Below are 59784 nucleotides of genomic sequence, written 5' to 3'. Positions count from 1 at the left end.
TGGGACCTGAGGCCACCCAAGGAGGTGGGCTGGGGTGAGCTGGAGATGGGAGATGACCCTTAAAGACAGCCTGCTATCCAGGCTTGGAGGGGGGAAGGGAGGAGTAGAAAGACAACATAGAGGAGGGCTCCTTAGCAGCCCCAAAGAGTCCCAAATGGAGTTAAGGGATACAATATCCAGCCATCCTCCTGCTGATTATATAGGCCAGAGCCACTGGGGCTTGAGATCCAGGGAACCAGGAGAATGGGCATGTCCTGGCAGGTTCAAGGAAGGAGCTAGAAGTGGTGCAGCCAGAAGTGGTGGGGGCCACTTGATCCTGCCTTGCCCCCCTCCAACATGGGATTTCCCGGGGTTTAAGAAGACAGTGGGAGGGGGCCTCTGACTTGATCCTAGGAATTGGGGTGTAGGAGTCATAGGCCAAAGGACCAAGAAAGTCTCAGGTCTGGCCAACCTTTTGGTGACCAGTGTAATTGAAGCATGATGTTCTGTAAAATGGGTTTGACAGCAGCACCTGCTTATGACAACATCATCAGGGTTGTGTAAGCCTGGCCCTCAGCACCCTGCAGGCACTAGCTGTTTATCAGTAACAATCCCCCTCGCCCCCCCCCCCCCCCACCAGTGCCTCTTTCTGGTCTAAGGCCTAGAAGCAGCTTGTGCCTTGGAGGATGGGTAAGGTCACCTGAGCCCATCTGAGCACTGAGCGCAAACCTGTCAACTCTCCAGCTGGGTGATTGGCTATGATGCCTCAGTGGGCTTGCTGCTCCACAGATACGGGGGTGTCTGTGCTTGGATGCATACACGTGTGCACACACACAGCGACCCACTCCTGGATACTGACACATTCAATAACTTGTGGGGACCCCTTGATTCACAGGGCCCTGCGGTAGCCCAACCTGCTTTCCTGGGGAGGATGAGAAGTAAAAGGAGAAAGAAGTGGTTAGGGAGGTTTGTGGGTAGAACATTAAGGAACTGAAAATACCTCAAACCCAAGTAGCAGGTCACAGATCCACACTAGGGAATCATTTATTAATGGTCTAACCAAAAGAAATAAAATGGAAATCCGGAGAAAAACAAAGGTACCACCAACAAAGGAAGCCCTTCTCTCCTCCAGTAAAGAAACAAATTCTGAACCTCCTATAACCTGAGCTAAAGAATGAGATTTGCAAATCTAGATAAACATCTGGGTGGCTCTGGGCTCTGCTCAGAAGCAGCTGGCTTCCGGAGGGTGGGGGGCACAGCCGGCCTCCTGCTGCCTGCCTCCAGCCTTCTGCCTCTGACCTCTGCTGTAGCCGCAGGGAGGAGCAAGTTCCGTTGTCCCTTACTGACTCTCAAGGGAGGCTGTAGATATGGGCCTGGCCTCTGATGTTTCCCATGGCAAGATGACTTCCGGGTCATCTGAGGGGAGGTTTCTGGGACCCACTAGGACCTGCTGGAGCATCTTATAGGGTAAACCAGGGGGCAGACAGGGCCCTGCAGGCTTTCCGGGGTCTGCCAAGGGATTGTTTCCAGCTGTTTAGCAGCAGCACTTCCGGGGGCCAGAGCAGAGGAAACACGCACAGGCGCTGCAAGCTTGTGCACATGTGCACACACAAGGCGCTCCTGAGGTGGTCTGGAAGTAATCTACAAATCCCTCCAGGATCGCTCCTCTGGAGGGAGATTCCCAGCTCCCTTTGATGTGTAGGGTGCTGGGCCTTTCCCTGCCAGCCTTGCCTTCCGGTAGCTGAGGCGCTTGAAGGCCTCCAGGTCCCGGTGGGCGCTCATGATCAGCCGGCTGTGTAGAAGTGTCAACATTTGCTGTGTGTGCTCCACCAGATGCCCAGAGTGGGGACCACACCTCACATTCAGGCATGAGTGCCTGCTCACACTTCCACATAAGCTCCCACACATGCATACTCCCAGGCCTGGACACACACAGAGGCAAATGCAGGCACTGGGCCCTCCCCACCATCCCCTCTGCCACGCCTCCCACCCCATCCATCTGTGGATCTCAGCCCAGTGCTTACTTCAGGTTGGAGAGCTCAACAACAAGACCTTGCACGGTGTCTGTTGCATCCTCCATCCTGGCGGCTTCACAGGCCTTGATCCCTACACAGGTCCTGGCAGGGAAAGAGGGAAGACAGGAGGTCTGACCTCACCGGACAGCTCTGCCAAACTCTGTTCTGGGGGCTTCTGCTGGGCCTGGAGCTGTCTTCTCCAGATATTAATACCTTTTCCAGCTATAAAACCACCAGAGGCAGAGCAGAGCCCTGATGGCCAACTCAGCTGGCTGTACCATCAAATGCACACCCAGAATTCAGCCTCTTCTCCCCACCACCTCGGTCCTCATCTGGACAGTTGCCACAGCCTCCTTGGCCCCCAGTGCCTGCCTCTACAGCCTGTCCACCATTTAGCACTGGGGTGGGGTCAGATGTGAAAATAGAAACCCAGCCCAGCATCCCTCCTCAAAGCCCTGCACCATCTGCCAGCACCTCCAGACCCCCATCCCCTCCCTCTCACTCCCCTTCCCCCCCTGCTCCAGCCACACTGAATTCCTGTCTGTTCCCTGAGCACTTCTGAGGGCCCTGGAATGTTCTTTCCCAAAAGTCTCCTCCTGGTTGGGGGAGGGGGGCCTCCCCTGATCACCAAGTTAAAATTTTAACCCCTTCCTCACTGTCTTTTTCTTAACACTCCACCATCTGACTAATTTGCTTGTCTCTCACCCTCCCACCCCCACCAGATGGAAGCCCTGTGTTTTGTCCTACACTGTCTCCCCCATGCCCACAGCAGTTCCTGGAAGAGCTGGCACTGGATGGTATTAGTATCTATGGAAGAGGTAGATGCACCACATACCCACTGTATCTAATGCATGTGGCCTGTGGATGTGGGCAAAGGGCTGCCCTCCTGGACTCCGGGCAACAGCTGTTTCTAAATCTTCAGACACCCCAGCTTGTCAGTGTCTTCTGGGCTGTCACTACAGGAACTCCAGTTCTACTCTACCCACTTCAGTCGCCCTGAGATGGCATTCCAGCCTGGCCTTAGCCTCAGGCCACTGAACTGGATCCATGACCTGCCTAGAAGCTTCCAGACATTCATGTGGGTCACAGCGGAGGCCACTGGAGATTCAGACATCAATCTCCCTTCTCTGCTCAAATAGTAGGGCCACTTTGACTAAACCGCTTCTGATCCCCATGCAGGGTACATGAGCATGTGTGTGGCAACAAGTGGTACAACAGGTATTACATACAAATGTATGCATGGGCAGGAGGTGGAAACATGGCCACCCTCTACCCTGAGGAGGAGGAGAAAGAGAAAGGAGACAAACTGCCAAGGGTTGTGTCCCTCACCCCTCCTCCACACTTGCCAGACAGAAACAGAAACTTGGCCATGAATAATTGATAAGCCGCAGCCTCTGCAGAGGGGCCAGTTCAAGTACAAGGTAAGAGGAGAGGATTGTGGCCCAGTACTAATGGCTGGTAGGGCTGGGAGAAAGGACACAAAGGGAGGTGACAGACTGTGAGAGGCTCTGGGGTGGAGACAGAGAATCCCCCAACTCTCTCTCTCTCTCTCTCCCTCTCTCCATGGCCTACAGGAAGGAGAGAAAGCAGCCTGCCCCAGGGCAGAGCACTGGGTGTTATTCTGTATGTTGGTAAATTGAACACCAATAAAAATTAATTTATTAAAAAAAAAAAGAATGAAAAATAAAGCCCTTAAGAGTGAATTCCACAGTAACTGTGCAGGATCTACATGAAAAAATTTTAACCTTCCTGTGAGAAATTTTAATAATATTTGAATAAATTTTTTAAAAAGAAAAAAAAAAAAAGGAAAGGCAGGGCTGGTGTGAGGGGGAGTGTGGGGGCACCAGTGCCAGGAAAGCAGCAACATTTTTCCCTCCCAGGTACTCAGGGCTGACTGCTACTGGGGCAAGAGCCCTGGGTTAGCCTCCCAGCCCTTGCCTACCTCAGCTGGAACTCCGTGAGAAGGCCTCCATCAGCTTGTGGGTTTGTGCCAGGCCAGCAAGAGTCCAGCCTGCTCCCTGTAGGAAACAACTATAAAAAGAGAACACACATGTGAATGGCCTAGCTGGCTGAGCCCTGCACGGGGTAGGAAGAGTCATGCAGAGAACCTTTTAATTCTCCTGGGCCATGCCAGGAACACAGGTAGACTCCTGCAGGAAAAAAGTGGGGCAGGGAAGGGATAGGATGCTGTGACAGCTGAACCTGGGGGCCACTAGCCTGGGCTGCTCTCACCCTCCCCCTTCAGAAGGAACAGACAGGGCAATGTTAGGTCTGACCCTGGTGTCCCCTGCCGAGCTTGTTCTTTTTGAAGGGCTGATCTGTGCTGGCCGATGGCTCTGTTCCTGATGACGGAGGCGTGGCACTGTCTCCTGCTCATCTTGCAGTACCTAGAAAGGTACAGAGAAGACTCTCAGTGACGGTGACTGGGGTGAGGTGGGGCATCTGGTGTTGAGAAGAGGTAAACCACCTGTTTTGTGTCAGAGACAGATTTTAGAAATAAATTGTAAGGGAAAATTTTATAATTAATAGAGGAGAGGGCCAGGTAACCCAGAGAAGTTTAAGTTTCTAAATGATAACAGCAGTTTAATTTTCATGGAAAATGTCAGGCTCAATCATGGAGGTGACATGTGTCACTCTGAAAAGAGACAAGCTGGGGTAGAGTGGCCAGTCCAGGGCTTCTTCTGGGGAGACCAAAGTCCTAGAGGAAGAAGGGATCTGTTCCAAAGATGTCCTTAAAAAGCGGGCCCCTCTTCCCTGTCAGGGGTGAGGAATGAGATAAAGGGCTTGAGCTACAGCTTCCAGCTGCAAATTGTCCCTGAATCCAAAGAACAGACATAAAGAACTGCCTGTAGCCCAAGGGTTCTCGCTGGGGGATGATCACCCCTAGGCACTTTACATTGGTCAGCACACTTTGGGTAGGCGGAGTGCTACTGGCATCCAGTGGGAAGAGGGCGAGCGTGCTGCTCATGCCCTAGAGCACAAGGACAGCCTCACCACAGAGAACTATCTGGCCCCAAATGCCAGCAGTGCTGGATCGGAAGACTCCTAGAGACAATACAGTATCTCCTAGGCATCTGGCCTACTGTTTCATAGAAGTGATTCTGTGGCTTAAAATATAACTCAGTATCACATAATCACCCTACTCACTGGGCCATTCTTGGCCCTGAGGCACATTCTCCCTCCCAATACTCCAACCACTGCTCCCACCAGCATTGTGTAATGTTTGTGTAAATGTTTGACACAAGGGCAGTCCTCGTACTGAATGTGCTGGAGGCCACTGCTGTAGGACCCAATTTTTTTTTTTTTAAGATTTTATTTATTTGAGAGGGAGTGAGTGCGTGAGAGAGCACAAGCATGGGGAGTGGCAGAGGGAAAGGGAGAAGCAGGCTCCCCACTGAGCAGGAGCCCAATGCAGGGCTCCATCCCAGGACCCTGAGATCATGACCCGAGCCAAAGACAGATGCTTAACCAACTGAGCCAGTCAGGTGCCCCTTTTATTTTATTTTTTTTTCTTTTATTTTTTTTTTTTCAATTTTTATTTATTTATGATAGTCACACAGAATGAGAGAGAGAGAGGCAGAGACACAGGCAGAGGGAGAAGCAGGCTCCATGCACCGGGAGCCCGACATGGGATTCGATCCCGGGTTTCCAGGATCACGCCCCGGGCCAAAGACAGGCGCCAAACCGCTGCGCCACCCAGGGATCCCAGGTGCCCCTTTTAAATGACATTACTTATGCGGTGTACAGAGGCTCCACCAGCCCTGTGGTGAGTGTCACATCCTAAGGGAGCTACTATAAGAAGAAAACACCGTACTTTCCTTTGAGGAGACCTGGGTTTGAAACTGGTCACTGCTGTATAACTTGTATTAGCCGCTGCTGCCACTGTCTCCATCCACCTGCACTCTGTAGCCTATTGGCCCTGTCCATTGGCCTTCCTGCTGGGCTCCAACTGGTACCTCTCTGTGGGAACCTGCTTGTGCTAAGGTTGCCCTGACTTGTTCGGGAACGCCCAATATCAAAACAAAATGTGCCCAGACGTCAGCAACCTTGTCAGGACTGCACCTCCACCCCTGGAGAGCCTGTCAGGTCTGACCACCTCAGCTGTTTGCTGGTTCCCTGCACTGCAGATTCCTTAGTGTTTTCAAAGCCCAAAGTCACCGGCAGCCTATCAAGAGGGGCTTGCTCCTCTGCCCGCTGGATGCCACTAAATATCCCAACTGCTTCTCCTTTAGCCAATACCCAACAGCCAGAGGCTGGGGGTAACTCAGACTGCTCTTCCTTCCAAAGGAGGAGTTTATATTTTTCAAGGGATGAGGCTTCAGTTACAGTATTTCAACTGTTTCAGTACCTGAATGCCTACCTATCCCAGTGACTGTGTTCAAACTCTTAAGACTGGACTGCACTGTGACTTGCTTTCCATGTTGCTCATCTGGTGATTGAGAAGTGGGGGGCACAGGAGCCGGGGGGCAACATGTGGCAGGGAGGGCTTGGTCTGAAGTTACCTTGCAGGTAAACATTGTCAAGGGTAAAAAATGGCCCTTCACCCTCCCTTGGGAAGGCGGTGCCTTGGAGATCCATATTTGCCCAACCCAGTGGCATTCCCCTCTAAAGCTGGAACAGCTGGCTTTCTTCAGCTGGGTACCAGATGAAACACTATGCTTGTGTTTCAAGGCCGTGTCCTATGAAAAGACTCTTTAAGTGCCAAAATGATAGGCTACAAAATGTTCACTTTGGAAGACAGGTGGGAATGGTACTACCACAAACCTCACGGGAATAGGGGCAGGGACCACGCCTAATCTGTTAACTCCTGGCAGAGCAGGCTCTTGATAAGCATGTAACTGAATTAATTTTTTAAACATCTCAACAGGACAGCCGAAGAAACAGAGGCCACTGTTTGTGAAGCAAGTCAGGCTCTGTGCTCCAAGACAGGACAACTGAGGCACAGCTGCAGAATCAGGCCAACGTGGGAGCAGACCCAGCCTGCTTCCCTCCCAGCTGCATCACCTTGGGCAGGTGCCTGAACTCCTGCAGCTTCTTAACTACACCTAGTATGTGGAAAGAGAACCACCTACCTCCCAAGGTGTGACTGCAAAGCACTTAACCCAGACTCAGGTGTGCCAGGGGTCAGGGATGTGGTGCTCCCTTGGGGGTGGGGCCAAAGCAAAGCTGCCACCTTCCCCAGACAGGTGAACACCAATGGCCTGCATAGGCTCAGTAGCTGGGGAACGTGATGTAGCCTATTGGCCCTGTCCCTATTGGCAGGCAGATCCCTGAAGGAAGCAAAGTCCCTACAAATTCTAGCAGGAAAGCAAAATTCTGTGTATATGTTTGAAAAAAAAAATCATATCAGAACCTTGAAATGACCCTCAAAATGGGCAAAATCTCTCTCCCAACTGGGGATTGAAGTCCTGGCCCCCAAGCCCAGTTCTGACATGGCTGGCTTTTTCCAAGTTACCCCTCAAGGTCTCAGGCATCCTCTTTATATCTCTCAGAAACCTCCAGCCAGGGCCAGGCCCTGAAGTGTGGAGAGGGTGGGTAAACCTGGGGGCTCCGGTCAAGGAAAGGAGGACCTCCATCAACTCTGCCCAGGCTGACAGAATGCATGCGTTTCACTGCCTGGGGCTCTTTAGTTCCCACACAGACTGACCCCTTACAGAAAGGCAGATCTATTCTTTCTGGAAAACCACTGACTCCATACACACCAAAGCTGCAACTCATTCCCCTAGACCTGAATGCCATATAGACAGATGGCCATGTACCCAAATCCCATACACACCCTAACGGGTAGTTTGGGATAGGTTTGTGGCCACGTGACACCTATCCTGGGATGGTGCTATAACATGGGGAAACTCTTACCTGCTCATGTGAGGTTTCAAAGTCAGGGGCTTCCAGGGCCTTCTGCATCTGGCTGTCTGGCACAAAGTCAGGTTCCAAAGCTAGGGACTCCCCCAAAACAGCCTGGTCTTCAGAGCCAGGAGGGCATGCAGACCAGCCTGTGGGGGTCGCAGGGGCATCTATGCTGTCCTGGCAGGCTCTGGCCTCCTGGGAAAGGCCACCCACTGTTTCTCTGTTTGGCAGTAGAACAAAGGCTCCAAGAGACAGACTGAACCGTTCGAGGTCTTGTTCAGGGCTCTCGTGACTTAACTCAGCTGTTTTTTTACCTGCAGGCTGCAAGAGCAAAGGCAGCATACACACACCTCCCAGCCCATCTTGATCCAGGCCAGGCACCTTTGTCGGATCAACATCTGGGCCCATTTCCGAGGCTAGAAGACTGGAATCTCTAGCACCTATTGTGGGCTCTCTTATGCTGTGATCCAGAGCCTGGGAGGCTGCAGGGCCCCCCAGGATGTTGCCAGGGGGCTTGCCTTCCCACCCTGCCTCCCCTCTACATCCTGTATCCCCAGTGAGAGGTATGCAACTGAGCAGGGCCCCACTGCACCCTCCATCAGGGGCCTTCCCACTGGGACAGGTAGGTGCCTTGGTGTTGGCCTGTTCATCTGGCCCAGCCACCTCTGGAGCCCTCTGTTCTGGCTCAGTGGGGTCTGTGCTCACATCTGTGATGACAACAGTCCCAAAGGAGGAATGTCTTGGACTGCTACAACTCTGTTCTGCTTCCCTGCCAGTCTTGCTGGGCATCTGTATGGGGTCAGAGAGGCCCTGGGCTGCAGATCTGGGCTCTGTGTCCTGAGTAATGGAACTTAGGACACTGTCTCCTTCTTCTTGACACCTCTCAGGCAGGTCAGCTTCTGCTCCCCCTTGGGCACTTGCTTCCTGAAGTGCTCCTTGGTCTGACTCTTTCTCTTCAGCATCTCCGCTCAGCAGGAGCCCTTTCTGGCCATGATAGCCTAGAACCCAACAACCTTCCCTGCTTTCACCATCTGGTGTGCTGGTTCCTTGCTCCAATAGGTGGTCCTGGACCCTTTCGGAGGCCAAGGACACTGTCTCCCATTCTGGAGAGGCATCAGCGGAGGTTGAGGGCTGAGGATCCCCACTGCCAGGCATAGGTGTCATGGGGTTTTGGTCTCTGTGCTCAGGGTGGGTGCTGTCTACCTGAGTCTGGGCATCCAGCTCCCTGGCCTCCCAGGGAACAAGCCCTAGGGATTCCTCCCATAGGAAGGAATTCCTTCTGGCCTGCTGGGCACTTGGCTCTAGTGGTGTTTCCTGTGGAGAGAAAAAGACTCAGCTTTAAGTTTTCAGTAAGGAATCATTCTAAAGATTTTTTTTTTTTAAAGTAAGCACCATGCCCAGTGTGGAGCCCAATGTGGGGCTAGAACTCATGACCCTGAGATCAAGACCTAAATTGAGATCAAGAATCGAACACCTAACCAACAGAGCCACTCAGGTGCCCCAAGATTTTTCTAGTTGTAATTGTCCCTGTACAAAATCTCAGATGCTGCACAGAATGTACCCAAGTAGGGTTCAGTACCAGTGCTGGGCATAGTTAGAGCCAGGGGCTGGAGGGGTAACCAGAAGCACAGGAATTTCTCCTTCCATCAGCTCCTTTCCACCACCAGCAGGCACACAGGGACTCTTAGAACAAGGATACAAAAATCAAGGGGGCCTGTGGATTGTGCCTATGTCAGTTGCCTGGTGTTGGCAATGGATGGTAGTTTTAGAACACGTGACCACTGGTGGAAACTAGAGGAAAGCACACACGGACCTCTCTGTACTGTTTTGTTTTTAGTTGTGGTAAAATACACATTACGTAAAACTCAGCATCTTAACCATCTTGAAGTGTACATTTACACTGTTGTGCAAACATTGCCACCATCCATCTCCAGAACTCTTTTTACCTTCCCAAACTGAAATTCTGTCCCCGTTAAACAACTCCCTATCCCTCTCTCCCAGCCCCTGGCATCCACCACCTTTCTGCCTCTACAAAAAAAAAATTTTTTTAGAGAGAGAGAGAGAGAGCATGAGAGAGCATATATTGAGGGTAGGGGTGGGGAGAGGCAGTTGAAATCTTTTTTTTTCCAAGATTTTATTTATTTATTCATGATAGACACAGAGAGAGGGGCAGGGACATAGGTAGAGGGAGAAGCAGGCTCCCTGTAGGGAGCCTGATGTGGAACTCATCCTAGGACCCTGGGATCACTACCTGAGCCAAAGGCAGACAGATGCTCAACCACTGAGTCACCCAGGTGTCCCAGAAGGAGAGAATCTTTTTTTTTTTTTTTTGAGGGAGAGAATCTTTTTTTTTTTAATTATTTATTTATGATAGTCATACAGAGAGAGAGAGGCAGAGACAAGGCAGAGACATAGGCAGAGGGAGAAGCAGGCTCCATGCACCGGGAGCCCGACGTGGGATTCGATCCCGGGTCTCCAGGATCGCGCCCTGGGCCAAAGGCAGGCGCCAAACCGCTGCGCCACCCAGGGATCCCTGAGGGAGAGAATCTTAAGCAGGCTCCACCACAGAACCCAACTCAGGGCTTGATATCACAGACCTGAGATCATGACCAAAATTAAGAGTCAGATGCTTAACCAACTGAGACACCCAGGACCCCTTGCCTCTATGGATCTGACTCCTCTAGGGACCTCCTATAAGTGGAATCTTGTAGTATCTACCCTTCTCCGGCTGACTTATTTCATTGAGCATAATATCCTCCAGGTTCATTTATATTGTAGCATGTGTCAGAATGTCTTTTTTTTTTTTAAGGTTTTATTTATTTATTTATTTATTCATGAGAGACACACAGAGAGAGAAAGGCAGAGACACAGGTGGAGGGAGAAGCAGGCTCCATGTAGGGAGCCGGACGTGGGACTCGACCTCAGGTCTCCAGGATCGCACACTGGGCTGCAGGAGGTACTAAACTGCCGCGCCACCAGGGCTGCCCCATATATTTGTTTTTTAAGACTGAATAATAGTCCATCGTATGGATATGTCACATTGTTTATCTGTTCATCTATTGAAGGACACTTGGATCCATGCCGTTTTTGCAAATTTCTATGAATCTATACTTATTTCAAGGTAAAAAGAAGAGCAAGAGGAAGAAGTGAAATGTCACTAAAGGAGATAGAGATGACCATAATAGGGTGGGAAAGAGGTTTCTGGCTGGGATGTATGTAGAATGATACTGTCCTTTAGGTAGATGGCAGTCCAATCCAGACCCTGAGGCCTAAACCTGCAGAGCCACTGCCCCCCTGGATCTCCCCCAACTCACGATGCTAGTAGCTGACATTTCCACCTGGAAATCTCCTGGTCACCTCCAATGTTACACAACCAACACCAGCTCCTGAGTATGCCCTCAGAGGCTCTCTGTCTCAACTACAGCAACTCCATTCTTCAGGCTATTCAGGCCCCAAATCCTGGAGTCAACCCATCACCTCCCTTCACCTCACATCCATGCCATCAACTCTCCCTTCAAACTGGACTACAAATAATTACATTTGATAGGTAGGGACTGAGGTCTGTACCCAAGGGCACTCTAGAGACAGCAGCTGTCCCCTTTCCCATGCCTGTTTCATACAGGGATCACTGCTGAGGGACATACCTCTGCCAGTTATCTCCCTACACCAAAGAGGCCCAACCTTTCTAGGAGGGTCTTCCCTGCAAATATCAGATCACTGAAGGTCAGAGCCTGTCAATCTGGCTTCAGTGAAGCCACTGGCAACCACTCACTGAGTTACACATAGCGCTTCCTGCACATTTTCAGTCAAAAGTGAAGCTACAAAATAAAAAAAAAAAGTGAAGCTACGACCCCTCTTATTAATTTTATTATAAGTAAGCTCTATGCCCAACATGGGGCTCGAACTCACAAACCTAAGATCAAGAGTCAGTTGCATGTTCCACCAACTGAGCTGGCCAGGTGTCCTGACTCCTTTTAGTGAGATCATCATAGATTTATATATAGATATGATAAACGATGGGGAAGACTCCTCATGCCCTTTACTCAGTTTTCTCCATTGGTAACATCTTGCCTAACTCGAGTATAATATCACAACCCAGATATTGACACTGATAAAGTCCACTAAACTTATCTGGCTTTCTAGCTTGACTTATACCTGTTTACATGTGTGTATGATGTTCTACACAGTCCTCTTGCAGTAGACGTTGTGCATCCACCACACAGATAAGATATGGAAAATCTCCAACACAGGATCCCTTGTGCTGCCAAGTGTAGCCACACTTGCCTCCCTCCCACCCTACCCACCTGCTCCAACTCCCTGCAACCACTAACCTACCCACCATTTCTATAATTTTCTCATTTCAATAATGTTATGCAAATAGAACCCTACAGCGTATAACATTCTGGGACTGGCTTTTTCCACTCCACATAATGCCCTGGAAATCCATCCAGATTGTTGCGTGTATCACTAGTTTGTATCCTCTTTTATTGCTAGGTTGTGTTCCATGGTGTGTCCAGCCATTCACCCATTGAAGGATATCTGGGTGTTCCCAATTTGGGATGATTATAAACATGGCTGCTGGGAATGTCCACCACTCACTTTGGTAGGGGATTCTGTTGCCAGAGATGTCATCACCCCCAGAGCTCAGAGTGGAAAGGATGAGAATACATTGTAAGACCCACCCCCTTGCCCCAAACCACACAAAAGCTTCCAAGAAGTAAAGAGGTTCAGGGATAGAATGTGGGCTGTTTTCTGTGTTTTTACTACTCTCACACAACCAGGGCCGCAGCCTTGACCATTTTGCTGCAAGCACAGCTATCCTGAACACCGCATACAGGCCTGTATGAGCATGAGCTCCACAGGCATCTGTAGCATGGTGTACTGCAAAGGGGCATCTAGATGAGTGCAGGTCTAGCCAGTGCCAAAGAAAACCAAGGCTGAACTCAGCTGCCAAGGCTGGTCCAAGAAGCTTGTGTCTACTGGGCTCACCTGGCTGATTTTAGGGGCTCCACTCCCAAGGTCCTCTTCCTTCAGCTCTGCTTGTCTTGTTGCTGTCTTCCTGAGTTTTGCAAACTGGGGGACATACCTCCTGGCTGAGTTCTGTGAACCAGATACAACAAGAACAAAACAGCAATAAAGACAAGGGGAGGAATGCGGTTTCAGAAAGCAAATGCCAAACCAGTTCCTTTCTGGCAGCCTCAAATGCAGCCCTTGCCCTCCGTCCCCAACCCACAGTCTTACCAGTCTGTCAGCATGCTGGTGATGGAGACAAGAACTCCAGCTTAAGGGAGGCAGTGTCATTGGTTCATACATGAGGCCATAAAACAGGCTCACCTGGGAAAGAGCAAAGGGAACCGGCCCCTTTTCTGGTTGCCCAAAGAGCCTGGAGGGAGCTCCTGCTTCCTCATCATGGGAGCTGGGTGGAGAAAGACAAAACAGGAGGTTCTGAAGTCCTGGGAGGCTGTCAGTGCATGTGGTGAGACAAACAGGATGAATCCAAAGGCAAAGTAGTACTCAGTCTCCTGTAAGCGAGGCCCTGGAGCACCTGCTTAGAGAGGGTGGGATGGAGAAGGGGAACAGTGTGCCTAGGGTGACACTTGGCTGCCAAGAAGGGTGTGAAGACCCACACCTAAAATCCAAGCTGTCTGCTCTGGCAGAAGTTTACCCTTATAATCTCAGGAATTGGCTGAGATGAGAATAGGAATACTCATTTGCAAAAATACTCTGTATGAAATTATAATGGTGGATACGTGTCACTCTGCATTTGCCCAAGCCCGCAGAACATACAGCACAGGGATCCCTGGGTGGCTCAGCGGTTTAGCGCCTGCCTTTGGCCCAGGGCGTGATCCTGGAGTCTCGGGATCAAGTCCCACGTCCGGCTCCCAGTATGGAGCCTGCTTCTCCCTCTGCCTGTGTCTCTGCCTCTCTCTTTCTCTCTCTCTCTCTCTGTCTATCATGAATAAATAAATAAGATCTCTTAAAAAAAAAAAAAGAACATATAGCACAGAATGAACTCTAAAGTGAACTGTGGGTGATTAGCATGTGTCACTGCAAGTTCATCCTTGGTAACAAATGTACTGCTCTGGTGGGATGGCAATAATGGGGAGTAGTGTATGAGAAATCTCCATACCTTCTCTCCAATATTACTGTAAACCAAAGTGTCTGGGATTGAGCCCTGTATCAGGCTCCCTGCCCAATGGGGAGATTGCTTCTCCTTCTCCTTCTGCCCTTTCCCCTGCTCGTGCTTGCCTTCTCTGTCTCATGCTCTTTGTATGTGTCTCTTTCAAATAAATAAAATCTTTAAAAAATTTATTGTAAACCTAAAACTACTCTAAAAAAATTAGGTCTTTTTATAAAGCATGTGAGACTTATGGTTATATCTAAATAAATGCAGATATGTATGTTGTTAAAAAAAAAAGATTAAAATCTGGAACTAAAACTTCAAGACTTCAACTTTGGAAGTGAAAGAGGAAAAAGCCTGAAGATACAGTAACAGGTTTAAGTTGTATTGGGGAGCTTATAGAGACAGAATACATCTAGATAGTGATAGCAAGAGTCTGTTTGAAAAATTTTATTTTTATTTATTTATTTGTTTGTTTGAAAATTTTTAATTGGAATGGGTTGTTTGGGTGGCCTCTAAAGTATTGGCTAAGATTTCATTTCTTCTTTTTTTAGATTTAATTTATTTATTCATAGAGACACACAGAGAGAGAGAGAGAGGCAGAGACACAGGCAGAGGGACAAGCAGGCTCCATGCAGAGAGCCTGACGTGGGACTCGATCCAGGGTCTCCAGGATCACGCCCTGGGCTGCAGGCAGCGCTAAACCACTGCGCCACCAGGGCTGCCCAAGATTTCATTTCTTAACGTAGATGTGTTAAGTTTGCTTTATGTTGTTGTTTTTTTCTGTTATACTTCTATGAACATGGTAATTTTTTTTATGAACATGGTATTTTTTAAAAAGATTTTATTTATTTATTTATGAGAGACACAGAGAGAGGCGCAGAGGGAGAAGCGGACTCCTCACAGGGAGCCTGATGTGAGACTCTATCCCAGGACCCAGATCACACCCTGAGCCGAAGGCAGACGCTCAACTGCTTAGCCACCCAGGCGTTCCTTAAAAAAAGATTTTAAAAACAAAAACAAAAAAGAGGGTAGGAACCCACTTATGTGGGTTCTGACTACTCTTATGGACTCAAACAGCAAAATGGAAGTTCCTGGGACCCCCTAAGTCCTGTTGGCCTCTCCAGGAGTGAGGAGCACAGTGATACTGTGTGCCCAGGAGAATGGTTTAAGTGTGATATGTGACCCCTCTTCCTATCACACATACAGCAGTGCTGCCTTTAGTTCTAAGACTAAAATAATCTGAGATCACATACCTTTCATCCCCAAAAAGTTCTTTTGGTCAGACCGTGTGCTCCAATTGTTTACTCAGAAAATTTGGCGGACCAATCCATGAGGCTTTCTCTGAAGACTCTAGTAGCAGGAGCCATCCTTCTCCTAACTCCTGCTAACCCTTTCTACTTTGCTCTAGTTACATGTGGCTTAACCCCATGAACAAACTATTCTCCAGATCTTCCTTTTTAGCTCACTGTGCTTAATTACATATTTCTGAAAAAAAAAAAAAAAAAAAAAAAAAAAGAAGATGGGAGCTAGGAAACCATGGTGGTTAGGAACACAGGAGCCAGACACAGCCAGATCCTCAGCCTGCCCTGTGCCAGCTCAATGGCCTTGGGCAAGTAAGTCCTTTGATCTCTTGAAGTCTCAGAGTCCTCACCTGTGACATAAAAATCTCACAGTGCCATGAGGGTTAAACAAACAGATAGGTGTAAAGTGTTTATTATTTGTACACTATCTGGCACATAATAATTGCTATCTGCCAATGGGTTATTATTTTGCAGACCCACAACTCCATCAGTCTTTTCTTGGTTAAGAGGGAATACAGGATAAACATGGATTTGACCAGTAGACAGGACAAGATGCATTCTATTATTAAGTGACCTTGAAAAATCAAGGTTTTCCTTGCTTATGGTTAAAATATAAACTTTTTCTTGCTAAAGAGGAGAGTCTGGGGAAGAAGACTTTGAGAAGCAATCTGAGGGCCCCTGAACCTCCAAGGGGGAGGTATGGAGTTAGATGGGTCATGTTGGCCACCACCCCTTATCCTGTTTACTGGGCTGCTGTGCTATGTCCACTATTGGTGGGGAGGCTTGCTGGAATGTTCCAAGCCACCTACCTGGAGAGTGCCTGTACTGGTTCCTCTGTTCTCTGCTCTGCAGAGGGAACGGGTCCTGATCTGCCTTCTGACTCTTCAGGGAGACACAAAGAGCTCTCCTCAGAACTCTGCGGGGGCCCGCCAGAGTCTCCTAGCCTTGGGTTCTTTGGGGCCTTTGGAGGACGGACTCCTCCTCCTGGTTTAGAGAGAAAGAAAGAAAAAGGGATAGGAAATACAGGGGGCACGCACTGCCATGGCTGACAACCAAACCTGACAGGGCCACTGCTTGAAATGAGCAAGCTTATTCCAAGGGTAGAAACCCCTGTTCTGACTCTAGCCTGGAGAGAGAGATGGGATGGCACCTTGTCCAAGATCTTAGGTGATCATGCCATTCAAAGGCTTTTTACCTGAGTTGGCCTAGCATCAAACTATACAAAATGACCTGGCTCAGCCAACTGTCTCCCTGGGAAGGTGGTGAGAGGTGTGTACTGGCTTCCTTGAGTCTCAGCTCAAATGTTACCTCAAATGGTCATCCCTGACTTCTTTATAGAGCACACCCTGTTAGAGCCATGCTCTGTTTTATTCATTTCACAGCCTTTTTTTTTTTTTTAAGATGGAGAGTGAGAGAGGAGGGAAAGGAGAAAGAATCTTTTTTTGTTTTTTCTTTTTTAAAGATTTTATTTATTTATTCATGAAATACACACACCGAGAGAAGCAGAAACACAGGCAGAGGCAGAAGCAGGCTTCCCAATGTGGGACTTGATCCCAGGACCCCGGGATCACAGCCTGAGTCAAAGACAGACACTCACCCACTAAACCACCCAGGTGCCCCAGGGAGAAAGAATCTTAAGCAGGCTCCACACCCAGCACAGAGCCCGACAAGGGGCTCAATCTCACAACATTGAGATCATGACCTGAGTGGAAATCAAGTTGGACATTTAACCAACTGAACCACCCAGGCACCCCCACTACACAGTTTTTTTGCCAGTACCTGATGTATTTTTTTTTTCTGTCTCACTCAATACAACGAGGGGCCTATATCACTGTCTGCTGAGTCTCAAGTGCCTAGAAGATCATCTAGTGCACTGCTGATGCTCAGTAAATACTTGGTAAATGATTAAATAAACACAAGTATAAAACAGAGATCACCACCAGAAACACAGATAGTACTAAATTATGTGCCACTCTAGTTTTCTGTGATTCCTGCAGATTATCTGTTCTGGGAAAACTAGGCCCTAGAATTACAGAGTGCTAGGAAAGTGATGTCCCAGGTGTCCCTTGGTCCCTTGTATCTCTGCAATACCTTCCCTATCAGTGAAAAAAAAAAAAAAATTAAGAACCTAACACCTATTTGCTGAATGAAGGCAACCCCCTTACACAGAAACTGCCAATGGTGGCCAACTTGTAAGACCTCCTCAAACCTGGCCCCAACCTAATCATTCAAAAAACAAATGATAAGGGTTGAATCTAGTATGTTCCATGACAGACGCTGTCTTGAGAAGTTGAGCATTTATGACAAAACTTCAAGGTAGGGTCCCACTGTTACACCCATCTTATAGATAAAAAAGCTGAGGCACATGGAGGCCAAGCAATCTGGCATGGGATCCAGTCAGTCCAACTCCAGAGCCTGCACACTTAAGTGTATCTGAGCATTTGTTGAGCACCTACTATGTACTGTGCCTCTGATCACACGGTGAGAACAAAAAGGCAAAGAGACCCTGGCCTGATCTTTCTGAAGGTCAGTCAAGTACACACTTTGCAACTTCAGCTCCTTACACACCTTAAAGTAAACCCACCTAATGAGCTCTCTCTCCCCAACACTGATCACCAGGGTCCTCATTAGCATTCACTTGACTGTGCCCCCAGTAGATCACCATGACTTTTTGACTTTCCTGTAATGTCTGGATTCTGTAAGTTACGGTGTGTTTGTTTAGAAGTTTACCCTACTGCTGCGAATTTGATTAGTGTTCTCAGTGAGAAGCATTTTTCTTTCTCCCCTGACTAGATCCTGAGGGTCTTGAGGGCAGGAACTGAATCTGTTGCACCCTTTGATCTCATCCTTGTCCTGTCACCCTACCTTGCTTAGGTGTCCCCCTCAGTGCTGCACTCAGAGCAAGGCTCCAAGGAATGTTTCTTATACAAGCACATTCCCACCTTGTGGTCTGCCAAGAGGCAAAATCGAGCAGCTTTGTTTATTTGGTTTCTTAAGATGCCCAAACATTAGCTCACCCTGCTCACCCAACGGACATGTGCACCAAATAAAAAACAAAATATCAACAGAAGTGAAGAGCCTCTTATTTCCTTCCTGTGATCTGTCCCCACAGGACTAATTTAAGAGAAACTAAAGGCAGAACCTTATGTTCAACACCAAAGGCCAAAGATGTTGGGAAGGAAGGGCTTCTTTCACCACCTGCCAGAATCGTCTTTCTCTGTCCCCACCCCTTCCAGGACACCAGAAACAGCTGTCCTGGGCCAGCCTGCAGTCCACTGAGCTAGGGATCCCACTGCCAAGAGAAGCCCCAAATGACCTGACGTTGGGTGGGCTTGGCTGTCCCCAGCTTCCCCTTCCAAGGTCAGTGAAATTCCTGTTTCCAAGCAGTCTGTTGCTCATCTCTACACAAAACGTTTTCAATCCATTGCTAATTTTTCTGTCCCACATTGTGGGAAAAAATGAGTGCTACTCTATAAGCTCATTAACCAGTAAGTAGTCATTTCCGAACTTTGAAGAAATTTAAATGATCTTTGACAATGAGAGGGATATAGAGCTATGCTATGTAATGCTGGGTGTTTTACTTTGTCCCTGAGGAAATTATACATGTATATTAATAAGTAAAGATGGTCATGATATTCCATAAAATGAAAAATGGGGATTAAAGATTAGTGTGTGTGATGCTTCTATTTTCTAGTAAAAACAAAACAAACATAAAAAAAAACCAAAAAAAAAAAAAAAACACACAACACAACACTGTATTTGTGCATATACCAAAAAAGTTTGGAAAAAGTAGTGTTCTGAGGTTCATTTCCTGGCTTTTTAAGCTGTCCTGTGATTGATCATTGTCCCGTGGTTGTGCTGGATATTAACCTTAGGGGAAGCTGGAGGTAGGGTAGAAAAACTGAATTTGGGTGGCTCAGTGGTTGAACGTCTGTCTTCGGCTCAGGCCGTGAGCCTGGGGTCCTGAGACCAAGTCCTGCATCAGGCTCCCCATAGGGAGCCTGCTTCTCCTCCCTCTGCCTATGTCTTTGTCTCTCTCTATGTCTCTCATGAATAAATAAATAAATAAAATCTTTAAACATACAAACAAACAAAAACTCTGAACTCTTTTTCCAAGTTTTCTTTAAGCCCCAAATTATTTCAGAATGAAAAATTTGCTTGCTTTTTTTAAAGCCTGGGAGGAGAATCATAACAGCAGCAGCCACTTGTGTACTACCAATGGTCTATCCTCCATGCTTTACAAATATTAACCCACATTTGAGCTCTAGGGCAGAGTTCTCCACCTCAGTATTGTTGACATTTGGGGCCAGGTCATTCTGTATTGTGGGCGCTATAAGCATTATAGCATTATAAGAATTTTTTTATAGCATTATAAGAATTATAAGAATTAGCATTATAAGAATTAGCACATCCTTGGCCTCAAGCCACTAAATGGCAATAGCTCCCCACCCCCATACATTATTTGTGGAAACGAAAACATCTCTAAACATTCCCAACTTCCTCTGAGGTGCAAAAAATCCTCCTCAAACCAGGTAGAGAATCATTGTTTGAATGGAAAGGGTAGGTGGCTTTATTATCTTCTACTTACAGAAGGGGGAAACTGAGATACAGAGTGATCTGCCATCACGTGACAAGCCAGAGAGCTGAGATGAAGCCAGGGTGTTGGTTCCAGAGGGAACACTTAACCACACACCCTATGGCCTTGTAGCATGTCAAAGACCTTGTAGCTCTATCCAAAGGTCGTCTCGGAGAGTGCACCCCTGGCCTTAGGCTATGGGATCCCACTAGAGGCTGGAGAAAGCTCCAGAAAGCTTTCACTTCTTACTGTATGCACTTTGCACAATTTCTACTTTTCTTACCAGCATGTATTAAATCACCCTTTTCCCCCCAAACAGCTTGATGTGGTCATGTCAGCATTTCTGCAACAAATAAAACTACATTCCTCCTATAACCAAATGCAGCAGTAAAGCAGTGTTAACTTGCTCTAAATACCTGAAGTCCGAAGCTTTTTCCTCTTACTCATTTTATCTGTTTCTGGAAAAATCTGAAAACAACGAGCAAAATTATTACAAGTAGTTCCTGTCTCTGGTACAGACCAGTGACCCTGGCTCCGGACAGAAGCCACCCTTACCCCACCTCTGCCCATCTGGCTGCCCGCCCCCAGAGGGGGAGGGTGGGGAGCCCACAAGCTGGACCCCGAGGGAACACATTTAGGGGAGTCCCAGCCGCCTTGGGCCATGGCCGGGTAAGAATTCAAAGCTTCTCCACGCTGCGGAGAGCAGAAGGAAGTGCCCATCTGCCCATCCAGGAAACCCTGGCCACCCCAGCTCCAGTCCCTAAATTGGGACAGGCTATGTGAAGCCCCCTCCCCAGCTGTGGTCTGAGACCTTTCCAGAGGTACCTGAGGATTCTGGAAGTAACCACCTGGGGCCCTTCAAAGGCTCAGGGAACCCCGGGGGGGGGTTGCTGGGGCCCTGGAAGCAGGATTCACCACAGACCGGCTCCTGGGGGCACTGGGGGCCAGACAAGCCCAAACCGACCTGGGCCACCGAAGTTGTCAAGGTCCCTCTGTCCTTATCAGGAACTGAGTAGGTGTGCCTGAATCTGTTGGGGAACAATTAGATTAAATTATTTGCGTTAGGATTTTTTGAGAAAATAAAAGGCAAAGTTGGCCCTCACGGAGCCCAGGCGGCGGGGGATCTGGAGCTGAAGGACGGGAAGGCCCGAGGCCAGAAGCCCGAGCTCTGTGGACCCGACCTCCGGTGTCCAGACCCACACTAACTCCACCTCGGCCACCTAAAAGTGTGGAATGCCCAGACTAGGGCCTCCAGGGGAAGCCAGAACCCACAGGTGGCCGCGGAACACCGTGAGCCCGGAGGCCGTCACCACCCCTCACACCTGACCGCGCGCTCCACCTCTTTCCCGCCCAACCCGCGGCACCTCCGTGCGCATGCGTAATGTTAGCACCGCCCCTCACATCCACGCACGCTCCGCCTCTTTCTCGCGGAGCCCGCGGCACCGCCCACCGCCCCTTAGTGCGCACGCGTGACCGCGCACTGCCTGCTGGGAGTTGTAGTTTCATTGCGGCGGGCCCAGCAATTCCAGTGGCTGCGCTCCGGTGCCGCGGCGCCCGAGGGCCAAGGCGGAAGTGGGGCGGCCGCCCCGGGGGTCGAGGGCGCGGGGTCAGCGGTCGCGGGGCGCCAACGAGAGGCACTGGGCTCAGGAAGTGCGCGTGCGCGGGGAGAGGCCCCGGGGGAAGAGGCAGGGCAAGGCCAGGCGAGGTGGCCAGTGGCACGGGCATCCAGCCTGGAAGATGCACAAGAGGAAGGGACCCCCGGGACCCCCAGGCCGAGGTGCTGCCGCCGCCCGCCAGGTGAGTCTGTACCCCACGGCCTCGCCTAGAGAACCCTACTCACCCCTATCACAGGTTTAGAGGAGGGCCCCACCCCTCAGGGCAACCTGATCACCAGCCCCAGGTGAACCCCTTTGCCCGCCCTCCAGATGAGGTTCTGCCCCCAAAGTGCGGCCTGCTGGCCCCAGCTCCTCAGCTCTTGGCGCCCCGCCCTGGGCTCAGGGCCACCTGTTGCCGCAGCCTCTCCAGTTTGGGAGGGGAAGGCCTCGGACCTAGAATAAGGATACTGCACTCCTGGCCTGAACACCCGTGGAACCTTGCATCAGCCAGGCCAAGTCTGACTCTTTTTATCCCCACTGTACAGGTGAGGACACTGAGGCCCAAAGAGGTGAAGACAGTTTCCCAAGGTCGTAGGGATTAACAGCTTGGCCAGAGCTAAGTGCAAATCCAGAGCTGCTGCCATGAGCCCATGCGACTGTCTGGATCTCCTTTCCCTCCTCAATCACCCCTGCCCCAGGCACCTGGAGAGTTTGATTTTTCTCGGCTCTGATGGAAGAAGCCAGGGTGTTAGAGTCTGGGTGACCTGGAGTTCTCTGCTGGCCTTTGCACATTGGACACTCAGCTTCACACCTCTCACACCTTAGGTTCCTCATCTGTAAAATGGAGGCCCTAAGAGTCCTTCTGTCACAGGACAGTTATGAAAATTCATTGGGATGATTTATGGAAAGTGCTAGAACATAGCACTCAATAAGTGTAACTTCATTATTGCTATTAAAAGGAGCTATACAGGGACGCTTGGATGGCTCAGTGGTTGAGCATCTGCCTTCGGCTCAGGGCACGATCCTGGTCTGTGGATTGAGTCCTGCATCGGGCTCCCTGCAAGGAACCTGCTTCTCCCTCTGTCTCTTTGTGTTTCTCATGAATGAATGAATGAATGAATAAAATCTTTAAAAATATTAAAAAATAAAATGAACTGTACATAATTGCCCATTTTGATGTGCAGAGAAGGCAGTTTTGTATAGTTCAGTATAATATTATCATATCATGATTGGTCAATGAACTGGGATGGGAAAGGAAGACAGGTCTGTTACACAATGAAAACCCTGCTTTCAGCTTCTGTGTCTGGGCTTCTGTTTGCTCTTGCAGCCTTCCTGCATGGCCCCCTCTGCTGAGTATGCTGGAAGGAAAAGCCCAGGTGTACAGAGTGTCTTTGTTTTGGGCAGGGTGTGGGGCCTGCTTTTCCCACTGAACTTGGTCAACAGCCCATTTGGGTGTGGGCTTAGAGTGGGGAACAGGGTCTCTGCCTGCACTTTGACCCATATTGATCTGTGCCAGAGGGCCTGGCCTATCATAGGACACCTGTTGCATTCTGAGCCCGTTCCAGTCTCCTGGCACTCCCCAGGGAAAGTGACTTTCCTTAGGAGGTCTGGGTTTCCTTCCTCCTACGGGAACTCCTGGCTACCTCTGGCTAGGTGGGGTGTATTCTGAGGTCTGACTGGACCCTTGCTATTCCCTCAGCTGGGCTTGCTGGTTGACCTCTCCCCAGACGGCCTGATGATCCCTGAGGATGGAATTAACAATGAGGAACTGGAGGCTGAGTTCTTGGCCTTGGTTGGGGGCCAACCCCAAGTCCTGGAGAAGCTCAAAGGCAAAGGTGAGACTCTCAACCCACTTATGAACACTTTCTGAGCTTCTGCTGTGGGCAGGGCTCAGCACTGGACTGTGGAGAGAAGGAGGAAAAGAGACAGGTCTTTGCCCTCCTGAAACCCACAGCCTGGGTAAGGGGTTAAGTGATCAACACTGGACCTATGGGAGGGTTCAAATCCCAGCTCTGCCACTTAACTAGTTCTGTGACCAGATGAGTCCCAGCATCTGTGTGGGCCTTGGTTTCCCCTTTTGTAAAATGGGATTAATGACCACACTTAATCACAGGAGTTACTCTTCTAGTATTTGTAAAGCACTTCACACACAGTCTAGTGTTTCCTCCAACTTGCTGTCCTGTGATGAGGGCTGGGATGAGGGAAGCACAGAAGGATGGTAGAGACCTGCGAGCTGGGGCCAGATGCCCTCGAGAGGCACCGACAGTAAGGAAGGCCAGGTGAAGAGCAGGGAAGGGCTTCTGGGAGGTGCCACAACATATTCTAAATCCCCCTAGGGGAGGTGGCAGGGGACAGCAACTCTGTAGTGGGCAGTGGGGCTGGAGTTCTGAGGGCAAATGGAACCTTTATATTTTTCAGTTAATTCAGCTGATCCTCATTATTGATAAATTCTATATTTATGAATTCATCTATGGGCTACACTTTATTTGTAACACCAAAATCAGTCCTTGGGGAGCTTTTGCAATTATTGATGGGCATTCAGACTGCTGCAGAAAGTTCGATCACTCATCAAATACATTTGCAGCTGAGGTAGAGCAAGATGACACTCTGCCTCCTTGTCCTGGGGCATACTGCAAACAAGTGTCCTTTCCACACAGTCTGTGTGTAAGGCTGCATTTGTTCTCTTTTTGGTGCCTTTTATTGGTGATTTGGCTGTTCGCAAAGGCCCCCAGGTGAAGTGCTTAACGCTGTCTCATGTCTCTAAGAGCAAGAAAGCAGTGATGTGTCTTATGGAGAAAAGACCTAACAGATGAGCTTCATTCAGACATGACTTACAGCGCTGAGTTCAGCGGTAACAACAATCTATATTTTAAAATGTGTCATTAGATAGAAACTCACATCAAGCAAGGTTATGTAATGACTGGTTGATGAAAATTTTGTGCCCAGAGGCTCATGGGACCCTAACCTTATATTTTCTCTGGCAATGGTCCAGTATTTGCTAAGTCAGTGTTTATATCAGTTTTGTAGAACATAACTAATGCAAATCATGAGAATAAGTCAAATAACAAAATGCTGACCATGTGCTGTTTGGGAGCTTCATTTATCTTTAGTTCTCACAATCCACCTGTGAGGGAGAAATTGTTTTCCTCATCTAATAGATGGGAAGACTGAGTCCCAGAGAAGTCAAGTGACTTCCCCAGGGCTCCAGAGTGACAAAGCTGCAGAGCCAGGGTGTGAAGTCAGGCTTGATAGGGAAGAGATGAGGCGGGCAGGATCGGCAGGGAGCGGGATCGTACCTGGTGGGCCTGAGGGCTGTGGGGTGCCATGGAAGGGCCAGGAGAGGGGCATGCTGTCCTATTCTTTGGGGCCACGGATCACGAGGATGGGAAGCTGGAGACCCTGGAAGGATCCCAGTTCAGCTGGGGCCTCTCCCTGCCACCAGGTCCCCTGCCCATGGAAGCCATTGAGAAGATGGCCAGCCTGTGTATGCGAGATCCAGATGAGGGTGAGGATGAGGGTACAGATGAGGAGGACGTAGAGGCTGATGATGACCTGCTGGTGAGTACCCAGGGCAAAGCAGGGGGCTTCCCATGCTGTCGCTACCCCATCCAGCGGGCCTTCATGTGTGGCCTGTGGCCGTGTGTCCCTGCAGGCGGAACTAAACGAGGTCCTTGGGGAGGAGAAGACTGTGGAGTCCCACCTTCCTGTGGCTCAGGTATAGCCCAGCAACCCGCTCCCCGTGGTCCAGAGTTCGAGGCCCTCCCTTGCCTCTCAACCATGTTACCTTGCGGAAGTGACGCAGCACTTCTGAGACCCAGTTCCCTGCACCGGGAATGGGGATGATGACTTCTGCCTGGTGGGGTATGGGGACAGCTGACCCAGAGGCATCATGCTTGGTGTGTGGGAGGCTCTTGACGAGGGAGCTCATGGGGAGAGCTCAGGTGGGGTCACCACCCAGACCATGCCCTGGTCCCTCCTGCAGCCTAAAGCCACAGCCCCCAGCCCAGGCGTGGAGGCCACCTTGCAGGAGAGGCTGGCCCTCTACCAGACAGCGATCGAAAGTGCTAGGCAAGCTGGAGATGGTGCCAAGGTGCGGCGCTACGACCGGGGCCTTAAGGTGAGTGGGCAGGTGACGGGAGGATGCTGGGACCCTACCACTGCCCATTGCACTCAGCTCCAAGTTCCTCTAAAACCCACTTTCATACCTTCTCTCAGACACTTGAAAACCTGCTGGCCTCTGTCCGGAAGGGTAATACCATCGATGAAGGGGACATCCCACCACCTGTGGCAGTGGGGAAAGGCCCAGCAGCCACGCCCAGCCACACTCCGGCACCTACCCAGCCGGCCTCTGCAAACCTGCCAGTCCCAGAGCCCAGGGTCACGGTCGAAGGCCCTCCTTCTACTGCTCCAGCCACATCCATAGGCTTGGCTAAGCCCCAGCTTCCCCCAGGTAGGCCAAAGGCAGGGCTAGACTGACATGGGATTTGCGGGGATGGTATTCAGCGGTTGGCCATTTTGTGGGGGTGCAGACCCTGCATCGATTATTAGATATTCTTTCATTTATTTACTTATGTATTTATTTATTGAGCCCTTGCGAGCAGGGAGAGGGGCAGAGGGAGAGGGAGAGAGAAAATCTCAAGCAGATTCTGCTCTGAGCACAGAGCCCAACACGGGGCTCGATCCCACGACCCAGAGACCATGACCTGAGCTGAAATCAGGAGTTGTACACTTAACCGACTGAGCCGTGCAGGTGCCATGATTGTTAGATATTCTTAACAAGTCTTCCCTTCCTGGGTCCTCATGCCTCTGGAATTCATCGATGCCTCTTTCGTACATGTGGTAGTCTAATATATGTAACATAACATTGGCTGTTTTAACCATTTTTCGGTGTGCAGTTGAGCGGCGTGTAGCACATTCATGGTGTTGTTCAACCACCACCTCTGTTTTCCAAAGATTTTTCATCACCCCAAAGAAAAACTCTGTCCCCATGGAACACTAATTCCCCAAACCCTCCCCCACCTCCTGGCTCCCATCATCCACCCTCTGTCTATGAATTTGCCTCTCCTAGATATTTAGTGTAAGTAGAACCATGTGCTATTTGTCCTTTTGGGTCCTGCTTCTTTCACTTAACATAATGTTGGAGTGTGTGTCAGAGCTTCACTCCTTTTGGGGGCTACCATTCTCAGACAGAGGGTTCTCAGTGGATAATTTCCAAGCCCTCAGCTTCTCTGTCTGCTCTCCTAACACTCACCTGCTGGAGGTTTTCTAACCTCCCAAGAGGTTTTCCTTCTCCGGTAAGCCTTCCTCCCACTATGGGAAAGGACTGCCCACCCCTGTCCCTTCTAGAATATCAACAGAGGCTCTGCCCCAGGGGCAAACAGTCCCCAAGAGAACCAAAGAGACACTCAAAACCAGGCTGGCCTGTTTGAGAAAGTAAACATCAGGTCTAAATCTTTATGCAGCCAGACTGGTTTCTAAGCTATTGTTTTGGCAACGTTCAGGGCGGATTGTTGGAAATCATCACCTGAAATTCTCCACTGAAATCACCAAAACATTTCTCACGATAGGGTTTTGGCACATAGGTTGGCAGGGGTTCCAGGAATCCCCAGACGCGGTGATGACAAGACTCCGCCTCTTCCCATCTGTTCGTTGGTGTGAAGCAGGTTTCTTTATGCTATAAAAAAGAAAACAGGGAAGTTGGGAAAAGAATGAATGAATAACAGGAGTTAATTGGTAGAGGGTGGACCCATCCCTGACTGCCTCAGCAAGAGGCGCACGCTCGTAAAATTTTACTCTTGGCATATAAAAATTCTTCATCCAAAAGCTTGATATATTTAGGCTTTGCTCAATTATATGCTACTAATACCAGTGATTCAACCCGGAAGAACATTTTCTCAGCTCTGAGAGACTTGCAATGATACATCATAAAACCAGTCAAATGTCAAGGTGTTTTGCTTCAACCTACAGACTCCTACACCTAAACTTAAAGCTGTAGGTGCAATTGTCAGTTTGAGAAAGTTCAATGCCTGTGGCTTTCCAGGCCATTCTAGGGTTTGTGGACTGGGTGGTATATCTATTATACTTGTTTTTTTTTTTTTTTAATGCCAAAAATTGCACGGATTGCTTTCAACATAGATGCTTTTCTAGAAAACTGATTGAACTGTGTTATTTGATACTGTAACCAACAAACTGAAAAGAAGCTTAACTGTTTCCTCACTTGGCCAACACACCACAGGGATGGATTTTGATTACACAAATGTACAATATGGTGGTCAAGAAAAGGCTTCCAACATAATACGGTTGACCCTTGAACAACGCAACTTTGAACTGAGCAGGTCACTATTTCTTTAATAAACACAGCAGAGCACTGTATTTCTTTCTTTCTTTTTTTTTTTTTTTTAAAGATTTTATTTATTTATTCATGAGAGACACAGAGAGGCAGACACAGGCAGAGGGAGAAGCAGGCTCCATGCAGGGAGCCCAAGGTGGGACTCGATCCCAGGACTCCAGGATCACGCCCTGGGCCGAAGGCAGGAGCCAAACCGCTGAGCCACCCGGGAATCCCAGAGCACTGTATTTCTCTTGTAGTTTTCCTAGTATCATTTTCTGTAGCTTGCTTTATTATAGGAACACCACGGTATGTAACGCACATAACACATAAAATGTGTCAATCAACTGTCTTTATTATTGGTAATGCTTCTGTTCAACAGTAAGCTGTAATAGTGAAGTTTTGGGAGAGTCAGATTTTTGAGGGGCGCATTGGTGGCTCAGTCGGTTAAGTGTCTGCCTTTGATTCAGGTCATAGTCCCGGGTTCCTGGATTGAACAGCGTCAAGCTCCCTGCTCAGTGGCGAGTCTGCTTCGCCCCCTCCCTCTGTCCCTCTGTAGCACGCTACTCGTGCTCTCCCTTTCTTCCTCTCTTTTTTAAGATTTTATTTATTTATTTGACAGAGATGGGGTTGCACAAGCAGGGAGAGCAGCAGAGGGAGAGGGAGAAGCAGGCTTGATCCCAGGACCCTGGGATCACAACCTGAGCTGAAGGCAGATGCTTAACCAACTGAGCCACCCAGGTGCCCCTCTTGCTCTTTCTTTCAAATAAATAAAATCTTAAAAAAAAAAAAAAAGTGGAGGGACGCCTGGGTGGCTCAGTGATTGAGTGGCTGCCTTCAGCTCAGGGTGTGTTCCTGGAGTCCCAGGATTGAGTCCCACATCCGGCTCCCTGCATGGAGCCTGCTTGTCCCTCTCTGTGTCTCTGCCTCTCTCTCTGTTATCTCTCATAAATAAATAAATAAAATCTTTAAAAAAAATTTTTTAAGGTGGATTTTCAACTATGTGGTAGGAGGGGTGTTGGCACCCTTAACCCCCATGTTGTTCATGGGTCAACTGCATGCCTCTCTGCTGAACGGTGTACTTAGAAAACGTTAAGATGGTGAATTTCATATGTATTTTGCCACAATTAAAAAAAAAAAACTAAAGGGGGGGAACCTGACTGGCTTAGTTGGTATACAACATGTGACTCTTGATCTAGGGTCCTGAGTTCAAGTCCCACATTGGATGTTGAGGTTACTTAAAAAAAAAGTGAATATTGGTAAGTTTCAAATCACCATTGTAGTTAAAGTACATTAGATTTTATATTTTATTTATTTATTTATTTATTTATTTATTTATTTATTTATTTATTTAAAAAAGTACATTAGATTTTAAAAGGATGATGTGATAGCTTTAATTTGTGATTGTGAATATTTGCAAGGCCCTGGGAATGACAAGTGTGGCCAACTTTTGAAACTTAAGACAAAAAATTTTATTTATTTTTTATATTTATTTATTTATTTATTTATTTATTTATTTATTTATTTATTTAAAGATTTTATTTATTTATTCATGAGAGACATTGAGAGAGAGAGAGAGAGAGAGAGAGGCAGAGACATAGGCAGAGGGAGAAGCAGACTCCATGCAGGGAGCCCAAGGTGGGACTCAATCCAGGGTCTCCAGGATTACACCCTGGGCTGAAGGCGGCACTAAACCACTGAGCCGCCCGGGCTGCCCTATTTTTTATTTTTTAAAAAGATTTTATTTATTATTTGACAGAGAGAGAGAGAGAGTGCACAAGGAGGGAGAGTGGAAGCAGAGGGAGTAGCAGACTCCCCACTGAATAGGGAGAGCCCAATGTGGGGGGCTCCATCTCAGGACCCCAAGATCATGACCCAAGCCGAAGGCCGACACTCAACCAGCTGAGCCATCTAGGCACCCCTAGACAAAAAGTTTTAGATGCCAACTTAGAAATGCATAAGGGTATATAAATTTCCCAAAATCTTCTTGGGGTCCAAACAGCAGCGGCTCCAGAGACTGCCAGTCTTGGGCTGGAATGCCCGCCACACCATCCTCAGGTGGTCACCTCAGGAAGGTGGCATCCCCTCTGAGCCTTGTTCTCACATCTGTACAATGGACCTAAAGAACAGTCTTCATTATGAGGATTAAATAGAACTGGTTCAGGGGCGCCCAGGTGGCTCAGTTGGTTAAGTGTCTGACTCTTGGTTTCAGCTCAGGTCATGATCTCAGGGTTGTGAGATCAAGCCCCACATGGTGCTCTGCACTCAACATGGAGTCTGCTTGTCCCTTTCCTTTCCCCCTCTGACACCCTCGCCTCTCTTTTTCCCTCTAAAATAAGTGAATACAATCTTAAAAAAAAAAAAAGAAAGAAAGAAATGGTTCATACACTCTTCCCCCTTCCAGGTCCCTGTAGCCCTGGCGCCCTGGCCCAGTTGCAGAGCCGCCAGCGGGAATACAAGTTGGCTGCCCTTCATGCCAAGCAGCAGGGAGACACTGCCACTGCTGCCAGACACTTCCGTGTGGCCAAGGTGCGTCCAGATGGGCAAATGGGATCAGAGGGTAAAGGCGGGATGCTTCCGACTTTGTGTGGCAGCAAAGAGCAGGAGCTCTGCAGTCAGACCCAGATTCAATCCTGGCCCCTAGTCACTCTAGAGTTGTTTGCTGTACCTCTGAAAGCCCCAGTTTACCCTCTCTGTGAGATGGGCATAAATCTTGGAAGAGGCTTCAAGAAGATGGTGCAGAGAAATGGATAGAGCTAGGGGACCTCTGTCAAATGGCAGGGTGCAGAGGCTCCCCACAGGGTCCTGGCCCCAGCTGCAGCCTCTTCCCCGATCTTCCTTCTCACAGAGCTTCGATGCTGTCTTGGAGGCCCTGAGCCGGGGGGAGCCCGTGGACCTGTCCCGCCTGCCACCTCCTCCTGGTGAGAACCCTACCCAGCTCACCCTTCAGGATTTGATGCTGCCTCTCTCATTGGTCGCCTGGGAACCCCCTCAGGCCACATCAGCCTAGGGTGAGGGGTGCTCAGGCCAGCCCCTCATTGGACTGGATCTCTGCCCTCAGACCAGCTGACCCCAGACCCACCATCACCACCGCCACAGCCTCCGACTCCCACCACGGTGCCCTCCATGCCAGGTAAGCTCCTGGAACCCTGTGTGGTAGGCAGGCAAGGGCAAGACATTCTCTCCTTCCTGAGACTCTTAACCCGCCCCTGTGCTCCCCATCACCCCCCGTCTGCCCCAGAGGTTCCCCCACCTCCGCGGACTCTCCTGGAGGCATTGGAGCAGCGGATGGAGCGATACCATGTGGCTGCAGCCCAGGCCAAGACCAAAGGGGATCAGCGGAAGGCTCGCATGCATGAGCGCATCGTCAAGGTATGTGGGGGACCTAATGGGCATGTGGACCGCACCTGGTGACCTGGCCCAGGTAGCCCTAATACTGTGTCTGTTGCAGCAATACCAAGATGCCATCCGAGCCCACAAGGCTGGCCGAGCAGTAGATGTGAGCGAGCTGCCAGTGCCCCCAGGTAGGCACTGCCCCCTACCCCTAGCCCTCTGGCCTCTGAGCCTTTGCAGCTGCTATTCCTTCTGATTGCACAGGCCCAGGAAGCTGTTTGCTGTGCATTCAGGAATTCTGCAGACTTGTCAGACAGTTGGCAGCTTAAAGTTGGGTCACAATAGGACTGTTTGTGCCATGGAAATTGGCAGATGCTAAAAATCAGGGCAGTTTATTTGGAGAACTATTCATCAGCCCACCATCATCTGATCCCTTCTTTGTTCAACTCACTGTCTCCTAGTCATCAGCTCTCAGCTTTGCACATACCTACTCAGCCTCCCCTCAATCTGCCCATGGGTTGGGGTTCTCCTTTGGGCTCTCAGAGCTGCCTGTGTGTCCCCCACCCCCCCATGAAAGCAGTTATCTCTCAGCACCCTGGTCCCCTAGGAATCCCCCCAGGCCTGTGACCAGGTCTTGTGCCCAGTACCTTACCTCATCTAGTGCTTGACTTTGGAGTCTGGTCAAGGCCCCAGGGTCAGGTGAGACATACCAAGAGGCAAGAGGGAGTTAGAATGATCTGATGTCTACACAGAATCAGCAGGCAGCGCCTTCCTGGATTCAAAGTATATCCAAAGCCCAGAGGCTCCTTAGGAAGGGGAGGAACCCACGTCTCCATCATTATGGCATGGGTCTCTCCCTCCTGACTGGGCCCTGACTGGCCGCCCAGGCTTTCCCCCCATCCAGGGCATGGAGGCCACTGAACCCACCCAGCAGAACCTGGTGGGGGTCCTGGAAACTGCTATGAAGCTGGCCAACCAGGATGAAGGCCCGGAGGATGAAGAGGATGAGGAACCTAAGAAGGTGTGAAGGGCTGGGGTCTTGGGGTGAGGCAGGGGAGTGGCAGCAAAGCCAAGCCCTGACAGCCTGGTGAGAACTGGCCTTACTCCCAGCCCTGCCTCTTCCTGGCCATGTGGCCACGGGCAAGTCATTTTGCTCTCTGATCCTGTCTCCTCATCTGGAAAGTGGGCACGGTGACAGTCTCTGTCTCCCAGGGCTGTTGCAGAGTCTACATGAATGGGGCCTTACATTGTGTTCAGTGCTGAGGAAACAGAAACTAAGACAGTCCCTGTTGTCAGCATCAGACCCTGACACTTTGGGGAGTGGAACCCCTGCAGGCACTAGGAGAGCTCTGACTTCCTCTCCATCCCTCGGCAGCCCACCAGCTCTCCGGCCCCCACGGCCCAGCCCAAGGCCCCACCCTCAAGGGCACCACAATCAGGCTCCACTTCAGCAGCCAAAACAGCCCCCAAGGCCACATCCACCAGAGGTAGGTATGCCCTCCCTTCCCTGGCTGCTCATTGCCTGGCTACGGGCTGAGCAGCACCCATCAACACCCCTGTTTACTCACAGCCCAGCAGCAACTGGCCTTCCTGGAGGGCCGCAAGAAGCAGCTCCTGCAGGCTGCCCTGCGAGCCAAGCAGAAGAATGACGTAGAAGGTGCCAAAATGCACCTGCGCCAGGCCAAGGGGCTGGAGCCCATGCTGGAGGCCTCACGCAACGGGCTGCCTGTGGACATCGCCAAGGTGAACTCTCTAGGCCTGCTCACTTTCCCAGGCACCCACCCACTGGGCTCTGGCCACTTGGCCATGTGACTGGCAGTATGTTAGCGTCCAGGTTAAGCTACTCTAACAAATAGGTCTCCCTAAAACAGTGGCTAAAAGACAACATTTATATTTCTTGCATGTAATGTCCCGGCCAGTCTCCAAAAGACAAAGCCACCCAGGGTCCAGGTTCCTTCCTTGATGTCTCTCTACCACACCTGCAGAGGTCACCTTTGTCCACATGGTTGGAGTGGGTTGGCGTCCTGTCTGCATTCAGTCCATGGGAAGCGGTGAGGGAAAGAAAGGGCAAGGCAAGCAGTTTGCTTTAAAGGAAGCGACACGGTGTGCCATCATTTGTGCTCGCCTTCCACTGGCCAGAGCTGAATCACACGGCTGTACCTAGCTGCAAGGGATGCTGGGACATGACGTCTCTTGTCTGTGTGCCTAGCCATACATAACTCCATTGCTAGGGAAGGGAGGGTAAAGATCACATTTGGGCAAAAGAGTTAAAAGATGCTGCCACTTTCAGATGGATCCTCCCCTTTTCTCTGAGCACTACTTTTCATCTTGGGGAAGAAGGGATACCAGGACAGGGGCAAAACAGTAATCCAGGAAGGCCTCTCCAAGGAGGGTTGACATATCCATGGGTGGGCCTGTTTGTTGCTGGCCAACAGGCCCCTGCCCATGAGCCTCGTCTTCCCCAGGTGCCCCCCGCCCCTGTCAACAAGGATGACTTCTCTCTGGTCCAGCGGCCCGGCCCAGGTTTGTCTCAGGAGTCCGCCCGGCGCTACGGCGAACTCACCAAACTCATTAGGCAGCAGCACGAGGTGAGGCAGGCCCCTGGCCCAGATCAGTGGGCTTCCCTCAGGGTCACGGCCCCCCAACCCTCCCCTCACTATCTTCTGCTCTTTAGATGTGCCTGAACCACTCTAACCAGTTCACTCACCTGGGCAACATCGCTGAAACCAGCAAGTAAGTGCCCCTCTCCCCACCTCTGCCAGATGTTTCCACCCCTAAGCCACCCCTGGGCCTAGGGACCTGAGCAGGGCTCTCTTGGTGGCAGATTTGAGAAGCTGGCAGAGGACTGTAAGCGAAGCATGGAGATTCTGAAGCAGGCATTTGCCCGGGGTCTCCCCACGCCCACTGCCCGCTTTGAGCAGAGAACCTTCAGTGTCATCAAGTAAGGCCCTGATGTCCCTTGGCCCACACACCCCTTTGGAGAGGGGTTTGCCCTCCCCAGAAGCCAGTGGAGGACTTGCCTCTGGGGGAAAGGTTGGTTGGGTGGCGAAAGCATGGTATATGCAAGGGTCCTGGGGCAGATGTGTGGTACAAGGGAAGGATGGTGATGGGATATTGACAGTGACACGTTGGGAACTGGGGAAGATCTAGTGAGTGCTGAAATGTGCCTTGTCCCAGGGCCTGGGTGAGCCCTCACGATCATTGCTGGTCCTGCTCCTGTCTAGTCTCCCTGGGCAGTTGGGGTCATTTTCCCCATTTATAGATGGGATTAGGTGCAGCCACTGCAGTAACCTGGGATAACCCACACCCCTCACCACAGCTCCCCATCACCTCGTCTCCACCCATTGTGCCCACCTTCTGCCACACAGGCCTCTTTTTGGTCCCTCAGATGGACCAACCATGTATCCTACTCAGGGCCTTTGCACCAGCTGTTTCCTCTGCCCAGACCCTCTTCCCCAGGTCTCCACATAGCAGTGCCTTCCTGGCATCCAAATCATCTATGATGTCACCTCCTCTGAGAGGCCCTCCTTGACCGCCCCGTCTGTAGCGGCCCCTCCTGAGCATACTCCACACTTTCCCCTATTTAATTCTCTGTGGGATTGCTTTGTTTCTCTATTTGTATATTCACTGGTCCTCTCTTCACTCAGCTACCTTGGGCTCCATGAGCGCAGGGTTTGGGTCTGTCTCACTTACTTCCACATCCCCAGTAGCGAGGGCACCAGCAGATACATAGTAGGGGCTCCAGAAATAGCAGTAAATGAATGGAAAGTCCCCCAGCAGCTAGGGCAGTCACTGGCTGGTACATGGTAGGTGCTCAAGAAATGCCAGATGAAGAGAATAAGGAAGGCCCCCTAGCAGCTGAGGCAGGGGATGACGAATATTAGGGACTCCAGAAATTTCAAATGAAGGAAACCTCCCCCAGCAGAGAGGCCACCGGCTGACCCAAAGTGGGTCCCGGATAGATAGTGCAGACTGAAAAGTCTCAAATATAAGCCATTGGCAGAATTGGACAAAGAACTCTAGTTCTGATTCTAAAAGTGGAGCCCAGGGCCTGATAAACTGCAAAGGCCGGCACGGGGTTTGTTCTGGACCCGCCGAGGGAAAAGCAGGCGGGCAGGCTTTGTGGCTGATGTGCCTCTGTCTCCCCACCTGCCCTCCCCGAAGGATCTTTCCTGACCTCAGCAGCAACGACATGCTCCTGTTCATCGTGAAGGGCATCAACTTGCCCACGCCCCCAGGTGAGGGGCGGCAGGCTGGGGTCAGGGCCGCGGGATTGCCTCTCTGCCCAGCTCTGACCCTTGTTTGCGCACAGGGTTGTCTCCCAGCGACCTGGATGTCTTTGTTCGGTTTGACTTTCCCTATCCCAATGTGGTACGTGGATCAGCGGGGAGGGGCGGGCCAAAGCCCCTCCGGGCTGGGAATGGGTGGGCAGGGGTCCAAAGGGAGGCCCCAGCCCCTGAGTTTCCCTGCCTCCTATTTGGCTGCAGGAAGAAGCTCAGAAAGACAAGACCAGCGTGATTAAGAACACAGACTCCCCCGGTGAGCTGAGCTGAGGGCTGAGCCGAGGTGGGAGGCACCCCAGCCCCATGCAGAGAGAATCTGAGACCAGGGCCTGACCCCTCCCTCTTTCCTCTTCATCCGCCCTGTCCTCATTCCCCGAGTAGAGTTCAAGGAGCAATTCAAACTCTGCATCAATCGCAGCCACCGTGGCTTCCGAAGGGCCATCCAGACCAAAGGCATCAAATTTGAAGTGGTTCACAAGGGGTGAGCTGGGGGTGTAGGTGGTGTGGGTGGGTTCTGGGGGAGGGGAAGCTGCCCTGGGCCAACCATCCTGTCCCCCTTGCACACACAGGGGGCTGTTCAAGACAGATCGGGTACTGGGCACAGCCCAGCTGAAGCTGGACGCCCTGGAGACAGCATGCGAGGTCCGGGAGATCCTTGAGGTGCGATGTAGACATTTGTCTGGAGACTCTGCTGTGGTTGTGTCACTTGTTAACAACACTCAGATGATTTCTACAGGCCCTGGACCTCCTGGGGTCTCTTCTGCAGACCCAGCCCATCCCCCAGGGGTCCCATACCTCCCTACTACCCAACCCTGAGTATTCCCAGCACCCCGCTCCCATTTTGACCACTTGGTATCTCAGCCATACCCAAGGGCTTCCATTTTGGAAGTTGCCCTGGTTCTCCCCTGATCCCAACCCTGGGCTTCCAGCCACTGCCTGCTTTTCAGGAGCCTCCCCTCATTCCCACCCAGGTCCTGGATGGTCGCAGGCCCACAGGGGGGCGACTAGAGGTGATGGTTCGAATTCGGGAGCCACTGACGGCACAGCAGTTGGAAACCACAACCGAGAGGTGGCTGGTCATCGACCCTGTGCCAGCAGCAGCACCCACAGTGAGACTCCTGCCCATCCGCAACTCCAGAGAGGGAGGCTAAGTTCAGGGGGGGCGGGGGGGCGGGAATCACAACACCGGTTCTGTCCCCCCGAAGCAGGTTGCTGGGCCCAAAGGGAAGGCCCCTCCTGCACCTGCCCCTGCGAGGGAGCCAGGGAACAGGTAGGTGGCTGGGGCCAGCCATGCTGGAGAGAAGCCCCTTCTTCCCGTCTCAGTCTCTCTCATCGGGCACAGATTTTAGCGTGTCTCTCCCTGGTTCCAAAACATGGCCTGCCTCCTTGCTCCTGAAACATCCAGTTTGAACTCCTCGGCCTGATTTTTAAGATCGTTTATGATATTATCAATATGTCCAGTAGTCTTCTCTCTCCCCACTTCCTCCTGTTTCTTCATGGTTACCTACACCTAGTTTTTACTGGCTTCTGGGCTTTTCTGTGGTCTTGCCCTGAGCTCCCTTACCCACTTGGCCCCCCACTCTCCTCCCAATGCTGACTCCCAACTTGGCCGTGGCCTCTAGGAAGCCTTCCCCGAGCACCTGGCACAGCAGTTGCCTTAGTGTACAGCCATCATCTCCACCAGGTCGCGGGCCCAGCAGCACCATGGTGGGCCTGGCTTGTCTCCTGCCATTCCCCAGTGCCCAGCGGTCAGGGCTGGGAGGGTCCTTGCTGCTTCTCATCCTTCTCCCAACTCCATAGATCAACACGGCCTTTGCATAGCCTCAGTGTGCTGGCCTTTGATCAAGAGCGTCTGGAGCGGAAGGTGGGTGCCTGCCTTGGTGGACTCGGCGGGGCAGGATTGGGGGTTCCGTAGGCCCCAGGTGGGGCCCTCACAGTGCCCCGCTTTGCACCCCCGCAGATCCTGGCCCTGAGGCAGGCACGGCGGCCAGTGCCCCCGGAAGTGGCCCAACAGTACCAGGATATCCTGCAACGCAGCCAGTGGCAGCGGGCGCAGCTGGAGCAGGGGGGCCCAGGCATCCGGAGGGGTAGGGTCTCGGGACAGGTTGGGGACGGAAGGGCAGGGCAGCAGTCCCCATCCTGACCCCATCCTCCCCACAGAGTACGCGGCCCAGCTGGAGCGTCAGCTGCAGTTCTACACAGAGGCCGCCCGGCGCCTGGGCAATGATGGCAGCAGGGTGAGCAGAGTGAGGGCCGGGTGGGTGCTGGGAGGGGTGGGGCTGCTGGGGGCGGCAGCCCGCTGATCCCCTCTTGGCCCCTAGGAGGCCGCAAAGGAGGCACTCTACAGGCGGAACCTGGTGGAGAGTGAGGTGAGTGGCTAGGGTATGGGGGGAGTGTGGCTGTGGCCGTGAGCACCACCCTGACCCCCGTGGCCTCCCCTTCAGCTTCAGCGGCTCCGCAGGTGAGGGGCCAACCAGGCAGGCACCCCTGGAGAGCGGGGAGTAGCCCCAAGGCCCTGGCACTGGGAGGAGCTGACAAAGCCACAGCCGAGGACCAGACAAGCAGACAATCAGCGGACAGTCGGCTCCAGATGGACACAACCCCCACTGGGTCCCCCCTCAACCAGGCCACAGCCTCCCTGGCAGGGGGCACTGGGGATAGAAACACCAGCCAGCTTGTGCCCCTTGCCCAGGCCTGGCTGGGTGGGCCCTGGACAGTCCCGTTTGCACAGCCTGGGGTGTCGGGCCCCTGGTCTGCCCTGGAGGTGGGGGGGCAGCTAGGACCAAGCCCCAAGGGCCCCTGCAAGCACTTTATTTCCTGTCCCTCCCCAGCCTTAACCCAGAAGCCCACCCACACCCCAAAGAAGCCGCTGAGGTCAGCCAGAGCCCAGCTGGCTCCCCAGGGCTGACACAGGGAATAAACAGCCAGGGCCATGCCTGGCTCACTCTGTCCTGTGTTTGCTTCTTGCTCCTTCCCTCTGTGACTAGCTGGGTCTCCCCCACAGTCCCCCTGGGGGTTGTTGGCAAGGTGTCTGCAAGAGGGGCAGGCTGTGGGGGGAAGCATGCCTGTGAAAGATGTGTCTGCTTCTCACGCTTGTGCAGGGATGTGTGTGAGGGCCCATGGCCTGCTTCAGGGCGTCTGCTGTGCCCAGTGTTTTTGTAGCTGGTGGCCTTGGGTATGTCTGGGTTTACGAATGTGGTCAGGCTTTACATGGTGGTTCCTGGTAACCCTAAGAGCCAGCCCTGCTGCTCGTTGGCTATGGGGCCAAGTGGCCTGACCCTCAGCCTCCCATAGCCTCCTCCCCTTTCTCAGTTGGATGTGGGGATGGTGAGAGCCCCTCCTGCAAGGTGAAGGGCACCTGGTGGGTGGTGAGCACTTGAAAGAGTTAGGCTTTATTGTTGCTGTCTCCACCTGTAGGGGGAGCAGGGCATGTATGCGGCAGGGTTGGCGTTGTCTGTGTGCCTGGTGTGCAAGCTGTGCACTTCAGCCTCTCCCAGGACGCCCTGTGTGTGGAGGCGGTGCTCTTGCCCCAGCTTCCTGGCCGCCACGGGTCAGGCGGCCCAGCCCTCAAGGCCTGAGAGAGCCCGGTCGAGGCCCCAGGTGGGCACTGTCTCTTCAGTCCACGGCCCAGCAGAACCCCAGAAGTGTGGGCTGCACTGCTAGGTTCCTCTGGGGCTCAGGGGCCCCCTGCCCGTGGCTGACGTGGAGTGGTGGGTGGCAGCCGGACCAGGACCTGTTCAGGGTTCCCCGCCGTATCCACCACACGCAGGTGCAGGAGGCCCAGGAAGGCCTCAGGTGCAATGCTGGTCATGTGAAGCCTATTTGCCCTGGACCAAGAGGCGGGCACGAGAGTGGGTGCAAAGGGAGGGGGTCATGACCATCCTGACCCACTCGGACCTGCTTGGGTCCACCGCAGCCCTCCAGGGGCACCCCGCCCCACACCTGGACCCACCCTACCCCATTGCCCTGGCACACCTGAGGAAGAGGGCACGTAGGCGGGGCGTGCTGAGGAAGGCTTCAGAGCCCACATGGCCGATGCGGTTGCCCTGCAGGTGCAGCTCCTCCAGCGCCTCAGGCAGGTCAGGGGGCACAAAGGATAGCTCGTTGTGGCTGAGGTCGAGCACCTGGGCAGAAGGGCAAGATGGTGCCATGGTGGCCCCAGGCCTCGAGCAATCCACTCAGCAGGGCCCAAACCTCTCTTCCTGGGCATGCCATGCCAGCCTGGGCCTTCTGCCCCTCCACAGCCGCCAAATTCCTCCCCCTGATAGAAGTATGCCAAGGTGCCTCTGGGGCAGGCCGTGACCTAGGTGCTGGGAGGCGGACAGGTTGAGTCGATCATTCACAAAGGTGGTGCTTCCCTCACCCCGTGCCCTTCCAACTGTTTATTTATGATGGTCATTGACTGCTTTCTCCCTAACTAGTATGTCTGTGTCATTCTGTCCCCGGTGGCATCTGCAGTGCCGAGAATGGCACCTGGCACCCACCGATGCTCTAAACTCTGTGGAATCCAGAGTGTTCCGTAGGAGCTAGAGGCACTGTGTTTGCTGGGAAGGTGGCGGTGGTTGCTGAGGACCAGGGGGCACGGACAGCATAGCCAAAGGCCCAGAGGCTCTCTCCTCCAATCCCAGGCCCATCAGCTGGGCTCCCTTTGGGGCATCTCGGGGCCTCGGACGCAGATGCCGAGAGAGGCACGAGGTTTGGGGGGACTGTCTGGGGACAGTGTGACCACCCAGCCCGTCCCTGACCTGGAGGGCCTGCAGTTCATGCCAGGTGCCAGGCCCGATGTCTCCGATCCGGAGCCGGTTGTGCGCCAGGCTGAGCTCCCGCAGCTGGTCCAGGCCGGCCAGCAGCTCCGGCTCGAGGGCCCGCAGCTGGTTGCGCTGTAGCCGCAGGGTGCGCAGGCTGCCGGGCAGGCCGCCAGGCAGCCGGGTCAGCTGGTTGCCAGCCAGGTCGAGGCTGCGCAGGGCACGCAGCGGGCGGAAGGCCCGGCGGTGCACGCGGGCGCTGACCAGCCGGTTGTAGGCCAGGTTGAGCTCGGCCAGGCCCCGTAGGCCGGCCAGGTCACGGGCCCCCAGCATGGTCACGTGGTTGTGCGGCAGCACCAGGGCCCGCAGGCGGCGGGGCAGCGCGGGGGGCACGCGGTGCAGCCCGTTGCCGTAGAGGTGCAGCGTGTGCAGGCCCCGCAGCGGCCGCAGCGCCCCCGCCGGCAGCCCCTCCGCCCCCAGCTGGTTGTGCTGCAGCAGCAGGTAGCGCAGGCCCCGTGCCCCACGCAGCCGGTCCGCCTCCACCCACCGGATGCGGTTGCGGCCCAGGTGCAGCACGGCCAGGGTGCGGGGCAGCCCGGCGGGCACGGAGGCCAGCTGGTTGTGGGACAGGTCCAGGTACTCGAGGTGGCGCAGCTTGCTGGCGGGAGAGAGGACCCCGTTGGCTGCGCGCCCAGGGTGGGGCCTGCGGGGCTGGGGGTGGGGCTTGAGGAGTGGTCCTGACAGCTGGAGACCCCAGCCTGGGCCGGGAAGAGTTGACAGGTCAGGGCAGATCCGGCCTGAGGGCTGGATGGGGAGGTGCAGGACAGCGTTCGCGGTCCAAGAGTGGCATGTGGGGTTGATGACGTTTGGATTTAAAACTGAGGCACAGAGTAGTCGGGAGCAAGGATGGCTGCTGGGTGCTTGGCTGAGCCTGGTGCATGGCAGGTGCTCACCAAAGGAGGCCTCGGTTTGGGAGTCCTACACCAGAGGGGGGCAGAGGGTTGGGGTGCCTAGGCTCTGGACCTTAACCCCTCCTGCCAGCACGAGGCTGCACCCCTGTCCTACCATGTCCCAGGCCCCACCTAAAGGTGGTGGCATCCAGGCCGCTGTCTGTCAGCTGGTTGTGCTGGAGGTAGAGTTCACGGAGGTGGGTCTGGCGGCTTAGGGCTCCCCGGGGCACCTTGGAGATGAGGTTGTTCTGGGAAGGGAAGACAGAAGGAGACTTGGGGGTCAGGGAGAGAGGGCAGCAGGGAGCTATGGAAGGCTCTTGAGTAAGGGAGTGCCAAGGAGCTCGCTTTAGCAAGGCTGTTCAGACAGCACTTGTGAATGACCCACACCAACAGACAAGACCCAAAACTACTTCTGACTACTGGAAGGAGGAAGCGGAGGGCTTCCCCAGGAGAGAGGTGAAGGGGACCCTGGGAGCAGGACATGGGGATGGCAAGGTGAAGGAGAGGAGGTACCTGCAGGTGGAGCCGCTCCAGTGAGGGCGGCAGACTGGGAGGCAAGTAGCTGAGCCGGTTGCTGGAGAGGCTGAGGGTGGCCACAGCTTCAGAGCCGTGGAAGGCGTCCGGTGGCAGGCCGGCGTTGCTCAGCTGGTTGTTGTGGAGGTACACGGACCTGAGGGGAGCCAGGCTCCGGCCACCAGCCTGCCCCTGGCCTTCCTACCGACCCCTCATTCCTACCCGGCGCCCCAGATCTGCCTTGAGTGTGCCCACATGCGTGTGTGCACACGCTGCCTCTGGACTTCTCCAGACAGAGCATCCAGGGTTTCCTGCCTCAGACACCCCCAGGGTAGGGCTCTGCCGCCTTGGCCCCCCGCCCCCCAGGGCAGGTTAATCAACCCCTCAGACTTCCAAGGTTAGGGAACGGCCCCAGGCATATCTGAGGTCTGAGAGGACTGGACTGGGCCAGGGGGCTACCTGAGTGCGGGCTTCTCCCCAAAGGTAAGCGGGAAGATCTCTGTCACTTGGTTGGCAGCCAGGTCTGCGACTCGGAGGGAGCGGGGCAGAAACTGGGGAGCCACGGAGAGCTGCAGGAGCACAGCCACGCTGGTCCTGGTGCCTCACCCTCTCCCCCCCCCCCCCCACCTGCTGTCCCCTCTGCACTCTGCTATGTGATCCCGGCCAAGCCAGGGGGCACTTTGGGATGCTCACCTTGTTGTGGGCCACGTAAATGTGCTGCAGCTGTGTGAGGGACTCGAAGGCCTCATCAGGCAGCCCTGGGAGCGGATGGGGGGTGAGGGGACCCCAGGCCTGGCCCAGATGGGGGCAGTGAGGGAGTCTGTGCTCCCAGTTACCCCAGGGCTCCTGTCTGGGGATGGGAAGAGGCTCCTCCAGGCACCCTCCCACCCACCTCCCTGCCTGTCCTCAAAAGCCACAGCCCCCTCCATGCCCTGAGTTTCCGTCCTGCTCAGCAAAGGGCAGTTCTGGGAACTACCGCAGAGCTACCCACAGACCCGGCAGGGGAGGGAAGGGGCGGCCTCCCGCCTCCAGAGGTCCCCTCACCCCTCACCCTCGGAGGAGATGAGATTGTTGTGGAGGTTGAGGGTCCGCAGGCTGCGGAGGCGCGACAGCTCGTTGTAGGGGAGCTCCTGGAGCTGGTTGTTCTGGGGGAGGAATTCACACCCCTGAGCCCTCAAGGAGTGGCCAGAGCCCTGATTCCCAGCTCCCCATTGCCTTAAGTGAGCTTTGATACCCCTCACCCCTACACTTGATCCCCAAAGCCCCATTACCCTGCATCAAAAACAACCCCTGTAACCACTGAGATGTTGCCCCCCAGCACCCCATCCATCCCTGTAATTGATCCCTGACACCCATCACCCTGACCCCAAACAACCCCATAACCAAAAAGACATTGACATCTGATATCCCATCACCCCCAAACTGACCCAAATGCTCCATCACTCTGACTCCAAAAATCCCTGTAACTGCCAAGACATTGACTTCTAACACCTCCAAACACTCCTAATTCCAACACCTGTACCCCCACCTCCTCTTGCCCCTAACACATAGACCCCAACGCTCTCCTCAAGGCCAGCTTCCACCCTTGCCAAGACCTGCATGCCCGACACCTCATTCCTACACACGGACCCCATCAGCCTCAACCCCAGCACTTTGCATGCTCACCCTGCCACCACCCCACCTGCAGGGAGAGGTGCTGAGCTGCCCTGGTAATGTTGTCTGGGAACACCTGCAGGTCCAGGCCATTGCAGTCCACCGTGTCTGCCCGGGGGCAGGAGCAGCGCAGCGGGCAGGCCCGGGGCGGGGGCTGCGAGCTCTCCCCCAGGTGGGGGAAGGCAGCGTCCTCCATGCCTGGCGTGGGTGGGGGGCCGGGCAGCAGCAGGAGCAGCAGCAGCAGGCTCAGCCGCTGCACATAGAGGGGCTGATGGGTCAGGGTGTCCCCAGGCCGGGCACCAGGTCACCATGGTGACGGGAGCATCCCCGCATGGGGTGGGGGTGGTAGAGGGAGCAGACAGGCTCCCCTCCCTCCCCTCCCCTGCCCTGCCCTCCCACCCCCACCCTACCTTACCATAGCCAGCCCCAGCTCTGCCGTCTTGCCTGAAATGCCGACCAGGGCTCCCTAATGGAAACCAGGCAGTCACCTCCTGGAGCCTTTTCCGTGGCTGCCACCGCCCCCCATCTCTTGGCACAAGCCACCCTCCACCCAGCTTGTTCGCCCAGGGGCCGGGGGTGGTGGAGAACTAGCAGGCCCACCCCCTTCCCCGCCCTGGGGACGGTGGGCGGGTCCGCCGGATGGGGTGGTGAGGACAGGCCAGCCCGTCCCCTCGGTCCCACCCCCACCAACCACCCCAGCTCTGCTTGCGTAACCTCGGCCAGCCTGGGCCGGGCCACAGGAGGATGGAATGCTTGGGGGAAAGCTAAGATTCGCCCTGTCTGGTATTTGGGCCAACCACAGAAATAGGGGTGGGGGCAGAGGAGTGGGGAGGATGCTTCAGGCCACAGGAGGGTCCCCCGAGGAACGGGCCCGGGAGCCAGGGGTCAGGGCAGGCCTGGGCTCAGCCCGCCAGCCCAGATGCCAGCCTGGGGGCTCTCAGCCAGGTCTGCCATTTGGGCCCCTCCTCCGCCTCCCTGAATGGCCACAGCCGCCGCCTGAAAGGAAATTACACGTATTGAGGCACCAGCCCGGTGGTTAGGGAGATGCGCTCAGCGCCAGCCTGCCTGGGCTTGAACCTGCACTTTCCCACCTCCTTGGGCCTTAGTTCCCCACTCTGCAAAGCAGGGAAGTGGTTGTCGCACCTCCCAGGAGCAGTGTAAGGATTCAATGAGATATCACAGATGAGATGGGCAGGACAGCGCCCTACACATTCCATTCACGCCCTCTACACCAGAGCAGCAGTGGAGAGAGAAGAGGCCAACCTTTGCCCCAGGTCCTACTTGCCAGCAAGGTGTATTCAGGCAGATTGTTTTCCTGCCCAGACCTCAGTTTTCCCACATATAAGACAGATGCCAACATATCCTTCCTTCCTCAAAGGGCTGTCACAAGGCAAAACCAGGTAGAGAACAGAAAGTTTAAGCACCGCATCTGCTCCTCATGTGTCTCAGCTCACAAGTGGCTGAGCTGATGGGCTGCAAGAAAAGAATGAAAGAGGGCGGGGGTGGGGAGTGGGTTCCCAGACGCAGAGCTTGAGACAAGGATTGAGCACATTTGTCTTGAAGAAAGAAGTTGGGGATGCCTGGGTGGCTCAGTGGCTGAGCGGCTCAGGGCGTGATCCCGGGGTCCTGGGACCAAGCTCTGCACTGGGTTCCCTGCAGGGAGCCTGCTTCTCCCTCTGCCTATGTCTCTCCCTCTCTATGTGTGTCTCTCATGAGTAAATAAATTCTTAGAAGAAAAAAAAAGAAAAAGAAAGAAAGGGAGCAAGGAAATGACAGAGGGAAGGAGGGGAGCAGTCAATGATGAGTTATTGCTGGGATAATCAACTTGCCTGGAGGTTGCCAGTATTAGCACTCAAAATCCTGTGTCCCAGGGAACCTTTAGTCTTGGGCAAATTGGGACAGTTTGTCACTCTTGTTATCAAACAAGTTTCCACCAGAGACTGGTGGGGCTCAGTGCTGCTAGGGAATGCCAGGAGATTGCATAGGATACATGTCCTACCTGAGGAGTGAGGGAGCTGAGATGTTGATCCTCTCTCTCCCTCCATTAGACACTGGTTGAGAGCTGCCCCTGAAGGGTCTGAACTCACTGGCACTTTGGGTAGAACAGGCACTGTCCCAAACAGATATAGGTGCCTGATGGTGAGTCCTGAGTGGGGCAGGGCAGGCTCCAGACAGCACCTGCTATGGGAGGGCAGGGGGCAGTGAAGTTCATCAGCGGGGGAGGTCAAAGGAAGGGACCAAGATGTGGGAGAATGATGGAAAGAGAGGGTGTCTGTATTATTAATGCCCCTGCCCACAAAGGAAGAAACTTGGAGGTGGTTGTTTACCCACATTGCCCAGGACTGTGTGGGCTCATGACAAGAGGCACTCAGGGTCCCTCAGGGCTAGGGCAGGAGGCAGGTCTCAGCTTTAGCCAGAGAACAGTAGTCTGCAGCCCAAGTTCTCCATGTGGGACCAGTGGCTGCTAGTTTGGACACTGAGTAGAAGCTCCCCAGTCTCTCTAGCAGAGTAATGGGACTAGCCCCACAGAGCTACTGAATTACTGCATTGATCCTAGCCCCAGTGAGTACCAGGCTGTTTTTGGCAGGTCTCTTTCAGTTGCAAACGATGGAGAACCCAAACCAAACTAGCTAGTGCAAATGAGACCATTTATTGACTCATGAACAGAAATGTTTAGCGGATGTATCTTTCTGGTATAGCTGGATCCAGGGGCTTAATGATGTCCTAGGATAGATTCTCCCTCTGTCTCTTGGCTCTATAGCAGAATTCTCTGTATAGGGCCAAGATAACCCCTGCAGCAACATATGCACATCCCCAGCTTTAGTCAAGCTGAAAGCCTCAAGCTTAAATCTCCCTGGCCTAGCTTTTGTCACATGCCTATCTCAACCAGTCTCCATGGCCAGAAGGATGGAATGTGCTGATTGGCTAGGAACCTAACCACTGCTCTTATAAATGACCCCCTAGCCTTATCTCCCTGAAACAAACTCCCTTCTCTCTACCTAGCCCAGCCCAGCCCAGTCTTGCCCCGCCCTGCCTAGTACAGCCTTCCCCTACCCAGCAAAGAGTTCTGCAGGGACCACAGTGGAAGAATATGGTTGGCCCATGTAGAGCCTAGCATAATCACCATTTATTACACCTTCATGGAATGCATGTAGGATTGTGTCTGTATGTGTGGGAAGGTTTGCACGGGGAGGAAGTGTTGGTGTCTCTCAGCCTCTGACTTCAGAGTAGGGAGAACTATAGGGTCATGGGGACAAGGGACAGTTACAGTAACACTGGGCAGCTAGCTAGTGCAGTAATCTGGTCTCATTTTGGTTGTTGGGGGGTACAGGGAGGAGGTGGGGTTGATGTGAAAGAAAGCAAGAGAAGGGGATCCCTGGGTGGCTCAGCGGTTTAGCGCCTGCCTTTGGCCCAGGGCGCGATCCTGGAGTCCCGGGATCAAGTCCTGCGTCGGGCTTCTGTCATGGAGCCTGCTTCTCCCTCCTCCTGTGTCTCTGCCTCTCTCTCTCTATGTCTATCATAAATAAATAAATAAATCTTAAAAAAAAAAGAAAGAAAAGAAAGCAAGAGAATAATAGGACATGTAGTTCCGCAATTAGAAAAGGAAAGAGCCTAAATCAATACCAACTAGTGATCCCAAGGCGTAACTTGGGCCTGCCCCTCCCCATCCTCTAGTGGCATTCAACCTCAAGACACAGACTGAGGCCAAACTTTTCAATCAGGCTTCATCTGGCTAATTACCCCTTCAGGATCTGGGCCAAATCCATAAAATTATGACAGTTAGCTGGGCATATGGCTGCCTAAGATAAAGACCCACATTTCCCAGCATCTCTTGCAGCTAGGTATAGCCATGTGACTGTGTAAGGAGAAGTGGTGGGTACAACTTTGAGGGAAAGGGAGTGAATTTCTCCTCCCTATCATTGGAAGATCGATGTGATGGCTGGAACTCCATCAGCCATCTTGGGCCATGACATTACCTTGAGAATAGTGACCTTGATTGAGGCAACCTACATTTCACATCTGATGGAAAGCCATCCCTGCATTGACTAGGGTTTTGATCACCTCCTGTTTACCCTGTTGATGAAGGAGGGATCTCCTGCTCTAAGTGCTACAAGATGGCCAAGCATCTGACACCCAACCCTGAATAGAAAAAAATTGCCATTGGCTTATTAGTCATGTATAGTCACAGCCCAGAGGAGAGGCAGGACACTGGAGGCCATGCAGAACCACATGGGGGTGTCACACGTGGGAGCAGTCAAAAAACAGAGTCAAAGGACTAGCCTAGTCACTAAATTCACAATTAAAATTAGCATATTTGGGGATCCCTGGGTGGCTCAGCAGTTTAGTGCCTGCCTTCGGCCCAGGGTGTGATCCTGGAGTCCCAGGATCGAGTCCCACATCAGGCTCCCTGCATGGAACTTGCTTCTTCCTCTGCCTGTGTCTCTGCCTCTGTGTGTGTGTCTCATGAATAAATAAATAAAATATTTAAAAATAATAATAAAATAGGGATCCCTGGGTGGTGCAGCGGTTTAGCGCCTGCCTTTGGCCCAGGGCACGATCCTGGAGACCCGGGATCGAATCCCACGTCGGGCTCCCGGTGCATGGAGCCTGCTTCTCCCTCTGCCTATGTCTCTGCCTCTCTCTCTCTGTGTGTGACTATCATAAATAAATTTTTAAAAAAAACTTAAAAAAATAATAAAATAAAATAAGCATATTTATTTCGATTGTGGCCTCCAAAGTTTACTCAAATGAAAATTGCTTATTTATAAAATAATCTGCTTAAATTAGTGTGAATCTTGGATATCATCACCAAGAAGCCGGGATAAATTTTTTTTTTCATGAAGAAAAAATATTAAGAAGCAGGAGCTGTGGCAGGCAGGCTTTGTAGTGACAAAGGGACAGGTGACCTCTGGTTCCCATGGGAGGATATGATTGGCATGTTTGGATAGTTTCTCAGGCTGGCAGAGAGGTGAACTCAATTAGGCCGAGGACCAGATGGGGTACAGCTGATCTGATAGAGGAGCTAGCTAGGTGGGGAGCCTCTCCCTCCAGCTGGAGTAGGGAGGCATACCTGACAAAAGCAGAGAAACTCTCATGGTTAGGCCTTTGGGACCCTATGAAGCTCAAAGATTTTTTAAAAGATTTATTTATTTATTATTTGAGAGAGAGAGAGGTGGAGGAGGGGTAGAGGAAGAGGGAGAGAGAATCTAAGCAGATTCTTTTTTTGTTTGTTTTTTTTTTAGATTCTTTTTTTTAAAGATTTATTTATTTATTTATTTATTTATTTATTTATTTATTTATTTATTCATGAGAGTCATAGAGAGAGAGGCAGAGAGAGAAGCAGGATCCATGCAGGAAGCTCGATGTGGGACTCAATCCAGGGACTCCAGGATCATGCCCTGGGCCCAGGGCAGGCGCTCAACCACTGAGCCACCCAGGCATCCCTCTTAAGCAGATTCTGCACTGAGCGCAGAGCCTAATGTGTGGCTCCACCTCATAACCCCCAGGTCACTATCCCAAGATGGTGACCTGAGGCAAAACCAAGAGTTGGACACCTAACCAACTGTGCAACCCAGGCACCCCAGATGTCTCTCATGTATAAGCCACCATTTCTCTTGTTTTCTCCTTTGGAAAAACAATGTACTCTAATCCTAACGAATATGGAGGCTCTCCACAGAGTGAGAGCTGAAGCCACGGCTCGGATGGCATTACCCAAGGAGAAAGTATAAAATGAGAAGGGAGACCGAGAGAAACTGTTGAGGATGGCTTATGCCTGAGAGGTGGGCAGAAGGGAGCCAGCAGTGGTCATGGAGAAGGAGGGTCAGAAAGAGAAGAGGAATCTGAAAGTATCTGGTACAACTGAAAATGTGCCTGCCATGTGCTTGGGATGGTTAACTGTATAGGTCAAGTGCAAATTATATCATAAAATGATTTTGGGCCATGGGGTGCCCAGATTAAGCATGATCTCTGGGTGCTTCTGTGAGGCTGTTTCCAGAGGAGATTAGAATTTGAATCGGTGAACTCTGTAACATAGATTGCCCTCCCAAGTGTGGATGGGCATCATTCAAACCATGGAGAGCCTGACAGAACAAAAAGCAGAGAAGGTGTGGCCAGGGTTCAGGGGTGCGAGAGTATCTGGCCCCTGGGGTCCCAAAAAGACCAGGTTCAGCCACTTGCTGCTGACAAAATCCAAAAGCAGGGAAAGGAATTTATTTCAGTGAGGCCAACACTGGGAAAGACAGCGGACTGTCTTAAGACAGTCTCCCAAATGCAGAAAATACTTCCAGGTTTATAGAAGGAAAACGTGGGGCAAAGGTGGGTAAGTACCTGCAGGTGGTCAGTGAAGGTCACATCAATCATTTTTTAAAAAATATTTATTTATTTATTTATTTATGATAGACATAGGGAGAGAGAGAGGCAGAGACACAGGAGGAAGGAGAAGCAGGCTCCATGCTGGGAGCCTGACGTGGGACTCGATCCCGGGACTCCAGGATCGTGCCCTGGGCCAAAGGCAGGCGCTAGACCGCTGAGCCACCCAGGGATCCCCCCCCCTTTTTTTTTTAAGATTTTATTTATTTATTCATGAGAAACACACACACACAGAGGCAGAGACACAAGCAGAGGGAGAAGCAGGCTCTCCGCAGGAAGCCTGATGTGGGACTCGATCCCGGAACCCCGGGATCACTCCCTAAGCCAAAGGCAGATGCTCAACCACTGAGCCACCCAGGTCCCCCTCGATCATTATTTTGGAGTCAATCATGGATGGGGTCTTGCTGGCTCAGGATGGTTCTTTTTTTTTTTTTTTTTTTTTTTAATTTTTTTATTTATTTATGATAGGCACACAGTGAGAGAGAGAGAGGCAGAGACACAGGCAGAGGGAGAAGCAGGCTCCATGCACCGGGAGCCTGACGTGGGACTCGATCCCGGGTCTCCAGGATCGCGCCCTGGGCCAAAGGCAGGCGCTAAACCGCTGCGCCACCCAGGGATCCCTCAGGATGGTTCTTATACTTGAGGGGGTAGATTCAGTTCCCATCATGGGAGGCTTTGCCCTCAGGGTTTCCCACCTGACCCAAGAGACAAGCTGGAAAGAAGTCAACTTGGAAAATTTGAGGTCCAAATGGAGGCAGCAGAAGTCCTTTTTCAAGTGGAAGAACTGGCCCTTTTTTCTTCTGGTCTGACTTTTGAGTAGGACCCTGGCCTTCTCCTGCCCTTGGACTGGGCTTTGGGCTTCACACGATCAGCAACCCCGGTTCTCAGGCCTTGATGCCCACCCAGACTGGAATTATACCATGAGGCTCCTGGGTCTCCAGCTTGCCAATGGCACATTACAAGACTTCTCAGCCTCCATAATCACATAGGCAAGTCCTCATCATAAATCTCTCTTTCTATAGATAGATAATAAATGAGATATAGAGATATAGATAGCTCAATCAATAGAGATAGATCTATAGATAGAGATCAAAAGAAAAAAATATGGGGATCCCTGGGTGGCTCAGCGGTTTAGCGCCTGCCTTCAGCCCAGGGCATGATCCTGGAGTCCCGGGTTCAAGTCCCACATCAGGCTCCCTGCATGGAGCCTGCTCCTCCCTCTGTGTCTCTGCGCCTCTCTCTCTATGTGTCTCTCATGAATAAATAAGTAAAACCTTAAAAAAAAGAAAAAATATAAAATGATATGTACATCTGTATATATGAGGATATATATATGAAAGATAAACATGATAGGAGATAGATATAGAAATATCTATTTTATTGGTTCTGTTTCATATGTGCAAGTTGAAAAGGATATGCATACATACATAAATATATATATATAAAGGATAAAGAATATCTATATAAAATATATCACATACAGATATTGGTTCTGTTACATGTGTATTAGTCGGGCAGACAAGATCATTCTGTGTAGCAAACAACCTCAAAGGTCAGTGACTAACACCAGAGTTGGCCATCCACACAATACGATCCCAACCAATCAGCGAGGTCTCTGAGCCACATGGCCCCTCAGGGATCCAGCCCAACAGAAGCTGCCCCGTTTTGAACAGCAGCCCCCAAACTTTGGTTCCTGGGCACCATGGAAACAGGGACAGCACTCCCAAGTCAACTTTCTCAGGGTTTCCACCCAAAAGTACCATCTAACCCTTCTGCTCCCGTTTCATTGGCCAGGATTAGTCACATAGTCCTGCCCGACAGCAAGGGACAGAGAAAGTGAGGGTAGGGGTCGGGGGGTGGGGAGGAGCAATTTGGAATATTTGGAGTATTACTCTCTCTGCAGCACTCAAGGACCAGAAGTCTATTCTGGAAAAAAAAAAAAAAACTTTAAAAAAAAAGATTATTTATTTATTTATTCATGAGAGAGACACAGAGAAAGGCAGAGACACAGGCAGAGGGAGAAGCAGGCTCCTTGCAGGGAGCCAGATGTGGGACTTGATCCTGGGGCTCTGGGATCATGCCCTGGGCCGAAGGCTGGTGCTAAACTGTTGAGCCACCCGGGCATCCCCCTGAAAAAACACTTTTTAAAAAGATTTTATTTATTTGAGAGAATGTGTAAGTGGGGGGAGGGGCAAAGGGAAAGGGAGAAACAGGCTTCCCACTAAGCAGGGAGTCCTGACAATGCTGGGCTGGATCCCAGGGCCCCAAGATCATGACTTGAACCCCGAGACCATGACCTGAGCTCAAGGCAGACACTTAACTGACTGAGCCACCGGTGCCCCTATTCTGGAAAAGCTCTTACACAGCCAGTAACAGATATGTGCAAGACGTTCCCTGTGGGGCTCTTTTATTACAGTGAAAATTCTCTCCTGCCCTGGATCCCACACAGCTTGCAATTTTAACTCACATCACTTCCTCAGAGAGCCCCTCACCAGAACCCCCGATCAGAAGCAACTTTTTCTTAAAAGATTTATTTATTTATAGAGACAGAGAGAGAGAGAGAGAGAGAGAGAGAGAGAGGCAGAGACACAGGCAGAGGGAGAAGCAGGCTCCATGCAAAGAGCCTGACATGGGACTCGATCCAGGGTCTCTAGGATCACGCCCTGGGCTGCAGGCGGCCTAAACCGCTGCGCCACCAGGGCTGCTCTAGAAGCAACATTTTTGCCTCTCTCTTCTTCCCTGCCTATTTTTCTTCCTGGTATTTCAAACATCCTGATTTATATATTTGTCCACTATCCATGGTGGGCACATCCGTGGAGGTAGGCACTTGGCCATAGTGACCTCTGCCCCCGGTACCTAGAACAGCATCTAGTACATACCAGGTGATCAATGAACACCTGTCGTGTGACCAAATGAAAAAAATCCCACAAGAGAGGAATAAACAAACAAGAAATGTCTTATTTAAAATAATGGAGACCAAGGGACACCTGAGTGGCTCAGGGGTTGAGTGTCTGCCTTTGGCTCAGGGGGTGATTTGGGTTCCTAAGATTGAATCTGCATTAGGGTCCCCCCAGGGAGCCTGCTTCCCCCTCTGCCTATGTCTCTGCCTCTCTCTGTGTCTCTCATGAATGAATAAATAAAATCTTTTAAAAAATAGTAATAATAGAGACTGAGATCTAAGACACATAAGGGACTTGATCTATACATAATGTATTAGTTTCCCAGAGCTGTTGTACCAATGACTACAAAGTTGCTTAAAAGAACAGACATTTATTCATTTCAGAAGTTCAAATTATTTATTTGGACTTGGAGAGACTAGAAGTCCAAAGTCAAGGTGTTGGCATAGTCGTTCCTTCTGGAGTTTCCTTCCTTGCGTCTCTTCCAGCTTCTGGTGGTTGCTGGCAATCTTTGATGTTCTTGGGTCTGTCGCTGCGTCACTGTAATCTCTGCCTCAATTTCCATGTGGCTTTTTCCTGTGTGTGTGTGTATGTGTGTGTGTGTCCCTCCTCCTCTCTCTTATAAGGAGTCTGATCATGGGATTTAGGGCCCAGCCACTTAATCCAGGATAATCTCAACATCTTTAACTTAATTACAAAAATTTTTTCCAAATAAGGTCATATTCACATGTTCAGCAGGTTTGAACATCAGGATATCCTTTTGCGGATCACCATTCAAATCATTATATGGATTAGTGTGAGTAGGGCTAATCTTGAAGGATAAAAAAGGTACAGAGCAAGGATGACAATTTTGATCATTTTCATAAATTAAGAAAGGTATCAGCTATTTCTGGGGAAAGAATTGGGTATCTGGGGCTGAGGGGGGGGGTTGAATTATATCCTTGTTGAATTAAGAGAAAAAAACTGGACTAAGGTATACATGACATACAACAGAATGAAAATTTTTAAAGCTTTTATTTTTATTTTTATTTATTTATTTGAGAGAGCGAGAGCGAGAGAGAGCATGTAGGTGGGGCAAAGGGCAGAGGGAAAGGAGAGAGAGAATCTCAAGCAGACTTCTTGCTGAGCACAGTGCCAGACATAGTGCTCCATCTCACAACTCTAAGATCATGACCTGAGCCGAAATCAAGAATCAGACACTCAACTGACTGAGCCACCCAGGCACCCCCAGAATGAAAATGTCTTAAAGTCTACTTGAGTCAAAACTCATCATTCCAGCCACCTGGGTGGCTCAGTCAGTTAAGCGTCTGCTTTCAGCTAGGGTTGTGATCCCAGGGTCCTGGGATCGGGCCCTGTGTTGGGCTCCCTGCTCAGCAGGGAACCTGCTTCTCCCTCTCCCTCTGCCCCTCCCACTTGCTCATGCTGCCTTGCTTTCTCTCTCTCAAATAAAATAGTCTTAAAACAAAAACCAAAAAAACCCCATCATTCCAAACCTCAGCATGCATGCCCCTATGAAACCATAACCAGACCAGTTGATGAACATTTCCATCACCTCCAAAAGTGTTCTTCTGCGCCTTGGTCAGCCCTCCCTCCTCCCACCCTTTATGCCCAACCCCAGGCAACCACAGATCTACTGTCACTACAGGTCAGGTTGCATTTTCTAGAAATTAATATTAATTGAATCATGGGGATGCCTGGGTAGCTCAACGGTTGAGCATCTGCCTTTGGCCCAGGGAGTGATCCCAGGAGTCCCCGGATCGAGTCCCACATTGGGCTCCCTGCATGGAGCCTGCTTCTCTCTCTGCCTGTGTCTCTGCCTCTCTCTGTGTGTGTCTCATGAATAAATAAATATGTTTTTTAAAAAAAAATTGAATCACAGAGTATGCAGTCTGTGGTATCTGGCTTCTTCCATTTGGGACAGTTAGTTTTAGATTCATCTGTGCTACATGCATTGATTGCTCATTCTTCTTTCAAAGTTTATTTTAACATTTTGAAAATTTGAGATATAATTGACATAGAACATGAGTTTTAGGTGTAATATAATTTGTTCTTCTATATTATTTGGATGGGCCACATTTGTTTATCATATGTTGATGGACTTCTACTTCCTTCCTACTTCAGGCTATTACATGAAACTTCTATGAACAGTCCTCAGCAAGTCTTTGAGTCAACATGTCTTAGAGAAATTCTCTTGGGTAGATACGTAAGAGTGAAATGGCTGAATGGTACAGTAAGTGTACATTTAACTTTTAAAAAAAGATTTATTTGTTTATTTATTTGAGAGAGAGAGAATGAGAGAGAGGGATGCCTGGATGGCTCAGTAGTTAAGCTCTGCTTTCGGCTCAGGGTGTGATCCTGGAGCTCAGGGATCGAGTCCCACATCGGACTTCCTGAGGGGAGCTTGATTCTCCTTCCTCCTATGTCTCTGCCTCTCTTTCTCTGTGTCTCTCATGAATAAATCAAATATTTAAAAAAATATATATATAGAGAGAGCACACATATGAGAGAGGGGAAATGGAGTGAAAGAGAAGCAGGCTCCCTGCTGAGCAGAGAGCCCAACAAGGAGCTCCATCTGAGGATCCAGGGGTCATGACCTGAGCGGAAGGCAGATGTTTCACCAACTGAGTCACCCAGACACCTCTACATTTAACCTTTCAAGAAACTGTCAAACTGTGTTCCAAAGTGGTTGTGCCATTTTCCACTACCACAGGTGGTCTATGAGGGTCTCAGTTCTTTCATGTCCTTGTCAACCCTTGGTGTGGTCAGCCTTCAATTTTAGCCATTTTGGTGGGTCTGTCATGGTGACTTTATTTGTATTTCTTTGAGGACTAAGAATGTCAAACATCTTTTCTCATGCTTATTACCCATTTTATGTCTTCTCTGTGTTGAATTTCAAACTGTGTGAAGGTAATACCTATTTAAAAGTAAATGACTGGGGATCCCTGGGTGGCTCAGCGGTTTAGCGCCTGCCTTTGGCCAGGGGCATGATCCTGGGGTCCTGGGATCCGGTCCCAGGATCCGGTCCTGGGATCGGGTCCCAGGATGGGGTCCCAGGATCGGGACTCCAGGATCGGACTCCCTGCATGGGGCCTGCTTCTCCCTCTGCCTGTGTCTCTGCCTCTCTCTCTCTGTGTCTCTCATGAATAAATAAATAAAATCTTAAAAAAAAAAAAAAGTAAATGATCACATCCATTGGGGCGGGTTGTAACAAAAAAAAAAAAAAAAAAGAAGATAGGGGCACCTGGGTGGCCCAGTGGTTGAGTGTCTGCCTTTGGGGTCATGATCCCCGGGGTCCTGGGGTCAAGTCCCACATCAGGCTTTCCGCAGGGAGCCTACTTCTCCCTCTGCCTATGTCTCTGCCTCTCTCTGTGTGTCTCATGAATAAATAAAAATTTTAAAAATCTTAAAAAAAAAAAAAAAAAGAAGATAACCAGTGTTGGCAAGGATGTAGAGAAACTCACTATCCACTCAGGTGCTACAACAATCTCTGGTCCCCTTCTGGTCTCCACTCCAATACCTGGTCTGTGAACATGACCCATTAGTTCCAAATATGGCCACTTTTCTCCATATCCATGCTATTACCTGAATCCAAGCCATTATAACTTTTCCCTCTGGACTCCCTGAGGCCATTCTTGCCCACACAGAAGCCAAATGACCTTTCATCAAAACTCTTTTATCTTTTATATTTTTATAAAAAATATTTTATTTATTTATTTGAGAGAGTGAGAATGAGACAAAAAGCACAAGCAGGGAAGGGACAGAGGGAGAGGGAGAAGCGAACTCAGCTCAGCAGAGCGCCCGACATGTGGCTCCATTCCAGGACCCTGAGATCATGACCTGAGCCAAAAGCAGACATTTAAACCACTGAGCAACCCAGGCGCCCCTTACCAAAACTCTTCAAAAATTTTGAAAATTTGAAATAATTTTCTTTTCTGTCCTTTTAAAAAAAAATATTTTATTTATTCATGAGAGACAGAGAGAGAGGCAGAGACATAGGCAGAGAGAGAAGCAGGCTCCTCACAGGGAGCCTGATGTGGGACTCGATCCCAGAGCCCTGGGATCACGCCCTGAGCCAAAGACAGAAGCTCAACCGCTGAGCCACCCAGGTGTTTCTGAAATAATTTTCAATTTACAGATTTGTGCTACGGACTAAATGTCTCTGTCTCCTCTAAATGCATAGGTTGAAACCTAATCCTCAGTGTGATGGTATTAGAAGGTGGGACCTTTGGGAGGTGATTAGGTCATGAGATGGAGCCTTCATGAGTGGGATTAGGGCCTTATTAGGGGGGCTGGTGTTCACATGATTCTGCGTGCTCTCTCTCTCTCCCTGTCTCTCTCAGCCATGTGAGCATAGATCGAGGAAAGGCCTATATATAATCTAGGAAGTGGTCCCTCACCAGATACTGGCTATGTCAATGCCTTGGTCTTGGACCTCCCAGCCTCCAGAACCATGAGAAATAAATGTTTGTCATAAATTTACCCAGTCTGGCCACCTTGGTGGCTCAGTTGGTTAAGCGTCTGCCTTTGGCTTGGGTCATGATCTCAGAGTCCGGGGATCAAGCCCCACATCGGGCTCCCTGCTCAGCGGGGAGTCTGTTTCTGTCTCCTTCTGCCCCTCCTCCCTGCTCGTCCTCTGTCTCTCTCAAATAAATAAAATCTTAAAAAAAAAATTCACCCAGTCTATAGCATTTTTAGTATGGCAGCTCAATGGACTAAGATAATTTGCAAGGTTGGCACCCTGCAAATTTGCCAACTTCTTGTCTATCCTTCACCCCACTGGCCTGAATGTTAACATCTTGCGTAACGATAGTATAATTGTCACAACTAAGAGATTAACTAACATTGGTACTACTGTTCACTAAACTACACATTTAATATGAATTACACCAGTTTTCTCTCTGATGTCCTTTTCAGTTCCAGGATCCCATCCAGGACATCACATTTCATTTATCATGCCTCTTAAGACTTCTCTAATCCATCCCAATTTCTTGGTCATGCTCTGTTTCTCGTGACCTTGACATTTTTTTCAAGATTTATTTATTTATTTATTTATTTATTTATTTATTTATTTGAGAGAGAGAGAGGAGCAAGTGAAGGGGAGGGGCAGAGGGAAAGAGAGAATATCAAGCAGACTCCATGCTGAGCACAGAGCCCAATATGGGGGTCAATCTCAGGACCCTGAGATCATGACCTGAGCTGAAACCAACAGTTGGATACTTAAACTGACTGAGCCACCCAGGTGCCCCTCATGACCTTGACATTTTTTTAAAAAAAGATTTTTATTTATTCATGAGACACACCCACCCACAGAGAGGCAGAGACACAGGAAGAGGGAGAAGCAGACTTCATGCAGGGAGCCCAATGTGGGATTCAATCCGGGGTCTCCAGGATCTCAACCTGGACTGAAAGCTGCACTAACCGCTGAGTCACCCGGGCTGCCCTGACCTTGACATTTTTGAAGTGTCCCAGTCAGGTTTTTTGTAGAATGTCCCCCAATTTGGGACAAACATCTGATGTTTTCTCCTGAGTAGACTGAAGTTATGGGTTTGGGGGACAGTACCAGAGAGTGTTGTGTACTCTTCACATCATACCAGAGGTCCATGCAGATGACTCATTGCTGTGATGATAATGTAATGTTGGTTGAGGTAATATCTGCCAGGTTTCTCCGCTGTCAAGTTACTTTTTGCCCTTTCCATACTTTTATTCCTTAGAAACAAGTCACTAAATCCTGCCCACACCCAATAAGGTGAGTTAAGCTCCACCTCTTGAAAGGAGTAATAGCATACATTGTGTGGACATTTTTTTTTTTTTTTTGAGAGAGAGAGAGCACTTGATCCCACAACCCTGAGATCATGACCTGAGCAAAATCAGGAGTTGGACACCTAACCTAGTAAGCTATCCAGGCACCCCTGTGGACGTATATTCTTAAAAACCCAGTAATTAATAAATATTTCAGGAGAGATGCTTTTATGGTAAGCAAATGTCCCATTTCTCCTTAAAGTTTCATCCAGTAATTTTAGCACTCATTAGTAGATCTTGCCTGCTGCAATTATAACCATGTTGTTTGCCTGATAATGATTTTCTATTTCCCTCATTCCTTTTTTACTTATTAATTGCACATCTTCTATATGGAAGGGTGTTCTCTTTTCCCTCATTTTTTATTCAATCATTTATTTATACCAGTATGGACTGATTGGTATTTATTTAATTCTTTGGATCACAATGATCTTTTATTGTTAGTTTTTTTTGTTTTTGTTTTTGTTTTAAGTAATCTCTTCACCCAACACAGGGCTTGACTTCCAGGCCCTGAGATCAAGAGTTGCATGCTCTACCCGCTGAGCCAGTGAGGCACCCTATGGATCACAATGATCTTTTAACTCTCATATCAGATTCCATCATTTACTAAAAATCTCCAGAGACTTCTCTTTATGCTTAAGAGTAAAATCCAACTCTCTTGCTTACCAACACTCCCTGCCTGCTTTCTGGTGCTTTGTCTCCTTTCCTTGCTCATTTCTACTTTGGCCCAACTGGCCTTTTTGTGGTCTCTCAGTCAAGCCACCCTTATCCCTCTGAAGGCTTGGCCTTTCCTAGAATATTCCTCTTCCTCACCTGCACAGAGCCCCTCTTTGATTGCCTTGAGCAGCCTTCTTTCTTTCTTTTGATTTCTAATCCTTCCTGGAATTAGGTATCTGAAATCTATTTCCTTGTTTATCATCTGTCTTGTTCACCAGCGTCTAGAACACAGTAGGTGCTCAATAAATATTTGTTGACTAAATGAATGCATGAGGCTGGAAGAACGTGAAGAGCAAGATCCATTCACTTCCTCCCCGATTATAGTCACAGTTGAGGTGTACACATGTCAGGTACTCAGCACACTTCACTGTAAGCCCCGAAGTTTCATCCTGTGTAAAATGGACATAATAAAAGAACCTATCTGCAACTGTGGGTAAGATTAAATGATCAAATGCACATGAAGACGATACTCATAGCAGACATTCAACAATCGTCATTATTATTATTACTGTCCTCTGTAAAATGGGCACACCACCGACCTACGATGTAGAATTACTGTAAGCTCAGAACCGTGTCTAGCATGGTGTAAAGCGCTATACAAGCGATCCATGCGATCATTATCGTCATCATCATCCCACCAGGCCGCCCGCAGGCCATCTGAAAGAGGTATTCATCGAATCTCATGCTTTTTTGCAAATCCCTTTCGTAGGCCTGGCCGGGCGGCCCCAGGATACTCGCTAGGCCCCCGCGCATTCAGAGAGGA

At 50.9% G+C, this 59784-nt stretch overlaps 3 protein-coding genes across 8 annotated transcripts; 1 reads left to right on the top strand and 2 right to left on the bottom strand.

Moving 5' to 3' along the window:
- Positions 1–991: 991 nt before the first annotated feature.
- Positions 992–21169, bottom strand: BRME1 (break repair meiotic recombinase recruitment factor 1). 4 transcript variants are annotated; one of them, XM_055344441.1, is made up of 11 exons: positions 21115–21169; positions 20668–20870; positions 20259–20310; positions 16076–16250; positions 13176–13257; positions 12831–12941; positions 7851–9155; positions 4271–4381; positions 3937–4025; positions 2004–2096; positions 992–1771 (listed from the first exon to the last, which is right to left on the bottom strand). In XM_055344441.1, the coding sequence occupies exons 3-11, from the start codon at positions 20287–20289 to the stop codon at positions 1621–1623; spliced, it is 2148 nt and encodes a 715-aa protein (XP_055200416.1). In that variant the 5' UTR covers positions 20290–20310; positions 20668–20870; positions 21115–21169; the 3' UTR covers positions 992–1620. The 4 variants fall into 4 exon arrangements, with proteins under 4 accessions (XP_055200416.1, XP_055200415.1, XP_055200417.1 ...); XM_055344440.1 differs by having other exon boundaries at positions 20668–21154; XM_055344442.1 differs by having other exon boundaries at positions 20807–21142.
- A 189-nt stretch (positions 21170–21358) lies between these two features.
- Positions 21359–38330, top strand: CC2D1A (coiled-coil and C2 domain containing 1A). Of its 2 annotated transcripts, none has more exons than XM_055344566.1 (29): positions 21359–21639; positions 23137–23272; positions 24880–24995; positions 25090–25152; positions 25420–25554; positions 25653–25887; positions 30170–30294; positions 30614–30686; positions 30827–30898; positions 31007–31137; positions 31217–31289; positions 31986–32119; positions 32474–32585; positions 32669–32841; positions 33564–33686; positions 33773–33831; positions 33923–34039; positions 35263–35336; positions 35411–35469; positions 35586–35637; positions 35763–35862; positions 35951–36041; positions 36353–36490; positions 36590–36651; positions 37182–37245; positions 37342–37468; positions 37542–37618; positions 37703–37750; positions 37826–38330. In XM_055344566.1, the coding sequence occupies exons 1-29, from the start codon at positions 21580–21582 to the stop codon at positions 37844–37846; spliced, it is 2850 nt and encodes a 949-aa protein (XP_055200541.1). In that variant the 5' UTR covers positions 21359–21579; the 3' UTR covers positions 37847–38330. The 2 variants fall into 2 exon arrangements, with proteins under 2 accessions (XP_055200541.1, XP_055200540.1); XM_055344565.1 differs by having other exon boundaries at positions 36587–36651.
- Positions 38331–38758: 428 nt separating this feature from the next.
- Positions 38759–43800, bottom strand: PODNL1 (podocan like 1). 2 transcript variants are annotated; one of them, XM_055343872.1, is made up of 10 exons: positions 43658–43800; positions 43271–43495; positions 42641–42734; positions 42283–42347; positions 42049–42158; positions 41590–41746; positions 41209–41324; positions 40127–40784; positions 39357–39505; positions 38759–39208 (listed from the first exon to the last, which is right to left on the bottom strand). In XM_055343872.1, exons 1-10 carry the CDS (start codon positions 43658–43660, stop codon positions 39058–39060), a joined length of 1728 nt encoding a protein of 575 aa, XP_055199847.1. In that variant the 5' UTR covers positions 43661–43800; the 3' UTR covers positions 38759–39057. The 2 variants fall into 2 exon arrangements, with proteins under 2 accessions (XP_055199847.1, XP_055199848.1); XM_055343873.1 differs by lacking the exon at positions 43271–43495.
- Positions 43801–59784: the final 15984 nt, after the last annotated feature.

This window comes from Nyctereutes procyonoides, unplaced genomic scaffold (assembly GCF_905146905.1).
Source record: "Nyctereutes procyonoides isolate TBG_1078 unplaced genomic scaffold, NYPRO_anot_genome, whole genome shotgun sequence".
NCBI classification, from domain to species: domain Eukaryota; kingdom Metazoa; phylum Chordata; class Mammalia; order Carnivora; family Canidae; genus Nyctereutes; species Nyctereutes procyonoides.
The sequence above is the reverse complement of the archived record's forward strand: the minus strand, read 5'-3'. Positions and strand labels throughout refer to the sequence as shown.

Excerpts from the sequence above, each read along its gene's own strand:
- CC2D1A (XM_055344565.1), top strand. The coding sequence starts at position 21,580 with ATGCACAAGAGGAAGGGACCCCCGGGACCCCCAGGCCGAGGTGCTGCC. Across the intron at positions 30,687-30,826 it reads CCGCCTGCCACCTCCTCCTG|ACCAGCTGACCCCAGACCCA; the intron begins GTGAGAACCCTA and ends CTCTGCCCTCAG. Across the intron at positions 33,832-33,922 it reads AACATCGCTGAAACCAGCAA|ATTTGAGAAGCTGGCAGAGG; the intron begins GTAAGTGCCCCT and ends TCTTGGTGGCAG.
- PODNL1 (XM_055343872.1), bottom strand. Across the intron at positions 42,735-43,270 it reads CTCAGCACCTCTCCCTGCAG|AACAACCAGCTCCAGGAGCT; the intron begins GTGGGGTGGTGG and ends TTCCTCCCCCAG. Across the intron at positions 41,325-41,589 it reads TGGAGCGGCTCCACCTGCAG|AACAACCTCATCTCCAAGGT; the intron begins GTACCTCCTCTC and ends TTCCCTTCCCAG.
- BRME1 (XM_055344441.1), bottom strand. The coding sequence starts at position 20,289 with ATGAGTAAGAGGAAAAAGCTTCGGACTTCAG. Across the intron at positions 16,251-20,258 it reads GAAAAAGCTTCGGACTTCAG|GAGGAGGAGTCCGTCCTCCA; the intron begins GTATTTAGAGCA and ends TCTCTAAACCAG. Across the intron at positions 4,026-4,270 it reads GCTCGGCAGGGGACACCAGG|TTGTTTCCTACAGGGAGCAG; the intron begins GTCAGACCTAAC and ends CTCTTTTTATAG.